This window comes from Musa acuminata, chromosome BXJ2-9, assembly GCF_036884655.1.
Source record: "Musa acuminata AAA Group cultivar baxijiao chromosome BXJ2-9, Cavendish_Baxijiao_AAA, whole genome shotgun sequence".
NCBI lineage: Eukaryota > Viridiplantae > Streptophyta > Magnoliopsida > Zingiberales > Musaceae > Musa > Musa acuminata.
In genome coordinates, this window is record NC_088346.1 from 33,705,815 (window position 1) to 33,777,903 (window position 72,089).

The 72,089-nt window shown below is 39.3% G+C and overlaps 4 protein-coding genes across 54 annotated transcripts; 2 read left to right on the forward strand and 2 right to left on the reverse strand.

Moving 5' to 3' along the window:
• Positions 1 to 28,723: 28,723 nt before the first annotated feature.
• LOC135623362 (zinc finger protein 1-like) lies at positions 28,724 to 29,697 on the reverse strand. Its single transcript, XM_065126241.1, has one exon. The coding sequence runs from the start codon at positions 29,532 to 29,534 to the stop codon at positions 28,836 to 28,838; it is 699 nt and encodes a 232-aa protein (XP_064982313.1). The 5' UTR covers positions 29,535 to 29,697; the 3' UTR covers positions 28,724 to 28,835.
• A 1,797-nt stretch (positions 29,698 to 31,494) lies between these two features.
• LOC103998427 (uncharacterized) lies at positions 31,495 to 39,897 on the forward strand. Of its 47 annotated transcripts, none has more exons than XM_065126258.1 (7): positions 31,495 to 31,862; positions 32,274 to 32,394; positions 32,558 to 32,673; positions 33,148 to 33,344; positions 33,523 to 33,672; positions 38,877 to 39,119; positions 39,517 to 39,897. In XM_065126258.1, exons 1-4 carry the CDS (start codon positions 31,855 to 31,857, stop codon positions 33,173 to 33,175), a joined length of 273 nt encoding a protein of 90 aa, XP_064982330.1. In that variant the 5' UTR covers positions 31,495 to 31,854; the 3' UTR covers positions 33,176 to 33,344; positions 33,523 to 33,672; positions 38,877 to 39,119; positions 39,517 to 39,897. The 47 variants fall into 47 exon arrangements, 29 of the variants coding, with proteins under 29 accessions (XP_064982330.1, XP_064982317.1, XP_064982321.1 ...); XM_065126245.1 differs by having other exon boundaries at positions 31,496 to 31,862; positions 33,145 to 33,344; XM_065126249.1 differs by lacking the exon at positions 33,148 to 33,344 and adding an exon at positions 34,437 to 34,634 and having other exon boundaries at positions 31,496 to 31,862.
• Positions 39,898 to 40,674: 777 nt separating this feature from the next.
• LOC135623365 (probable WRKY transcription factor 32) lies at positions 40,675 to 46,527 on the forward strand. Of its 2 annotated transcripts, none has more exons than XM_065126273.1 (5): positions 40,675 to 41,268; positions 42,679 to 42,750; positions 42,944 to 43,368; positions 43,446 to 43,598; positions 45,868 to 46,527. In XM_065126273.1, the coding sequence occupies exons 1-5, from the start codon at positions 40,810 to 40,812 to the stop codon at positions 46,310 to 46,312; spliced, it is 1,554 nt and encodes a 517-aa protein (XP_064982345.1). In that variant the 5' UTR covers positions 40,675 to 40,809; the 3' UTR covers positions 46,313 to 46,527. The 2 variants fall into 2 exon arrangements, with proteins under 2 accessions (XP_064982345.1, XP_064982344.1); XM_065126272.1 differs by having other exon boundaries at positions 40,676 to 41,268; positions 42,679 to 42,864.
• A 1,987-nt stretch (positions 46,528 to 48,514) lies between these two features.
• On the reverse strand, positions 48,515 to 53,206 carry LOC103998430 (uncharacterized). Of its 4 annotated transcripts, XM_018831154.2 has the most exons (6): positions 52,005 to 53,204; positions 50,194 to 50,251; positions 50,008 to 50,091; positions 49,781 to 49,922; positions 49,103 to 49,510; positions 48,515 to 48,869 (listed from the first exon to the last, which is right to left on the reverse strand). In XM_018831154.2, the coding sequence occupies exons 1-5, from the start codon at positions 52,531 to 52,533 to the stop codon at positions 49,115 to 49,117; spliced, it is 1,209 nt and encodes a 402-aa protein (XP_018686699.2). In that variant the 5' UTR covers positions 52,534 to 53,204; the 3' UTR covers positions 48,515 to 48,869; positions 49,103 to 49,114. The 4 variants fall into 4 exon arrangements, with proteins under 4 accessions (XP_018686699.2, XP_018686700.2, XP_009418177.2 ...); XM_018831155.2 differs by lacking the exon at positions 48,515 to 48,869 and having other exon boundaries at positions 48,954 to 49,420; positions 52,005 to 53,206; XM_009419902.3 differs by lacking the exon at positions 48,515 to 48,869 and having other exon boundaries at positions 48,954 to 49,510.
• Positions 53,207 to 72,089: the final 18,883 nt, after the last annotated feature.

A 72,089-nucleotide genomic window follows, 5' to 3' on the forward strand; every position in this document is an offset into this window, starting at 1 on the left:
CACCCAGCACAGATGGTGGTACTACCAGTATCCCGAAATCTTTGGGATTTAAATTTTGGCTCTAATTTTTAAAGTCATTTGGGGTCTATAAATACCCCAAACTTTCCTGCTTAAGAGAACAAGAAAGTAGAACAAAACTCTATGATTCTAAGTTGTAAACCCTTGTAAAGTGTAGAGTCCCTCCTCATAAAGTTTAGAGACTATTCTAAAGGAGAGTGTGAGGGAAACTTTATAAAATAAGGGTGTAAACATTCTCTTCTGAGTTTGTCAAAAAGAGAAAAGAGTTATAAGAGGATAGTTGGTCTTCACCCATTGAAGGAAGATCGTTAGTGGATATCGGTGGCCTCAATGGAGGAGGAATCCGGAGTGGACGTAGGTTACGATGACCGAACCACTATAAATCTTGTGTACTCTTTTCTTTTGCTATTTACCTTTATTGCTTACTGATTTTATTGCTTATTACATTCTATGAACATTTTCAAGTTAAGCATCTTTCTAATATGGAGTTTATCAAACGACATTTTTCTATATCATTATTTTTACAAAAGCACTAATTCACCCCACCCCCCCCCCCCCCCCTCTCTTAGTGTCGAAATGATCATAACAAAGAGGAATTGGGAGTGCATATAGGTCATGACGACCAAACTACTATATATCGGTTTATAATTTATATTTAGTTTTTTATTTCATTACAAACTAATTTACTTACTCACTACGCTTGCAAACATTTTCAAATTAAACATCTTTCAGACACAAGTTTTATTGAATGAGATTTTCTAAATCGATATAAGTTTTTCAAAAGTACTAATTCACCCCCCCTCCCCCCAATGCCAAAACGGTACTAACATAAAGGATAATGGATACACAGTAACCGAGGGTAGACATTTCCAATGGATTAGATCTCTCTATACCGTTTGGAGACTATGGCGTAGTGGCCTAGTACATCCATAATCGATGAGTTGAGTGAATTATTATGAGGATAATAATTCACTGAGTTGAAAGTAATTCTAAGTCGGAAGGAGTTCTAACATGTGCAACTCACGGCCAACTTGGTATTGGGCCTAGAGGGTCACACACATATGATGGACAACGTGATGAATAGAGGATCTGATATGGGATGTCCAATAAGTCCCTATTTTAATATATCTTTGGGAGAAACTCAATAAAGCTTAGAATGGTTATTGGATAGATATACAATATCCATTAAGCCAGGAGTAATTGTATAGAGATCAAATACCTAATAAGAACGATCCATTAAAGATTAGTTAAAGGAGGCCCTCTATAAGAATGTTTAGCTTCCTAACCAGCACTTGGACTTAATCTTCTTGAGGATTCGAGTTGAAGTATGTTGAGGCAATCTGGGACTTGATCCATCTTCATAAGATATATGCATAAATGCATGACTGAGTACATGATCCAATTTGTGACTGATAGTGGAGAACCACATTTCCTTGTTAATCTCATAGACCTGATCCACATAACATATAAAAAGATGAACACATTAGTGAATTTTTTGGGTAAACAACTAATGAAAAAATAGATCAGTTCTGAAATCACTCAATGAGACTATCAATTAGCACAACTCTCTTTCCCTATGAACTTATGGATCTACCTCTACTGTTGATGCCCTTTACAGTAAGCTTGAGAAATTAAGCAAGTATAAAATCTGTCATATGCTATATATAATGCGAAAAAACTTTTATGCTAGAATTGAAATCAAATAATATTAGATCAATTTTTATGATACGTACCTTTCGATGCCATCTGAAAAAGATCTTTGTGTGATTGGGTATTATCTTTATATCTAAAAAATCGCTATCAATCTATAAGGAGAACTAGACTCTCCTCCTCTTTTCCTATCTTTTAATAAGATCACTTAGATTGATAGTTTAGGGAGGTTGAGAGAGAAAATGTAACCTTTCCACTATGTCCTCTATAACATACGTCATTTAGCCCCTACAGATCTTGTCTATTTATATACGAGAGCAGAAGGTCTAGAATAAATTATTATGAGTGTTTCTCCCATCAAGGGCATCCCTTGAGGAATTCTATTATAATATGGACTTCTTTTCTATTAGCCAATATCTGCCAACAAAATCCAATTAGTTCTATTATATATTTTATCCAATTATAAAGGGCCACATAATCTAATATTCTCCCACTTGGCCCTTTAATTGATAAGATATAAAAGATATTTAAAATTAAAATAAATAAAATAAAATTTATTTAAAATAATTTTACCTAATTGGATTCTAAATTTTTTTTTGAAAAGAATTTTATACATGGCCATGAATTTTAAAAACAAGTCATTGTAGTTGTACATTATCAATGTCATACTCTCTTCTATGTATCACAAAATTATTAGTCTTTCCTAATATAGTTTATAATGACCCCTTATAATTTATCTAGTTAAGATAGTCATGTTATTACATTTAACTATAATATGCATAAACATAAATGTAAATAGGATAGCATAAATAAATAATTTTAATTAAGTAAGAAAAACATCAATAATGGCATCCACCTAAACATGCATCACCATATCTTTTATGGCTTACTCACAAACTCCATTCTAATAATATGTTCTTTAAATATTTTACACTGTAAAGCTTTGGTAAATGGATCAGCAATCATTATAGTGGTGCGCAAGTTCTCAATTGATACTTATTGTTTTTGGACTCTTTCTCTAGCCCCTAGGTACTTTATCTTGATGTACTTAGAACCACTAGAGTACTTGTCATTCTTAGAGAAGAAAACTACTACGGTATTATCATAAAATATCTTCAGCAACTTAGCAATTGAGTCGACCACACCAAATCCTAAAATAAAATTTTGCAGTTATAAAGCTTGATTTGTGGCTTCAAAGTATGTCATAAATTTAGCTTCCATTATTGATGATGCAATAAGCGATTGCTTTACACTTTTCTAAGAAATTGCCCTACTAGCTAACATAAATATAAATCCTGAAATAGACTTCCTACTATCGAGGTAATTTACAAAATTAATATCTGAAAATTCTGTTATTTCAAGTTGATGAAATAGACTTCCTACTAGCTAACATAATCTTTCGTCCCCTACAGATATCTTATTACTTTTTTTGTAGCTTTCTAATGTTCCATTTATGTGTTACTCTAGTATTTTCCTAGCATTGCAATTGCAAAACTAATATATGGTCTTATATAGGTTTGATCATATAATAGACTTCCAACTACGCACCCATAAGGAATATTTTTTATTTGATTCCTTTCTAAGTTATTTTTTGAGCACTGGTTTTGGTTGAATTTTTCACCTCTAGTAATAGGTGTATCATTGGCTAAGCAAAGCTGCATAATAAATCTCTCCAAGATACGATTAATATATCTTTTCTGAGACAGTCCTAATAATCTTTGAGATTTATCCCTGAATTTTTCAATGCCAATAACATTGGTTGCCTCATTCATATCAATCATCTTAAAGTTCTTGCTGAGAAATATTTTGGGTTCATGCAATAAACCAAGATCACTACTAGCAACTAAAATATCATCCACATATAAAACCAATATAATAAACTTGCTCCCACTTACCTTCAAATATATGCACTGATCAATAGTATTTTCTTTAAATCCAAAAAAAGTAATTGTATCATAAAACTTTATATACCATTATCTAGATACTAGTTTATGGCCATAAATAGATTTTTTAAGTTTACAAGCCCAACTTTCTTTTCCATTTTCTATAAATCTTTTAGGTTATTCCATATATATTTTCTCATCTAGATCCTCATTTAGAAATGTTGTTTTTATATCTATTTGGTGTAACTTAAAATCATAATGAGCTACTAATATCATAATAATTCTCAACGAGTCATTTCAATAAACTAGAGAAAAAGTCTCCTTCGATGCTTCTTTCTAAGAAAAACCTTTGGCTATAAGTCTAGCTTTATATCATTCGATATTGCCCATTGAGTCATATTTTGTCTTAAAGACACATTTATAACCGACTCTTTTATAATTATTGGGTAATTCAATGAGTTCCCAAACACTATTTTGGACCATTGATTTTTACTTTTCTTTCATTGCATCATACTATTTTTCAGAATTTCTATATCTTGTGAAAATGATAAGAGGTCTCTTTTTATTCTTATATCGTAATCTAATTCTTGTAGATATACCACATAATCATAAAAAATAGCATGTTTCCTTTTCCTTTGATATCTTCTCAAAGCTGCTAATTGTGATTGTTCTACAAGATTTTTAGCGGTAATATCAGAGTTCATCGATGTTATTTTATTATTCACCATCATCAATTCTCTCATTGATTTGAGAAACAACAATTTCTCGAATAGGAGATGATATGGAAGAATTAACATGAATCTCCTCAATATCAAAATTTATCATTTGAGATTTTTCACTCCCATTGATTTCGTCATTTTCTAGGAATCTTGCATTACTATATTCTACTATTCTCGTGCTATGATCAGGGTAATAAAATCTGTATCCCTTGAAATTTTTCTAGATAACCAATAAAATATTAATAAATAGTTCTTGGATCCAATTTCTTTTTATGTGGATTGAATACTTTTATATCTGCAGAACACCCCCAAATATGTAAATATCTCAAACTGGGCTTCCTACTAGTCCATAACTCAAATGGAGTTGATGAAACTAACTTACTAGGAACCCTGTTCATGATGTACATAGTTGTCCTAAGAGCTTCACCCCACATTGACTCAAATACAAATGAATAACTCATTATGCTCCTAACCATATCTATAAAAATATAATTTTGCCTTTCAATAATACCATTCTACTATGGCACACCTGGTAATATATACTGAGCACAAATATCATGTTATTCTAGGAATATAGCAAAATGACTAATATTCTGACCGGATTCATCATATCTATTATAAAATTTACCACCCCTATCAGATCTAATAATTTTAAATTTTCTATCTAATTATATCTCAACCTCATTTATGTACATTTTAAGAGTGTTAACAGATTAAGACTTTTCATGTATTAGATAAGTATAGTCATATCTGGACAAGTCATCTATATATGTGATGAAATACATTTCTTCACTAAAATAAGGAATATGGAGTGGTGCGTAGATATTAATATGAAAATCAAGGAGTTCTTTACTTCTTGTGACATTTTTCTTTGTATGTTTAGTTTACTTTTTCTTAATGTAATATATGCAAACATCAAAATCAATGAAGCCTAAATCTTCTAAAATATTATTCTTTACTAATATTTTAATTCTTTTCTTAGAGATATGCCTCAATCGTCTATGTCATAGTATAAAAGATATTTTATTATTGAAACTACGTTTCAATCCAATACTTTGATTGTAGGGTCAATAATATCTTTGCAAACTCAAGATTCAAATTAATTATGTATAAACTATCATACAGAATTCTAGAACCAACTTTTATTGAATCATAAAATATATTATGTTTATCATTATCAAACGAAAAATAATATCCTAACTCATTAATTCTAGATAGAGAAACTAAATTTCTAAAAATAGTAGGAACATAACATGTGTCAATAAGAACCATTAGATGACCCATCTCTAGGCATAGACGATAAGTTCCCATTCACATCACTTTCGCTTTGAGATGATTTCCCATAATGATGAATCTTTCATATTCTTTTGGTTTTTAGATTGAAAGAAATCTTTGTATATTATTGGTAACATGAGTTGAAGCACCAAAATTTATCTACCAAATATTAAAAGAAACTTCTATAATATTTAATTCGGAATATACAAAGGTTGAGTTTATACCTTTCTTTTCGAACCAAGTCTTGCATTTAATACAATCATTCTTCACATGTCCTTTCTTACTACAAAAGAAATACTTTATTGTAAAAGCTTTTTTTCATTAATTTATTTAATATTTTCAAACCCAGTAAATTTCTTTGATAAATGATGCTTTAATTTTATTTTCTTGTTATCAACTCCTTGAGTAGTAGTCATGACATTATATGAACTTTCCTACCTTAATCTTAATTCTTCCTGAACACACATACTAGTTAACTCATTCAGGTTCCACTTTTTTATTTATATTATAGTGAATCTTGAATGGGCCAAACTAAGAATGAAGATAATTAAGAATGAACTACACCAGGAAAGACTCATCAATATTGTCACGCCCCCCCCGAATTTAATTCTCATTTAGGAGGTGTGAACCTAATTCAAGATTGATAATATTTAATTCAACAAATAGTCCAGGATCCAATCACACATTTGAGTTCACTAAGAAAAAAACATTCAAGTCATTCACCTCTACAATCCACAATTCACAAAACCTATGCAGTCTATAATCATACATCATGTCACTAGATGATTCTTAAAATCCAAAAGCAACTTAACTAAACCATGACTATATCATAAATCCATAAGCGTGGCCATTAATGCAATCACAAAATCAACATGTACTACATGTTTATATCAGTACACAGTTTAGACTTAACATTTCCAAAATCCTGACATAAGAGGTACTTTTCAAATATTTACAAGATACATCAATCTAGATTTGTCATTGATATTTCATTACACCTAAAAAGAACTTATACAACATCAACCTATCAAGTACAAAATATTTGCCCCAAAATCTTCTAGTCTTCCACTGCCTCAACCCAATTTACACATTTTAGTAAGCGATAAGCTATCCTGAAAAATTTATATAGCAACAGGGTGAGCATATAAAGCTCAGCAAATGACTAACATATCCATAGCAAAGAGGACAATTTTCAAACAAATGAGGTATCAAAATACAAAGCAGAGATACAAGATGAAACAGTAGCATGTTTTCTTTGAATGCATAATTACAATATCATATCGTTCGAAGCATGTTTTATTCATACAATCGAGGAAAGGTAATTGGAGCATATCATTGGCATAAGGAGCATATCGATGACATATGGTAGCTTTCAAGGTATAACAAAGACTTATAACATTTCGGAAATATATCAAAGAACAAAACATGAATAGAAGCTCAAATGTCACATGACGATGCATTCATTTCATTCTTATCCAAAGCATGCATAGAAACATACCCAAAGCTTTAGATATCATATCAAACACATAGAAGGTGAAGTGGGATCATAACATAATATGGTCCATCCATTTCTGAATGACCAACAAACATAAGTCTCCCACGTCTGGGAGCTCCATCCACCCACGTCTGAGTGAAGTCATAGGGGGCCGGCAGAGCATCGCGGGCTCTAAGCATAACTCCCTTTACCATTTCTGGCAAAGGTTCACATTTATCCCACAAACACCGGAGTATAAAGGGACAGTATGAATACTGAAATTAGCATATATTAGAAGCACATGCGGAACAATGAAATGTACATATGCCTTTCGAGTCAATACGATACAAACATAATCTTTCACAATGTATTCAGATTTAAAAGGAAACAAAAGCAAGAGCATACAAGGATTCCAAGAAACCATATATAGCTTAATTGAAATAAGAAAGTTAGATAAGTTCAATGTCCAAAGAAATGAAACTAGAAGAGGCACATATCGAAAGCAAATGCGGAACAATGGGATGCATGTGCCGAATCATTACGATGCAAACATGATCTTTAGATGATAGCTGCATATGTACAAATAAATAAAGGACAAAAGTATTGATAGAACCCTTGCAAATTCTAAACTTGGGGTTGATCTCTTTAGGGGATCGGCCTCCTTGGAATTCTATAGGGGTTCCTCCCTCCAAGTTGCTGCTCAAAGGCTGCAGAAAAGATTCATCTATTGCTTAAGAAAAGAAAAGGAATACATGGCTATTTATAGGGCTTCTAATCCCTAACTCCTAATAGGACTCCTACTTAAGACTCTTACTTCTAACCAACTCATAATAGGACTCCTACTCAAGACTCATATTCCCTTACAACTCCTAATTCTTCTCTAAGAAAAAACCTCCTACATGAATGCCCATCACAATTAGGACTCTCCTAGCTAAAGTCCTAACAAAATGTCCCTCTCAATTAGGACTCTCCTAGCTAGAGTCCTAACATTTTTACATGAATGTCCCTCTCAATTAGGACTCTCCAAGCTAGAGTCCTAACAGACCTGCCCTCTTCAAATCAGCCTTGTCCTTGAGGCTGATGATTCATGAATTCTGGGAATTTGATCTTCAAGTCGTCATAGTTCTCCCAAGTGGCATCTTCTTTTGGTATGTTCGCCCACTGTATTAGCACTTCATTAGTGGGTCGTCGTCGTCGAGTCACGATCCGTCGATCAATAATGGCACTTGGCTAGGTCTGGAGTTCTCTTTGGGTAGTCATATTTGGTGGGTGTCTTTGGGCTGTCTCCAAGCACCTATTTAAAACTTTCGGTTGGCTGTTGGTTTGTGGGTGATATGTCGTACTCCTTTTCAATTTAGTACCCTTATAGTGTAATTCTTTTGAGTCCCAATTGTAATGAGCCATACGCTTGGTGCTTCCTCCAATTTTTTTTTATAATCTTACTAGTATCTGAATCTTCCTGCCATTCCATCTTAATATCCTTAAGGAAGTCGCTGGTCGGAAGTGAAACGGTCGAAACTTCAACTTGCTCGGGTAGCCATTTTTACTGCTCGGGGGAAGATATCTTCTGCTCCAAGAGATATTTTAGGCTTTTATGGTCGGTCTTGATTTGAAAGTATCGCCTGATCAAGTACAATCTCCACCTCGTTGCTGCGCGCACAATGGCGAGCATCTCCTTATCATATGTTGACATATTTTGATCGGAGGGAGATAATGCCTTGCTAGTGTATGTGAGTGGTCGACCATCTTGCATGAGAATGGCTCCAATTCTGACTCCAGATGTGTCGGCCTCAATAATGAAGGGTCGGTTGAAATCTGGTAGTGTTAGCACCGGCGTCGTCGTCATGGCTGCCTTAAGTTTGTCGAAGGCAGCGGAGGCTCTGTCCAACCATTGGAAGACATATTTTTCTAGTAAGGAAGTAAGTGGTGCACTGATCTTTCCATAGTTTTTCACGAACTTGCGGTAGTAGCCTGTTAAACCCAGAAAGCCATGTAGCAATTTTATGTTTCTCGAGGTCGGCCAGTTTTGCATTGCTCCAATTTTGAAGGGGTCCACTGCCACACCTTCCTCTGATATGATATGCCCAAGATATTCCACCTTTTGTTGAAGAAAGCAAAAATTCGTGGTTGTTGTGTGTTCAAAAGGTGGTTTTCCGTATGTCTTCTTCGCATGCTCATATTTGATGATACCCGGATCAAAGGTCCAGCTTTGTAAAGATTTGTGCTCCTTTTCATCTAGCAATTCATCTACTATTGGAATAAAGTATTTGTCCTTGATGATTATGCCATTGAGAGCTCGGTAATCAACACATATTCGCCTTGTTCCGTCCTTCTTGCGTACAAGTAGCACCGGCGAAGAGTAGAGGTTGTAACTTGGCCGAATAACTCCTGTTTCGAGCATCTCTTTTATAATCCTTTCTATTTTATCCTTCTGGAGATGTGGATACTGATATGGCTGAGCATTTGCTGAATATTTGCCTGGAAGAATCATTATACAATGATCATGCCGACAGGTAAGAGGTAGGTTGCGCGGTTCGTCAAATATATTTGAAAATTCAGCAAGCAAAGGAAGTAGATTTGGATCTTCAAATTCTGTTGGCTCTCCCTTAGTTTGCTGCTCAAGTTGTACCAAAAAGCCGCTACATGCTTTATGCAAAACATTCTCCATTTGTTGTGTGCAAATCGTTGTTATGTCACCCCCACGTTTTCCGTGCAATGTCACCTGTTTCTCCTTACTGTAAAATTTCATAATTAGTTTCATAAAATTCCAAGAAATATCACCTAATGTCGTCAACCATTTAATTCTGAGCATGTCCTCATGATTGTTAAGAGGGAGAAGGAAGAAATCTGCAATTATCTCTTGGTCCTGCAGCAATAGTTTCTCCTGCAAGCGCCTATGATCACAATTCAAAATCCGTCCGTTGGTGACCTTAACATCAAACCTGCAGTGATTCTCGATAGGTAATGATATCCGAACAGCAAGCTTACTATTTAGGAAGTTAGTAGTACTGCCCGTGTCGATGAGAACAGTGATTGGTTGTTGTTTGAGACGACCTCCAATTTTCATCGTTTGCGGGTTTGAGTTGCTAGCTAGTGTATGTATCGTAACTTCGGTCGGTTGTGGCTCTTCTTCTGTATCTTCTTCTTCATGTTCAAGGCTCTCTTTTGGATGTTCAATGACCTCTTCTTCTATCGGTTCAATCATAAGAAGTCCCCCTTTACTACAGCGATGCTCACGGCTCCACGGCTCGTCACAATGCCAACATAACCCCTTCGCATATCGCTCCCGAAGCTCTTCTCTTGTTGACCTCTTTGGTATAGGGACTTGGTCGATAGTAGGGTGGGCTGAGGGCTTCAATATTACTGGTTGAGGAGTGACCCTAGTCCTCCGAGCTTCATGGTTCAATTGCTCCTCTTGATGTCGTGCGAAAGAGATGGCTGCCATAAGTGTATACGGTTGTCGCGCTTTAACTTCTCCTCGGATCTCCGGCTTCAAGCCCTCAATGAAGGTCCTCAATAGCTATTTTTGAGACCAATCACGAGTTTGATTAGATAACCTTTCAAACCTGGTTTGGTACTCCTGAATGGTGGAGGTTTGTCGGATCTTTGCTAGTTGTTCGTCAATATTCTTGTAATTGATTGGTCTGAAGCGAATCAGTAGTCCTTCTTTGAATTATCGCCATGAAAGGACTCCATAAGTATGTTCAAACCAGTCAAACCACTGTATAGCATCCCCTTCAAGATGTATAGCTGCAATTTTCACCATAGATACATCCGCGATTTTGTGGTACCGAAAATATCGCTCCGCGCGCGAGATCCAACCAATCGGGTCTCCTTCTTCCCATCTAGGGAAGTCCACCCTTATGTGTGGATAGTTGGGATCGATCATAGAGCCTCTCCTCCCTTGGAACTCATCTCTTCGGGCCTGGTGCGATTGGGCAAAACTCTCTCCGTGATATGATTTTTTCGGGCTTAGTAGTCGGCCCAATTTGAGTTCGGTAAAGAGCGTCCAAATCTTATCCTCCATTCGCGCCTCCAAGGCTTCGAATTTAGCATCGATTGCCTCCTTAAATGTCATAGTATATGCCTCCAAATCTATGATGTTAATATCTCTCTTTTGTTGTCAGGTTAAAGGCATGTATAGGTTGAGAGAAGTGATGGTCGAAAGGGTTGGTGGATCGGTGGATGTAGGCTACGATTTAGGCTTGTTTTGTGGCTGTTTTGGGTGCAGTTTGAGGGTGTGGTTTGGTAGAGTTTTAGGGCTATGGATGAAAGTTTTGGATCTATAGTAGATGGTAGCAAAGATTTGACAGAAATCCGTGGAAGTTGCAGCAAGTATGTGCTGTCTTGTAAGAGTAGAATTGTCGTCGAAGAAACAACGGTTTATCGACGTAATTTCCACCAAAAACTTGAGAGAATTGAGGAGGGAATTGATAGCAAAATCACAGTTTATATGACAGAAAGGATATCTAATTTAATCAAGAAAATTTCGGCAGTATAACAGCAAGGAAATTGGTGCAAGTTGCAATTGCAGAATTGTCGTCGAAAAATTTCAGCGGGTTACGATGAAAATTTGCAGCAACATAAAATCGTTTTTAGAGATGAATTTCTTAATAGATCAATCTTAGATGGAAGCCAAGATGATCTATGAAGTGTATAAGAAATTTCATTCAAAAAAGATTGCAAATAGATGGGTTAAGGCAACGATATGCAGCTGAAATTTTCTGCAGCATAGATTTTCAAGTGCAGCAGATTGGACATAAAAGATCAGTAGTTTATATTAAGAATTTTTCAATGAATCCAAAGGGAAATATACTGTTAGGAAGTGTCAAAAATGTCATAAAAATTTCGTAGAAATTTGGATAGAAAAAGCACAGTAGCAAGATCAAACAGATGATGCTATGCGACTTGAATTCTGCAATTCAAGTGCAGCAGATTGGACATAAAAGATCAGTAGTTTATATTGAGAATTTTTTGATGAAACTAAAGGGAAATCTACTGTTAGGAAGTGTCAAAGATGTCATAAAAATTTCGTAAAAATTTGGATAGAAAAAGCACGGTAGCAAGATCAAACAGATGGTGCTATGCGGCTGGAATTCTGCAATGTATCTTTCGTCGTAGAGATGAAAACTTTGTGACGAAAAGTTTATGCAGCAATATAGGAACGATTTATTTTTTTTTTGGATTTTCGAATAAGGATAACTAAATTGCAGCAGCAGTAAGGTAGGAAACCAGAACCTGTTGCAATTCACGGGGAGATCAAAGGATGATCCGCGGTGGTGGAGATGATGGCGGAATTCGGTGACGATCTTTTAAGCAATTGTGGGAACTGCTTTGGATGGTTGTAGAGGGTTGATGGATGGCTGTGGAAGGGCAGTGAGATGCCAAGAACACTGCTCTGATACCAGGTGATAGAACCCTTGCAGATTCTAAACTTGGGGTTGATCTCTTTAGGGGATCGGCCTCCTTGGAACTCTATAGGGGTTCCTCCCTCCAAGTTGCTATTCAAAGGCTACAGAAAAGATTCATCTATTGCTTAAGAAAAGAAAAGGAATACATGGCTATTTATAGGGCTTCTAAACCCTAACTCATAATAGGACTCCTACTTAAGACTCTTACTTCTAACCAACTCCTAATAGGACTCTTACTCAAGACTCCTATTCCCTTACAACTCCTAATTCTTCTCTAAGAAAAAACCTCCTACATGAATGCCCCTCACAATTAGGACTCTCCTAGCTAGAGTCCTAACAGAATGTCCCTCTCAATTAGGACTCTCCTAGCTAGAGTCCTAACATTTTTACATGAATGTCCCTCTCAATTAGGACTCTCCAAGCTAGAGTCCTAACAAATATACAGGAATTTAAAGTAATAATGTAAAGCTTAAATGAAGTAAGAGTTTTTTTCCAAAATCGATTTCCAAAGAGAAGAAACAAGGAAAGCCGAAATCGACCAAAGCTCGATTCTGGTAGAATTTGATAGGAACATTGTATGAACTATTTGGATGATCAATTATGCTTCAATTTATACAAAATATGTGTCATTATAAAGCTTTATCAATCTAGTTTTAGGAAAATTAAGTTTAACAAGAATTGGAATTTATGACAGGGAGTTACAGATAATTTTGTAGTGTAAGGTCTGAAAATATTAGCTCTATTTTACTGAATCCATAGGGTCGATGAAAGCAGATGTTTTAGTTAGCAATTGTACTCCAAAAATTTCAAATCAGGTATATACAGAAAGAATTTTTAGTCTAGCTTCAAATAAATCATACTTTGTATGAATCTGAGTTCACAGCAGAAAGTTATAAGTAGTTAAGCAATAAGAGGTCAGAAATTTCGGTCCCTGTTTTACAGAATCTGTAGGGTTAATTTAAGTAGAAGTCTTAGTAGGCATTTAAACTCCAAATCGTTCGATCTTAGTATCAAAATAAAGGTTTTTTTGTCTACTTTCAAATGGAATAGGTTTGCCTAAATCAGAGTTTATTACAAAATGTTATGACCGAAATATTGCATAGAGGTCAGATTACCGAAAAATTACAGATTCATTGCTTTATATCAAAACGAAAGGAGGTCTGGTTCTCAGTTGAAATCTTTCAAATTTTGCAGAATAAAAATGGAAAAAGAGATTAAGGTTACTGTGGGATGGGGTTAGAACACTTGCCTTAAAATTATTTGAATCCCAAATGTGAGAAAATTGATGAAAAACCTCAAGCTCTTCTTCTTCTTCTTCTTCTTCTTCTTTTTCTCAAACTCACGTTGGCTGCAACTCTTCAGGTTTGTTTTCTTTAACCTTTCATCTAATTATTTGGATTTTGGCTAATGCAAAAGTTGCAAGGTATCATGCATGCATGAAAGGAGCTAGGTGTCATCTTTAGAGCAAAGATAAGTGGCACCAACCTTAGGTTAGCTAGTGACACATGTCCACTATATATATATATATATATATATATATATATATATTTTAACTTAAATCTAAATCTTTTATAAATTATATCAAACTTCTAATATTTACTCTTAGGTCCCTAACCTTAAACTTTTAATATATTATCATTGAATATAAAATAATTATTAAATAATCCTTATTTTTTACAAACAAATCTTTTACTAAATTTTTAAAAATGGGGGATGTTACAAATATTATGCATAATGCTTTAAGTTTTACAGTTTTATTAGTCATATTGAGGATGTGATCCGGAATTCCTTAAGTGCCATCATATTGAGCCATAGTCAGTTCTTTCATTAGCGTGCCAACTAATGACTTATCAGTAGATTTAAATTTGTCTTCAATAACCTTTAAATATTCATGTGCACTAGTTGAAATCGGTAACGAAGCCTTTATGTTATTTGCAATCGTCATTCTTATGAATATTAAACTAAGCTTATCAGCTCTTTCCTAAGCCTTCATTTCATTAACTTATTCCATAGTACTTTCATCAGTCAAGTCTGCGGGCTTTTCAATAAGTACGTCTATTGTGAATTGCACATGGTCTATGTTGAATATCAAATTTTGACGATGAAATTAATTGATGAGTTTATGATCTAATCTACGTTTTGAGTGACACGGGACTAACTTCAATTAGAAAAGTCCAATCAATTAAAACAGGAGGAATCAGACATTGGGCCGGAGTGGAACATGTCAGAAGATTGGACGTCGAGCCTAAGGATCGGTTGACGTATTGGCAGAAGGTTTCGTGCCATGAGTTCAGGCATCGGGGCAAAAGGATCGGACATTACACCAAGGAGATCATATGTTACGGAGGTCAATATGCAAATTGGAAAATACACCGCAAGAGAGGACGATGCACCAAAAGGATCAGACGAAGCGCCAAATGAACTAATGACATGCCGGACAACATATGATTCATGCTTGTAATCGTGTGTGTCTAGATCAAGTTAGTTAGGTCTACTTGAGTTGGATTTAGGTGTAACCATGCTAACTTAATTAGGGGTCAATTATGCCTGAATCGAGGCTAAATTGGGCCTACTATTTGGTCCATTCAGTGTCCTATAGTAGGGTCTAGCGATGGTACCGTCTAGACACAGTCTTCAAGACTGTGTTAAGCGGTGGTATCACTAAACTAAGCGATGGTACCGTCAGACTGGCCAGTGGCACCACCCAATACTAGTGATGGTACCGCCTAGTATTGACGCTGGTACTGCCAGTACATCGAAATCTTAGAGATTTAAATTTTAGCTCCACCTTTTGAAGTCATTTTGGACCTACAAATAACCCACTCATCCCTATTTAGTAAAAAAAAAAACTAAGAACATAAATTGGGGAAAACGCTATTATAATCTTGAGAGTTCCCCTCCTCTTCTCTAAATGTATAATTTCCATTCAAGGGAAGGTTGAGTGGTTGTAAAGGTTATCTCCTAAACCTGTGAAAAGAAGAAAAGGATTATAAGAGGGTAGTTGGTCTTCGCCCACTGAAGAAAGACTATTAGTGGATGTCGGTGGCCTCAATAGATAAGGAATCAAGAGTGGACATAGGTTACGATGACCGAACCACTATACAACTCAGTTTGCATTTCTATTTTGCTTTTCATTGTCATTGATATTGCTTTAATTACTTATTTTACTTATTTTAAGTCAAGTACACCTTTTATCTTTTTCGATATCTTTTTTATCAAATGAAAGTTTTTGAATCGTTGAGGTTTGTATCAAAGTACTAATTCACCACCCCCTCTTAGTGCCAACTTATTTTTAATAGTTGGTATCAGAGCCAGTTTCTCTCTATTTGGTGTAACACCCAAGAGAGATAACTTTTTTCAGCTTTCAAGAGGGTCACTCTATCATTCATCCTCCTATGTTCAATGGGACGAACTACACATATTGAAAAACCCGAATGAGAGTTTTCTTGCTTTCTATAAATTTCGATTTATGAAACATTGTTGAAAGCAGTTTTGAAAAGTCTTTCAAACCAATGAAAGAATGGAATGATTTGGAGAAGATGACTTTTTCTTTGAATGCTAAAGTGATGAACGCTTTATTTTGTGCCTTAGATAAAAACAAATTTAGTCGGGTTTCTATTTATGAAACTGCATATGAGATTTGGCACACTCTTAAAATTACACATGAAGACATGAGTAGAGTTAAAGATTCTAAAATTAATCTTTTGATGCATGATTTTGAACTATTTCGAATGAATCCAAGCGAAACTAGTATTGACATGTACACCCATTTTACGGATGTCATCAATAGTTTAAAAGCTCTTAGTAAATATTTTTTGAATCTTGAACTTGTTAATAAAGTATTATGATCTCTTTCTAAAAATTGGGATTCGAAAGTAACTGCTATACAAGAGACAAAGAACCTAAATAACTTTCCGCTTGAAAAACTTATCGGGTCTTTGATAACCTATGAAATGATGTGTATAGTACATAATGAACTTGAGAACAACCTTCCAAAGAACATGAAGGATTTGGCACTTAGAACAAAAGAAGACCACTCGAGTGAAAGCTCAAGTGGTGATGACCTTGAACTCCTTACAATAAAATTAAAGAGGTTCATAAAACAAGAATTAAAAAATAAAAATGAACTTAAAAATGACAAAACAACTTACTATGAATGCAATTGATGAGGGCACTTCAAAAGCAAATGTCCGCAAGTGAAGAAGAAGCTACAAAAGAAGAAAAAAGCACTCAAAGTGACTTGAGATGATTCGAGTATATCCGAAGACGAGGAGTAAACTGACAAAGAAAAGATGGCGAACTATGCCTTGGTAGTTTTTGATAACGAGGTAAGTGATTCAACCAAAACACCTTTACTTTACTATGAAATTAATTGATATATTTCATGAGTTATTTTTAAATTAGTATATAAAATATAAAAAGGAGGGGGATAATGCTTCTCTTTTTAGTAATTTTAAAATATAAAAAAAAATTGAGCATGACAATTGCATGTTAACTCCTTACACTAAGTATAAAGAGTTAGATTTACTTAAGAAGAAAAATGTGTTACTACAATAAACAAAATGATTTAATGATGCATATTGATTTGAAGTAATGATGATTTTTTGTGTTATACTATTGATCTTTGTCTTGATGAAATTTGTTTTTTTTATTTTAAATGATGATGCATGGTTTTGGCTTAAAGAACAATGGCATGAAATTAATCACATAGAGGAATGCATTATTTTTCTTGAAAATGACTCTATCCCAAAAGCTTATTAAAATTTTCAATAAGGGATTAATGAATCTATTTATGTTATGAATCTTGCGAACTATGAAAGTGATTTTGAAGATTTGAATTTAATGAATTTTATCAAAATCATTATCTTGATTGCTCGAGATTTATAACTTGAAATCATTTATGAATCAAGATCTCTTATAATGTGTTCTTGTATCATTCATTCTTATTGAGATTTATTTAAATGAATCATGGTTTCTCTTTGATTTCTCGGAATCATAACTTAAATTTTTTTCATGAATCAAGATTTTTTATGACTCATTCTTTTACTAAAGAGGAGAATTATGCAAACAAACCATGATCTTGATAACTATAACTTGAGATTTTTATATAACTTAATATCATTCACTATGATTCCTTCGTTTTGCTAAAGAGAATGTTTATTCAAAATTTTCTCTTAATTTCTTGAAATTTATAACATAAGATTACCTTTGAAGATCATTGACTATTTAATTTCCTAAGATTTCTTTTTGTTATTTACTAAAGAGGAGATTTGTCAAAAATGACTCATGGTCTTTTAGTATTCATGACTTGATCTTTCATTTTTTATGATTGAAATATTGATGTAAACTTATCGTTGTTATTAATATTTGTTATGAGTAGAGTATTGATGTAAAGGGAAATGAATTGCACCATTATATTATTCTCCTCTTCTCCCTTCTTTTTGACAATAACAAAGGGGAGAAAGTATGGTCTTTTAGTATTTATGACTTAATCTTTTAGTTTTTATGATTGAAATATTGATGTAAACTTATCGTTGTTATTAATATTTGTTATGAGTAGAGCATTGATGTAAAGGGAAATGAATTACACCATTATATTATTCCCCTCTTCTTCCTTCTTTTTGACAATAACAAAGGGGAGAAAGTATTGCTAGCTTACACATTTCAAGGAGAAAACTTACTAGCTTGTATATTTCAAAAAGAAGAAAACTTGCTAACTTGCATATTCTAAAATGATGTGAAATTTGCTAGCTTGCATGTTGTAAAATGATATAAATTTTACTAGCTTGCATGATATAAAACTTACTAAAATTGCTAACTTGCTCATATTAAAAGAGAAGCAAAGTTTGTTAGCTTGCACTTTTCAAAAAGATGCAAAAACATGCTATCTTGCATATCTCAAAAGATGCAAAAATTTGCTAACTTCCATATGTTCAAAACTTGCTAGCTTGCATGTTCAAAACTTGTTATCGTACTAGCTTGCATATCTAAAAACTTGCTAGTTATACATTTCCTTTTTGTTGATGACAAAGAGGGAGAAGATATGATGATAATCATGCATATTATGCCTAAAATGATGATTTGAAATTATGTATAATGATTTAGAATCATGCATGTAATAATGATTTTGAAAATATACATGATGAATTGGTATTATGCATGCAATACTCATGATTTTAAGATGCATGCAATGATGTGATTAATTGGTTCTTTCAATATTCATGATACATGCAATGATGAAATAGTCATGATTTTCTAAATTTGAAGTTTCTATCAATATGCCATATTGATAGGGGAGTTTGGTTTAAACTCCATCGTCAAATTGTTGCATCATCAAAAAGGGGGAGATTGTTGAATCTCGGATTTTGATGATGAAATTAATTGATGAGTTTATGATCTAATCTATGTTTTGAGTGACGTAAGACTAACTTCGATCAAAAAAGGTAAATCGATTAAAGCAGGAGGAAACGGACGTTGGCTGGAGTGGAACATATCCGAAGATTGGACGTCGAGCTGGAGAATCGATTGACATATTGGCATAAGACTTCATGTATCAGACTAGAAGGATCGAATATTGCGCCAAGGAGATCGGATGTTACGAAGGTCAACATGCTGATTGGGTAATATGCCGCAAGAGAGGATGATACGTCAAAAGGATCGGATGAAGCGCCAAATGAACCAATGATATGCCGGATAACATAGGATTCATGCTTGTAATCGTGTGTTTCTAGACACAGTCTTCAAGACTGTGTCAAGCAGTAGTACCACCAAACTGGGCGGTGGTACCGCTCAAACACAATCTCCCAAATTGTGTCAGGTAGTGGTACCGCCCAGTGTTAGAGAGTACTGGTGGTGGTACCGCTAGTACCCTGAATTCTCAGAGATTTAAATTTTGCCTCTATCTTTTGAAGCTATTTGGGGCCTATAAATACCCAACTCATCCCTACTAAGTAAAAAAAAAAAACTGAGAACATAAATTGGGGAAAACGTTATTATAATCTTGAGAGTTCCCCTCCTCTTCTCTAAAAGTGTAATTTCTATTTAAGGGAGGGTTGAGTGGTTGTAAAGGTTATCTCCTAAACCTGTGAAAAGGAGAAAAGGTTGTAAGAGGATAGTTGGTCTTCGCCCATTGAAGAAATACTATTAGTGGATGTTGGTGGCCTCAATGGATAAGAAATCGGGAGTGGACGTAGGTCACAATGACCGAACCACTATAAAACTCAGTTTGTATTTCTATTTTTCTTTTTATTATCATTGATATTGCTTTAATTGTTTATTGCACTTATTATAAGTCAAGCATATTTTTATCTTTTTCGATACATTTTTTATCAAATGAAAGTTTTTGAATCGTTCAGGTTTTTATCGAAGCACTAATTTACCCCCCTAAATGTTAACTTGATTTAAATACTCTAACTATTATGAATAATTTGATCCGAGTAAAGGGACTCTAGACGCATGAGAATATATGGACGGAAATACCACTGCAAAATATAAAATAATATTAATGCTTTGAGATTTTAAAATTTGATGAATTATTAAAATCATCCATATTTCACCTTTGGGTGAAATATTGACATATTTAGTATTCATTCAAGATGATCTATGGAGGACTAATACCATCCTTATGGAATAGTATTGTTACCTTTGGGTATACAACTCTAAACTGCAAGAATATCTAAACTAGTATTATCCTACCTCATCACATAATTATTTGAAGTAGATTCTTCTTTGAGATTATCTAAATCTCTTAATTATGTGTGTCATTATGAATATTATTTCTTTATTATCATTTAGGATTGATTTCTTAATATAATTTTATAAGTCATTGATCTAGGCCACTTTGATGACTATAAGACCAATACAATTAATATAAAATATAATTTAAAATACCCTATAAATGGTAAAATTTTTATTGTAATTCACATCCCATAAATCCATCATCCCAAGCTGCTTTGATAGCTACAAGTCAGATAAAACTTAAGGAGATATAAATAATATTCATCTAATTTATTTAATTTAATTTATGCTAAATAGTTCAATAATAGAATAACGACCATAATAATTATTGAACATTAATCTGCAAAAAAAAAAACTCATATGATGATTATAATCATGATAACATAAGTCTATCATCCCAAGCCACTTTAGTAGTACAAATCATATAAAACTTAGGGAGATGAGTTATAAATAACATTCATCAATTTTTTTAAATTTAATTTATACTATGCAGTTCAATAATAGAATAACAATCATAATAATTATTGAACATTAATATGTAAAAGAAAAAAACTTATATAATAATTATAATGATGAAAACATATAAATCATGTGTGAAAGATAAATATTATTTCATAATTTTAAATACATGCATGTGAATAACCAAAGAAATATCCAAGAACAATAATTGGATTTTATTTACCACGTACAAAATATAATCAATAAGTCATTTGAGAAAACTCTAAAAGTAAACCATAATTTATATTTTTTTATCAAAATTAAATCTAATCAAATAATCAAAATATAATTATGATCAAATTCAATCATAATTAAAATAAATCATATTTATCAATTTTATAATTAAGGATATAAATTAGAAATGCTCCATTTTATAAGGGCAAAACTATAATTTTATTGATAAGATATAAGGTGTAATTATGACATTATTAAAGAGCAAACCTATCAAAATACTAAAATGTATTAATAAAATATAGAAGGGTAAATATGTAATTTGACTAAAAGAAAATCCTAATCTTAAAGAAAGGGTAAAATTATAATTTGCCCAAAAAACCTAATATGTTGCATAGTCACTGCCTATAAGCGACTACCGATTGTACGACTGCCATCGGTGCGGTCATCGCTTGCGCATGGCTACCCCTATAGTACCAACTTGGTGCACGTTTATCGCTTGGGGGTGGTTGTTGCCCTCGCGCAGTCGTTGCCTGGATGTAGCTTCTGCTTGTGCATGGTCGCCGCTATGCAATCATCGAGTATGTGCGCTGTCGCCTGTGCACGTTTGCTACCCACGCTCGGTCATCGCTTACGCAATCGACATAGCATTCGGTCTGCAGCCATCACCAGCGTGGCCGTCGTGATGTGCGGTCGCCCACGACCGCTGTTGCTACTACGGTGCGCACACTGCCCGACGCAACCACTATCGTCAGTAGATCCAGTGTAGCAGCAGAACACAGCGAGGTCGACAACGGTGCTACACAACGACCGTCGTTGCTTTGCGATCATTGAATATCACGTTACAAGGAATCTAACATCATCCGCAATCATGTTACAAGAAAGATCACATTATAGGAATTTAGATCGATAAAATATGGATCATTCAACCACCGTAAATCAGAAAATAATATATCTAAAATATTTGATTTCAAGAACCTAGGCTCTGATACCAATTGTAAGTATAAAATATGTGATATGCTATATATAATACGAAAAAACTTTTATGTTAGAATTAAAATCAAATAGCATTAGATCGATTTTTATGATACCTACTTTTTGGTGTCATTTGAAAAAATTTTTGTGTGATTTAGGCACAATCTTTAGATCTAAAAAATCGCTATCAATCTGTAAAGAAAATTAGACTCTCTCAACTGTGTCCTCTATGATATACGTCATGTAGTTTCTAGATGTCATGTCTATTTATAGACGAGAACATAGGGTCTAGGATAAGTTATTAGGAGAGTTCTCCTTATCAAGTACATCCCCTAAGAAATTTTATTATAATCTAAATTTTTTTTATTAATCAATATTTATTATCATAATCTAATTAAATTTATTATATATCTTATTCAATTATAAAGATCACAGTTTTTTTTTTTTTTTTGCTGTTCGATGTCAAATCCATAAACGGTGACCAGGGTTTTATCAAGTTCGAACACATCCAGATACATGGATGTGTGATCTGGCGTTATGTTTCATGCACTGCACTGATGCAATCTTTAAAGTTTCAAGCATGTTTCATGTACATGCATGTTTCACATGAGGGACAAACTTTTGAACATTACAAGTTTGAGAGTAGGATCTCTGGATATTAGATTAGAACTTTGGGTGTTTATGCTACGGATATGTTCAGATGTTGTGGGTATGGTTTACAAGTTGAGGTCGTAGCACATAGAGCTGCTGCATGAGGAGACAAAACAGTCGCACTTCTTTTTTCCTTTTCATGTGATGGAAAGCTTTGTCAAGTTTTGCAAGTGACTTCTGCCCATGTGTGAAACACTTGTTGTACTCGTTTGCTTTTAATGCAGCTTGAATTATTTCTTCGTTGATTTGATGAGTTTTTTTCTGGGAGTCATTTGTATATGATTGCTCTATGTTCTGGTTGGTGCAACTCACATTAGTTGTCTTTGACATGTATAACATATTTGCTTGTGAGAAGTTGAAATGAAAGTGTTCATTTGTTTGTCGTTTTTTCAGTTTTATTAGATTGGCAGTCTTATCATCATAAGACATGATTAGGAGAGGCTTGATTTGTCATTATCACCTCATTTTTTCCTGCAAGTTTTCAGAGTTCATTTGCGTTCGTCCAAACTAAACCTAAGCAAGCAAATTGCACTGACAACGATGTTTGAGGTCTTTCGAAATGGGAACAGGGGGGGAGTCAACCCTGCAATTAGATAAGAACTCAATATGTGGGTACCGGACAATGGTGATGAGGGTTGTAAGAGGTCCCTTCACTTGATTAAGCACTCTATCTGCTGAATACCATAATTTGATATTTAAAATCAAGCGTATCCAGGATGTTAACCTTTTTATAATGAAAAACAGAGTACAATAATTCTGTGTGCTTCAACCAAGGAAAACATTGTCTTGTTTAAAAGATAAAAACTACTCTGCAGCTTGTCCTCATCACAATTCTTAGATGACCGGAACAAGAAGATGACACGTTATATCGTTCGATCTCTCGGTTGCAAAGGTGTTCATTTGACAGCATTTCATAGAGCGATCATGTTTTGGGTGTTTAAAGTTTGTAGTGGAATGTTTATCACCTTCCAAGTTGCATCAAAATCTGACAGTTTAGTCACTTTTCAGATCTCTAAGGCTTTGAGATAGCAGCATTGTATCGTAACTTTAAGACGATCAGTTCACTGCTGTCCATTCTTCTCTCTTTCTCTCTCTCTCTCTCTCTCTCTCTCTCTCTCTCTCTAAACCTTAACCAATTTCTTTTGTTGCTATTAGTCCTAGAAAGATAAATTTACAATACAATTCTTGCTGAAAATAAAAACTTCATGTGACTTCTATAAATTAGTCCGAAACATTATCTTTTCTTGTATTATGGCTCCTCCTGCCAGATGTTGATGAAATGGGTCTTATAAGAAAACCTTATGTCGCGGAAGCCAACACAAAACAGGCGGGCGGCCAAGGTGACAGGGGTGGCAGGGCGTGGCCACCGGAACGTGTTGGGTGACAGTGCGCGCACGAGAGACGTCCCCATGCATGCACATCGGCGCGTGTCGAGTCCCGCCCGCATGACCACACACCGCCCGCCTCAATTCCCTCCCCACTCCCACCACCGCCACCCTCATCATCATCATCGTCGTCGGTTTCCCTCCCCACCTTATCACCATTTCTCACGCTAACTCGCCGACTCACTTCGCTCCAAGTCGGTCTGCGTCGGACACCGTTCACGCCTCCCTGCGTGCATGGCGGCGTCTGGTACGTCCAACTCGGGCACTGCCACGCGAGGGAGATGCACACGTCGGGCGTGAGACGGTCCGGAGGCCGTAACCCAATCCGAAGGGCCGCGGACCCGGCTCGCGGCGTGGATTCGACCACGTCGCCGTCCGCGCCACGCCGGTCAAATCACGTTGGTGGCGTCGTCTCGCCGATGGTCGACACGCCGGCCACGTCGCGTGGGTGGCGCCCTTATGCACCCCCATCTACGTACACGTACCCGCCGCCCCTGGACCCTGTAGCGGTATCCCATCACAAGGGACCGTCTTGCTCTCTCGCTTCCTATATATGTTCTCTGCTCGAGAATTTTCCTGGTGCCGCTCCTTCTGTGGTAGAAGGTAAGGGAGTCGGAGATGATGGCGGTGGGATGGCTGTTGGAGAAGGCCACAGAGAAGCTCACGTCCCCTTCTCCAGTACACCGGTAAGAGTTGTGGAGAGAGGATGGGTGGAGAAGTTGACAAAGGATAAATCCAGGCCATGATCATAAGCTCCTGAGAGAGGTGGCATGAGACGCACACCGCGTCGTACGATCACCGTTGAGGATTCCGGTCGTGCCACGCTGTGTGCGTCTGATGCGCCCCCTCCGGTATCACCCACCATTCGACCATTAACGCCTTCTTTCTTCTTCTGCGTCGGGAGCTTCACCTTCTTCACTTCAGGCGCTTCGTCTCCTCCGTCGTCGTTGTTGACGGCGCAGAGAAGAGCTCAAACAGAATGTCTCCGTGGGTTCTGTTGTTGATTTTTCTGGTTATCTTTTACGTTGCCTACATCGTTTCTGATGGCTGTAGGATCGATCGAACGAGCTGCTCACGGCAGATGGAAGAACACAACGTTGGACGGGCGCTTCTCCATGGCGTCTCCTGCATGCATGGGGGGCATGGTCGCCGTAGGTACGTGCCCCGATCGCGAAATCATAGAAAAGCCCCTAAACATTCGTAGAATCACGCAGGAATCCTCGTAATAGTGGAATTCTTCTTTATCACCAGAGATATCCTAAATTACACGACTAAATCTGTAAATTTCAAGATTTCCTACACATATAAATACTCTAAAAACATTTAATCCTCGGGTTACATAATTATTGTCTATATTTGCATGGATCCTTTCAACACAAGTATGTACTCCATGAAGCTTATAGAACGAACTCGTTATCATAAAAGAATTATGAAACTGCATGGTTAAGGTCAGTTCATAATTAAGATAAAAATGGGGGCATGTAGGTAATTTTATGCTTTATATGCAAATTACAAATTTCTTATCATGATAGGTATTTTATGTTTTATGTCCTTTAACAAGACAATAATAATGTCGTGTGTTTTAACGAATCCTATTATACAATAGGGAGATATACGAAAGGATCTTAATATTTTGGAAAGATGTATATAATATTGATTTATATGATAAGTATAATATAATCGAACTTTCATTTCAGACGTATAATTTCTGGAAGAGCGAGTAAACAGAAAATTAGGAGGATGTATATTATATAGTATTTAGAAGAGTATGTGTGAAAATATAATTATGTGATGGGTTTATAAGTAAGTATGTCGCGTTATGCAAATTATGTAAATCATCGTTATGATGTCGGTTTATGTAACGTTTCGGTTACGTTACATCGCCTGCGTTATAAACTCCTCCCATAAATGCTCCTCCAGTGGTCGCCCGCTTTTCCTCAAGCCCACAGGGATCGACCACCGGCGGGAAGGGAGTAGAGGGAGGACGCATCCTTGCGTCGATGACCGGGGGCAAGATCCAGAAGAAGGGGCTGCGTCGGCAGAAGCAGTAGCAGAGCGGGGAAAGGCAACACATCCTGAAGAACCCGATGTTGGCGGAGGCCAGCGACCACTAGATCGGCTCCGGCAGCGGAGTGGAGCATACCAGGGAGCTCCTCGAGGTTGCTGTGTCCGCCTTCGACAATCGACACGATGGTTTCGCGGTGCCCGGCACGCGAGTTGCCTCAAGGTATCTTCTTACCATCGTTCGTAATGTCCTGAAGCCCTACATCGCATCCAAGCTTTTAGTTTCCGAGGGACAATTTGGTCTGCAGTTGTACCCATGTCGTGATAGTATCGTGTTTCCCAGTTCATTTCCGTTGATCTTGTCGATTCTCAATTTGAAGTGAGAATCTTCCTGGAATTGTTTATGGTTAAAGATTCCATCTTCTGACTTCCAATTCATGACTTTTATGTAATTGAAGATCTTCTTCTTTTCCTCTGAAAACAAAAGGGGGGGGTGGGGGACAACTTCTAAGCATTTTTGGATTGTTAGATGGCTAAAACAAAAGACCTTATGGCTTTGATGATCTTTCGTAGGGAAATGGTCCGGTAAGCTGGAGTTAGTGAGAGAAAAAGAGCCTGTTCCTGGTCATCATAGCAAAACTGATGTTGTAGGTCGGATCAACTTTAAGAACGAGTAATTCATGTTGATATGGGATCCATATGAATGGCCTGAATCAGGTCCAGCTCATGAACAGCTCTTAACAGGGTGTAATCTGTGGTATCTTTTGTGTTTCCATTGTTTACCCTGTCATATACCCTTCTATCCATTTTGCTCAACTTTAGATTACAAAACTTCGGTATAATTAAGAAAGTTTGATACTTTGTGGTGTTGAGGTACATGTTTAACACATGCATATATAAGATGAATTTCTGTGTGATTCTGGATCCGGGGATGACTTTTACAACTGGAACAGTTCATAAATCATGCTCAAGTGGAAAGAGGTAATCACCAAAAACTCTTATTGCATCGGTAAGTATGAAAGCTTCAACAAGTATGAAAATTTCTATAGCTATTTTCTAGAGCTTTGAGAAAAGAAACTGACGGTTCTTTTTGTTTCAATTATGCTTAAATTGAGTGTTGTCAGCCCATGCCTCCCTAATGGTTATTGTGTTCTATAAATTGCCCTAAAAGGTTTGCTACATATGCATCTATATGTACCTTCACATTCTGTTACAATCTCGTTCTTTTTGGCAGTGTCTTCTGGATAGGCTGTCTGTGTAGCTTTGGTCATATGTGCTTGACTCGATCAACCTTCATAATTGAAAGTTTGGTCAAGTAATGTCTTCTTGCGGAAATTATAGGCTTTTTCTTTTTCAGCCTTTTCATTTGATTACGAAGCTGATTCTTAATCAAATAAGTGTATCTACAATCATTTTAATGGAATCAGTCAAATCTATATCATTATAAAGAATATCTTGAAGATTCCTAGGAGTAGGAAAGATTTTAGATCTATCATTTCATCTTTATGTAATGAGTCATGGTTGGTGCGGACCTGTGGATTGAGTGACAGGTCGGATGCCTAAAGATTAATAAATTAGTTCAGAGATGAAGGTGCAGAAATATTACTTGACGGTCGATGTCGGCCTTTTGGCATCTGATTTGTGCCTTTTTTATCATTGTTGCCCATTAGTGTGGACTCCAAGATGAACTCGATGGGGAAAATAATTTTTTACTATTCCAAGAATTTCATTTTAGATGGCATCAATAAGATGGTGTGCGATATATGCCAATTTTCTGTCAGCATACCTTTTCTCTGAGTTAATCGATCTTTTACAATTTATTTAAATGCAAGAAAGGACTCAGCTAGCTAGAGCAGAAACTAGTGCTGATTTTTCAGGTAAGCTCACTGAGAAGAGTGATGTTTATGCATTTGGAGTTATCTGCTGGAACTTGTGATGGGAAGAAAGCCAGTTGACAAAACAGCAGCACCATCTCAATGCTAATCACTTTTGACATGGGTATGATTCCTAAAGTTGTCTCATATATTGATGTTCACTTGGTCTTATCAATGGGAGGTATCAACATTTTAACAATATTTTCTGTCTCTCAGTAGTCGGAAACACAGTGGATCTCAAACACTGGTATCAAGCTTGTCATCGGGCTGATGTATAGTGCTCTCTGATCTGTCAGAATGTTCATTGTTGATGAATATATTATGTCAGGGTGGAGGCTGCTGCCGTAGCTGTATTGCTTGTCAACTCCAATATCTAAAGCTCTTCCTTGCAGATATCCCCTGTTCTTTTTGTGTATTCTACATGTATTAGCGAGCTTTCTGAGTCACTTTTAATCGAATTTGGTCACTTGTACAGTTGAGAGGAGATAGATTGCTTAAAGGAAGAACCGTTTTGTCACACCTTGAAGACGAATAAGTGGCTTGCATACAATTTATGATGACATGTTTTTTCTTCAGAAAATTTGAAGGAAATTGAGTTACTTCATTCCAACACTCGAAATACATGGTGAATGTGATATTTACATCTAAAACACTTTTGTCGACAATATCTTTTAGTACAAGATTGGACACCAGCTTGTGTATGCCAAGTTGAAAACCTGCAGGGGATTTGATTTGATCCTACTCTGCTATGTACATGATGCCTAACTGTTTCCAATGTGATTAATACATTTGTGCAGCTGCTACCTGGATTCACCTAATTTAGCTTGTAAAGAATAAGATAGATCATAATCTGTCTCTACACACATCCTTTGCAGATTGAGAATGCAATGTAATCCCAGTGACCTTGCATCTCAAGTTGATGCCAAGATAATGATCCTTAAAAGATATGGATATAAAAGCAGCAGAATTTTTAACAGGAAGAAATAATTTTTGTTCACATAAATTAGACATTCGGAGATCCAAATTAGAACCAAGCCAATACAAGCCTATGTAATCAAGTCAGCTACAACTCTACAGCATAAGAACTTGGCCGCCAAGTCAACTTGTATTCTAGAGCTTTAGAGACAAGTCAAGCTTAGGCAACTCCTCACCACCACCGCCGCCACTGACACGCGGCTTCCCTCCCACTGCCGCAGCCGCCTCATCGAACTTGGCCGCCACCTGTGCTCTTCCTGTGCCGTAGAACTCTTCCGTGAGCAGCCGTCCTATGGCTGGTTGACGATCGGCCATCGGAGGCTGCGACCACGCGTGTCGCCAGTAGATCAACGAGGTAGCCGCCGCCGACGTTGGTGTTCCGGTATACGGCTTATGAATCATCGAGTGCACCTGGACGCCGAGCGGCCTGCCGGCGAACAACCCTTGTCGGGGTAAGTTTGCTAGGTTTACCGGAAACCTGTAACCGGCTCCACTAGCGCCGGCATGATCACCGAAGGCCACGGCTGCGCCACCGCGCTTGGCAAGGTTGCGCTCGCGCTTGTGCGCGTTCTGGTGCCCGCCGAGCGCCTGAGAACTGTAGAACTTCCTCCTGCAGTAGTTGCATGAGAACACCCGCGGCTCCTCCTCCAGCGGCTCGGGGTTCGCCGAGGCAAGCGACCCGATGAGGTTGAGCTCCAGCACCGGTAGCGACGAAGACGATGACCCGTCGATCGCGTCGGTGTCGGCCTTCGACTCTTCCCGTTGAAACAGCTGCTGCGTACTGTGTCCCCTCTCTTCTTCCTTCTCTCCTCTCTTCTCCTCTTCCTCCTCCATGAGATGCCAAGATGACGAACACTGATCCACCTCCTTCTTCTTCTCCCGATGAATATAAAGAGAGAGTGAGAAGGCATGAGATGGCAAGGGATTCAATGCAATCTCCCAAAGATCAGAAGGATATCTAAAAGAGCGGAGAGAATAGCATACAAGGAAACTTACACAGTAGCTATTAATCTCTCCGACACTCTCTCCTCGTCTCTCTCTCCTTCTATCTCAAGGCATAAAGAACAACATGAGCACGACGCGTGCATGGCATTTATTTACTACATGAGATATGATGTTTATTTTCAACTTAGCACAAAGTCCATACATGCATGGAAACACATGACAATTGGGTGATTACATGCTTGTTTTGGGGCCAAGATTTTTTGGGTGGATATCTCTCTAACTTAATGTTTGCTTTTGCTTACTTTAACATTGCACACGTTTCATTTATTTTTTGAGGAAGAGTTGGTGATTAGCAACGTGCATGAACTTGATCCAGTACTTAAAAGTGCATGATCCTGTGAATGTGTGTATTTATTAGGAAGAATACATCCGAATCTATTAAATTTGTGGGTGATTGCATGGATATACATGAGATTCACTGCACGTAAAATATCCGCTCGCCTTGGTTAGAAAAGGATAGTGGAGTTTGTTATGGTTCTATGTGTAATTAGATTTTTTATGCTCAAACAGAGCTCAGTTATAGGTTTAACTTGCCATGCAAATATTGATTAGGGAGGAGATGATACTGTAACAACAATAATAATAAAATCATAAATCCTAATTATTTAACATCGATTATATAAGATTTTTTTAATCTATAACATAGTTCTTTGGATTTTATCAACAACACTTCCTCAGCGTGTTTAACTTTTTCAATAAAATAAATCTTAAATCAAATAATATCGACTCTCCATATTTTTTCTACTCACTTGATCTTTTATAAATAAGTAATATTTATTCTTCTTTTATCATAATATTTACCAAGTTTAATTTTTTTTAAAAAAAAAATATTTATATATTTTAGGTTGCTATCATAATCTTTAACGAGAGAATTCTTGTATACTTTGCATCGCATCTAGATGCATATGCAAATGCGATGCCATGCGATGCGATGCGATGCTTTCAGACAACCTCCCAATCTTACCATTTGTAATTCGAGACGTGTAAGTAGTAAAGATGCCTCACATCTTATTCAAGTAATGATCTAGTTCTATGCTATGTTCATATTTATAAGATTTGACATAGTTTAATGCTAGTTGTTAATGATTTAATATAATTTTTTATTTTTTTATCCAAACTCAAGATGGAGATTGATAGTGTTGAAGACCGTAATACTATTTAGCATAATTTAACTCAGTTACCGAATTAAGATAATCGAAGGAGAAGAGCTCAGAAGATCTTGAACAGTTTGAATTATCATCATACTAAGATTTATACAAAAAGAATCACATAATAAATAGTTTTAAATAGGGTAACAAATAATCTAAAAAAATTAAGCTGCCAGAAATGGTCCAATAATTTACTTTGCACCTAAATAACTAATTCCGTAGTTATTATTTTGTACGATTCTAAAAACTATTTACTAAATATCATATTAAATTATGTGTCCCATCACCCCACTAATTATTTCACATGTTCTTTCTATTTTGCCCTTTTTCCTTATAAGTAACGATACGAGGGAAAGAGGCTGGGAAACACCGATAACACATTTCCTACGCGTTTCCCGTCTACCCAAGCTGTGAGTGGTAATGTCAGCGGGCCCCGCGAGCGACCGCTACTCCGACTGCGACCGAGGTGGGTGAGACGGGCGATTCATGCACGCGTCGTGGAAAGATGCGGGGGTAGAGGTACTGAAACGTCTTTCCATCGAGGATCTCCACGCGTCCCTCTCACCGACGGCTGTAGGGGCCCCATACCTTCGTCCTCCGACAGTCGCCACGTCGTCACGAGTACAATTAACCGGTTCCCCTAATGTCTCAATGAGAGAGCGCTCGAGTCCCGTCACCGCCTCATCACTTCCCAGCCCCCACCCCTTCGTGGCGACAAGATTGGAAAGATCTTTTAAGCTGCGGTTGCTTCTGCGACGATCTCTGCCTTTCTGATTTTATTGCAGGAGAATGATTGGCGAAGATAAGAGCTTTCTGATTTTATTGCAAGAGAATGATTCATTGGCAGACAGAAGAGAGGCTCCAGATCTGATAAGGAAGGCTTTGCTGCAGATTTTGATTGGGAGGAGAGGGATGCGGAAGAGAAGATGTGATTTTATGTGAGGAGGAGGCGGAGGAGAATGGGTGGTTGACAGAAGAGAGCGAGCACACGGCGGGGGGAAATGGTATGGTATGATGCTGTTTCCGTTGCGTGCTCACTTCTCTTCCTGTCAACCCTTGCTATCATCGTCGCATGCTCTCGCTCTCTCTCTCTCTCTTCTCTCTCTCTCTCTCTCTCTCTCTCTCCCAGCGAGGAAAAGGGGAAAAGATGTAAAGATGATATCTTTATCTCGGGAAATGGCTACGCGTGTGGCGATCGCTGCGTTCTCGATTCATCAAAATGGTTGTTTATTATTATTCATTAACATTGCCCTTGCTGCAGCCGGTCGTCTCCCTTTAATTTCTTGTCTTTGATATATGCGTCAGTCGTCGCGAGAGGAACACCGCGACGGATGATTTCCGAGGACGATGGTGATGTAATCGCTTGTACATACGGCTCTCCGAATGATCCTTATCCTTTCTTTCTTTTGTGAGAGGGTAGGGAAAATTATGGGGAGAAGCAGAAACTGAAGCCGTGGAACCCTGAGAAAAACGTGGCTTTTGAGGAGCAGAAGGGGGCGACCGTCCACCTCTCTTCGGGAATCGGATCGGGTCGGATGAAGGTGGGTAGGGTTGCGTACATGCATCTCCCGTGCACACTGTGCGGATCTACGGAAACCACTGTTCGGATGTTCTTTTTTCCTTTTTCTTTATGTCATCCTTTGTGCTACGACTCTCTGGAAGCATCTTCGTCTCTCTTGTTTGCTTTCTATTCTCTTTGGCTAGGGGTTGTTCTGGGCGTTTCGATGGTGGCTGATTGAGGTACCAGATCCGGAATTTGTTTCTCCCCAACATTGTGTGTTCGTAGAACCAAGATGGAATTTTGGCGAAGATCCTGATTCGTAAGCACCGTGTTCTTGATATTCTTGTTTTTTATTCTCTATGTACCGCTTTAATCTTTGTTCTCAAGGTCTCGTTTTTGGGCTTGTTTTAGACGCCAGGGCTTCTTGTTGGGTTCCTTTAGGGTCCAAAAGAAGATTGTTCCTCGAATCTTTAGCTGTCTCTTGTACTGGGATTGTTCCTCTTTATTATTTTCTTTGTTCTCGGCGTTTAGATGGACTGGCCGTGGAGGATGGAGGAAGCAATAGGGTGAAAGTAGCGACATCTCGTCTTTTTTAGTTTGAGGTTTCCATATTTGTGGTGATATAGTGGTCGCAGTACCTCATTCCATGTTGGTTGCCTCCTTGCTTTTCTTCGTTTGGTTTAAGTTTCAATAGCTTTTGACCGCAGAAGTTAAATGAGTTGTGCATATCTTGATCTGTGACATCGCTTTAGCTGCATAAATGCCTTTTTTTGTGCTTCTTGCTCGACAGTAGCTTTTGTGTAAAGGACTGTCACAGATGAGCTTCTTTATGCCGCGAGGGCTTTCGAGCAAGACACTTCCTTTTAGTTTGTGGTCCATGTTGTGGTCCGGTCCTTCATTTTATTCGTTCTTCTGTTTCGAGGTGAAGAAATGAATCAGTGGTTCTCTAGCACGTGTTATTTTATCGAGGAACTTCTTCATGCTGCGGAGGTAATCCAACTTCACTGGATTTTTTGGCCTGCCAATGTCGTTTTTCACTCTTCTCGATATGTTGTTTACCTTTTAAGTTACTTTAGGATATAATTCTTTTCTAACTTGAGTCCTTTCTTGGGAAATTTTTGTCGTGTTTGTTTGGCATCTGGAAATTCTAACTACGTTGCTGGTGTAGGTCACATATTGATAATAGATGTCTTTTATAAGGGTTTGGTGAATTGTGGATATGATGTGAAGGCTATAAGTGGATGGTGCCAGTTAAAGTCAAGTGTTACGCAGGTGAACTGTCAAGTTGAGGTCTCGCGAAGATCACAAAGTGTTGTATGTATGAACAAAACTTATTTTAGCTAATTTATGGTATGTCTGGATTCATTTTCCATTGGTTGAAACTACTACATGCTAGTGTAAAGGTGGATGTGATGCTTTATGTTTGCATAGACATTTTTGAAGCAAGGAGCTGCACTTTTTTTCTCAAGAAGAAGTGAGGATTTTTAACCAATAGAAAGAAATTTGGTACTAGCAAAACCAATTACATCAATAATCCAAACCATGAGTCATCAACATATCAAATAAGAATCCCAAGTCTCATTTCAGTCAGTAGCTTTGGATAACAACTAAAACATTTTTACGAATTACAAAAATATAACACAGCCTTTTACCTATCTTCTTGATTTGTATTACAAATCAACATTTCCCAATGAGGGCCATTGTCATAAGATATCTGGATATACTGGACAAAATGATGGTGCTTTTGAAGCGTCCGATTTCAAGATTACATCTTTTGTTGAAATCTGCCACCTTGGCCGGCAGTGCTTTGACTATGTAGGTATTGATCTTCTTAGGGTTTTTATGTTAGCACCATATTATGATCAATGCGAGGAGCTTTTTTTCTTAGAACTGGAAGGTTGTGCATTGTATAGTTATTAATCTTGCATGATGTATATTTTTCATTTTTTAAATACTGATTAGTTATTTTGAGATCATGATACATGTGATATAATGAGATGTTGTCAACATCCAGTCCTGAGTTCTTCAGATTGATCTCTCAATTACATATTATCCTCTTCATTGGTCTGACCATTGTGACAGATTTCTTCAACTTATGGTGTACTTGGGTTACTCTCTTGAGACTCTTAAAAGAACTTTTGAATTGGTAGCTGTTGGAACCTTCATATCGTCTCTACTGAAGCCTGATAATATTGCACAGCCATAATAAATCATGTTCTAAAGGATCGGTAATCTCAATCTAGATGGATCAGTTTCCTCAGCTCCAAGAGACAATATCATGTAATGCTTTGACACTCTATAAGGTTCTTGGAAATAGATCGTTATTGCGGTCTTTTAATTTTGATAACTGCCTGATTACTGATCCTCTCTTGTTCGAACCATGACAAAGATTATGCATGACCAGGTCTCCTAATCCATTCATGATTAGCTAGTTCGCCTTTGATATGTTTGTTTAGTATCTTAAAACAACTATCTTATTTGTGAGAATTTTTCTGAAATACTTCTATCACCCAAAAAAGTTGAAGTTTTGCTCTCTTTATTTTTACAACTATTCAAGCTTAGGGCAGTGGTTCATACTACATTGGCCATCAATTAGTTTGCATCCCTGGGGTAGTTCTCACGCTCATTAATTAGTACATACTAAGATGGTTGTATGTCAGGTAACTTTTAATGGGATGGTCCATTGTAGAATCAGAAAGAATACCAAGATCAATGTGTCAGATAACTTTGGATGCTCACTAACTTATTGATCTATGTGATCAGAGATTGATGTTGGCATCACAAGATTTTATAGGTTAATGTTACTCCAGTTTTAGTCTAAGGATGTACAAAGTTCTCAAGTTCTAACTTGATTTAATTAGTTTAAGAAGCTACTTTTTTCCTTGGCTGACGAGCAGTGGTGATTTGATTGAATCCTAACAAACTGAGCATTAGCTAATTTTGAATTTTGTTACGTCAACAAGTCATTGGATGTAATACCATATCTGTAGATCAATTGATACACTGTCTTAGAAAGAAGAAACTTTCCGAGATAGTCTATGACTCTATCTTAGTGTTGGCCATATACACAAAATTATAAGTATAAACATATGATTCTAAAAGAAAATGGTGACATCTATTATTGAACAACATACTCATTACATTCATACGTAAATTGGATGATCCTTATAGCCTCTTTTGTTACATTTAAGATTGGAATTTGCGTTTAGCTTTGTTAATCTTTTTTAGGCATTGAAGAGGAATATAAGTGTTTTAGCCAAGGTTAGTCGTTTCAGGTATTGGACCCATCTTGGAGATATGTCGAATCGGTACATACTGATTAGTACCGATGTAATGTCACATGATACACCAGTATGTACCAATGGAGAACAGAATAGGAAAAAGGGGAAAAGAAGGAGAGGAACTGGTGAAGGAAGACGGAATAAGAGGAGAAGAGGTGGGAGCATATCGAGGAAGAAGGAACGTGGGGCAATGGCATGATGTGATAGTGACAATAGTGTTTGGAAGCAGCGACGGTAAAGCTGCAGTTGCGACAACAATGATGGCAATAACGTTGTAAGCGAGAAGACGGCTCATGTTCGTGAGCCCTAATTTGTTTCTTTTTCTTTTTTAATGGCAAGATGGATGGGCCCCATCATTTTTCTGATTTTGTTATTATTTTAACTGGATCATCCAAAACGGGGGTGGTCCGTGTATTTGCTGTTGCTCAGATTGGTACATATCGCCTGTACCACATCGGTTCGGGCGGTACAACAATCCTTGGTTTTAGTCCCAATAATCCAATCTACTTTGCTATATCTTGGCATAATGTTGTTGAATTCCTTTGAAGTCTTTAATTTGGGATTAGGTATAAGGTAAAAGCACACTTGACCATTAAAAGTTGACAGTCCTTTGTTGTCACAATATCTGTTTTAAAGTCATTTATGATCCTAAAAAAAATAATGTCGTAATAATGTTTTGTGCACACCCATCAAACAAATAGTAAAATTTTCTTTTATTTTATCATGAATCTAAAAAATATTTGGACGAAACTTTTCCTTGCAGCTCTGCAAGAAAATATGCTTGTAGTCTGTGCTACATTAATATATACTGTCCTAGTAAGTGAGACATGAATATGCCATAACTGATAGCTTGTTTTAATGGCATTGTGCTTGAGCTGTTGCATATTTTATACATTTGGTGAAAAATGGAGTAATAATAATTAAAACAATGGAAATTTTCAATCATCTTTATGTTGTTAATCACCAACTTGTTCTCATTTGTTCATTTGGATTGAATCAAGGGTCATAGTGTGATTTATGGGTCTTGAGTTCTGTGAAGCACTGGCAATCATAAGTAAATGCAGAGGTTTATAATCATATTGTCATGGGTTTCATCCTATTTATTACTAATTAAATGCATGGAATTAATCTTTACAAGATTCTTGTGTGTTAAGATGATTATCTGTAGCGTAAACATCAATGACACTTTTAATTTATCCTTGTAAGCTTTGAATAAGGCTGTATGTTTATCAGCAAGTTGGACCGGTGACTTAATTTTGAAATAGAATCTTGAATCAAATCCAAGCTGCAATTACAATTCATCTGCCACATTCTGGACCAATTTCAATCAAATTATCATAAATTGTCATGATTAAATTTCTTTTGAGGCGATTAATTGTTTGGATGTGTGGAAGTAGTATTAGGACCTTCAAATTTGTAATTTTTACTAGTTGGTTGTATCTGAAATGGTGTCGAAAAGGTTTTCCTTCTTGTGTTTTATATTTGAAAAGGTTTGGTAGATAGCTGAACAGTGAATAAGATTCTTTGTCCTTGTTGAGATGTCAAATCAAATGATTGAATAAGAACACCCATCAGATCTGTGTCAAAAGAACATCTAGCATTGGGTTTTGACAATTGACCCCAATATGATTTGTGACAAAATCTAGCATTGGGTTTTGACAATTGACCCCAATATGATTTGTGACAAAATATCGTTTGTATCAATCTTGGTTAAGATGACAAATCAAATGACTGAATTTAGCAAAGAAGCTCAACCAGACCCGCATCCATAAAAATATCTATAATTAGACTGGAAAAAGGCTTGGCACTACTTGAACTTTGTCTAATTGAATATGATTTGATCAAATGGATGCACTACCACCATTCGAAGTTTTTGAGAAGCATAATTTAGGTGTAATTTACAATTTTTCATTGACTAATTCACATCTAGATGAAGCTACAATTGAATTCGAGAGCCTTGAACTCACAATGAACAGTGTTAACTAAATCTGAGACAAAAATTAAATTATATGGATCTCGATTTGGATCTGATAAAAATTTCAGGTTACTTTATTTTTGATCTGACCTTTTGGATATGCTGACCCCGAACATGGTAGCCGTGTTTTTTCCTGATGATTGGATGATTTTGTTAACCTCCATCCATTGGCTAAATTGTATAGCTGATTGTGTTCTCAAACTTTCTGAAGAACATCATCAATCACCATATTTTCACTGTGGATAGAGGATTTTCACATCATAGATTAATAAATAAATAAATTTTACTTGATTGATACAATTCCACAGGTTCTCCTTACATGGAGCACAGAATAATTTGTCTTAATATTTGTTTGACAGGTATTGTCAAGGTATGAGACTTGCTAATATGTATAAAGGCTGACATATTCTGAGTCCCAGCCGTATGTAGGCATATCAAACATGGGTTAACGTTGTGGGTGCTGTTATCATTTTGCCAAAGTACATTTCAAGCTTTTACGATAAATGTTGATTGTTATGACAATCCTCCTATTTGTAGTTGCATTTGGTTATGTAAGGAATGTTCTCAATGTGTGCTAAACTATATTATAAGGCAACTTGAACTAGTTGGTTATTCTTTTTTGTCTCATAAGGTTATTGCATAAATATGACCATACCATCATATTTGATGCAAATTCATAATGAACAGTATAAACATGGCATGTTGACAAGGTTGATAGAGTCACCTAAATTGGAAGTAGTTTAAAATGTGACACAAACAGAACATGAGACATGATCATCAAATCCCATGGCACAATTCAGCTTGGTGATACTATGATTAATATGGCATTTGTTGTTGCATCTCTGTATCTTTTCTTGATGAAGTGATCAATGACCTGTTCTGGCAAAATGAGTACTAATATTATGAGAAGAGTGAGTATGATGGCATTGTTGCCATTATTTTAGATGCTTCACTTAGGATTTTAACCTGTATCAGCATTTGGACCTCATAATTTTGATGAGTTTGTTATCTATACTTGTGAAAGATTTGTCTTCATATTAGTTTCATTGGAAATTCTTCACATTAAACAAAAGCCCTGTTGCATTGTTTGCCTTTGGTTACCTCAGACTGGTTGCCATTCGGTGATTTTGTTGGGAAACCGTCTTCCATTGTTACTTCCAATTTAGTATTTGGAGAGCATCACTTGCGAACTCGTTTATGCTACAATTCAGATTGTCCATGCAACATGCTTCTTGATAATCGTAATTTCATCACCTTAACGATTAGGTATCGGGAAATAGCGAGGAAGATGATTCAGAGTATCTGTTGTGCCCTTAAAAGTACATTTATCTCACCAGAGTCTCGGTCACCTGGAATGTTGGAAGTGCAACCTGCACCCCTTAGCAGATAAAGTACAATTTTTCATACATCAAAACCAACACACGAGTACTTGAGATGGGATATTCTTTGATGTATAGAGAAGATGGAAAAGCCAAGAGAAGATATTCTTAATTACTTCTTATGGAGCAGGTTAGAAATGATTTATGTTATCTTTGCTTCATTGTTGATGTCTGCACAAATGAGATTGTGTCTAGTTCATATAAAAATTTGCAAGGATACGAGCATTTGAGCTATTCCATTTTCACTCAACTCTCTTCTGTCTTGAATGTCTGACTAGAATTTCTTTTGGTTTAGTGATCAACCTATCCAATTTCATGGCTCATATGAATTGGTCGTATTAAACAGGAAGAAAGGTGCTGCATTATGCTAAACTATGTATACAGCCACAGCTACATTTTTTCGACGTCTACTCCTGTGCTCTGGTTTCCACATACACTAGTGTTTGAATATACTTAATGACCATAAAAACATTTATTATTTCTTATGCGGTCTTTAACATCATATTGGGTTTATAAATTTCTGGCAGCTTCAGAGGATTCATAAGTGAACAAACGAAAGCAGGCATAAAGAAAAAAAGAGGGATACATGGATCAGGGAGTTTGGTGGTGCTCTTGTAAGCATGCATCTCTGCTATTGTGGAAGAGGAGGACAGTTGGGCTGAGGAAACAGACGAGAGGGGTAAGGAATACTACAGTTGTGGCTGGTCATACAAGAACACCAAGTGCAAGTGCTGCCTTTTATCACTTTGGATGATCATGCTATTATTGTACTTTGTGTTTGAGATTTTTCCGAGGGTTCCTAGTTTGTCAGTTTCATCAATAATCTCGGTTGAACTTCCCATCTTTTGTGGTCATGTGATTGGTATTGCTATCTAAATTATATATTGGTAGTCAATCATTTTTTTTTATTAGTTCTTCTAAGGAATCTGACTTGTGTTTTTCCTCTTTATGTGTTTTTCTTGTGCCTATTCTGCCAATGTGTATGCCTATCTATATAGATCAGATACTTGTCTCTTTTTACTGGTGGATTTAGTTTGGTGCCCTCCCTAGTGATGGAAACCACAAAAACATTACTTCATCTAGTCTTTTTAAGTCCAACAACTTTTTATGTACTGTTATTGATACTTGTCATTTACGTGTTAGAAATTAAAACTCTGTCTTCTTCTAGTTTGTCCATAAATGAGAGATTAGTCACCAAAATTTATGCTAATTTTGTTATGCAAAAGTTTAGTCGTACCAGATGTCTTATCCTCCTATATTTAGAGGGTTTCATTTGGCTTCTGGAAAACCTTCAGAACCCTCTGTTGTCTCCATAAATAAATTAGATGCAATAGATTGAATGTAGGTGCAAAATAAACGAAATGTATAATGACGATGTAACACTCGAGTAAAATGTACTTGAGTAAGTGCAGCAATTCATAAAGAGGCAATTAAATAATAGTAAAATTGTGTACACTATATACTGATATTAACATATTGGTTAATGCACTAGTCCAACTGCGTTATTCTCAGAAGAAAAGTTTCCTATGTTACTACTGTACGCGGGTCAAACTCCATCCCGATGACGTCTGTCGCCTGCCGTTTCCTCCGTCTACGTGGTTCTTCAAACTGGTTTTTCACTTTCTAGGCTTTAGATAACTGACGGCAGACTGCCGTCCGTCATTTCCAGTCAAAAAGCGAAAAGAAACCCCCTTCTCTCCATCTCGCCCGCTCGCTCGTTCGCTCGCATGTAAACTCATCCCCCCACCCTCTCTCTCTCTCTCTCTCTCTCTCTGCGAAGTTGCAAAGACAGAAACCCTAGGAAGGATTTCGTAGCTTGCATGACGGAGGAGAAGGCGAGCTCAGCCGACGAGGGCGCAGGCCGAGCGTCTGTCGATCTCGGAGTTCCCGTGGCGGAGGAGAAGGCGACCTCAGACGGCGGGGACTTGGGAAGGACGGCAGTCGATCTTGAAGCTTCCATGTCAGACGAGAAGGCGAGCTCTGCCGGCGAGAAGGCCGGAAGGGAAGCGGGCGGTACGTCGACCCTGCCATCCTCCGACGCGGAGGAGCATCTGCCCGCCGATCGCGGCGCCGGTCCTGAGGCTGCAGCGGAGGGCGGTGCCCCCGACGCCGCGCCACCAACGCCGAACACCGGCGGCCGGTCTTTCTCGCAGCTATTGGCTGGCGCCATGGCCTCGCCGACGGGGAGCCCCCACCCGGCGCCGATCGTGACCGTCCCTGTGGTTGCCGTTCCGTGCTTCTTGACTCCGGCCGCGTTGATCGAGTCGCAGGGGTTCGCGGTTAGTGGCCCTGATCTCTACCTTCATCCAAACCATTGTTTCTGGATTTTGCTAGGGTTTATAAAAAGGGTTATATTTTTAACATGTCTTACTGTGAATTTTGCTGAATTTTAGGGTTCGTAGATTATATCTCTTTGCTTGTGTTACTTTTGATATTTAGATTTAGGATTTTAGTGAGATGATTGACTTCCACATAAGAAGGGTTCTCTGGAAACCTTATGTTGCTTTTTTTCCCAGTCTTGTTGGTTTTTAAACTCTCTTTTTTCAGATCAAATGATCGCACTTTTATTGCTTCAGTCTAAAATTCGGTGTATATATAAATAAATAAATAAATAAATAAATAAATATATATATATATATATATATATATATATATATATATATATATGTATGTACATACATATATGTATGTACATACATAAATAAATTCGGTGTATATACATATATATAAATAAATAAATAAATATATATATGTACATACATAAATAAATTCGGTGTATATACATATACATACATATATGTATATACATATACATACATATATGTATATACATATACATACATATATGTATATACATATACATACATATATGTATATACATATACATACATATATAATGACATATAGTAACTTGATGTCATGCCTATCCTCTGTGGTAAGTCTGGAGATCGATTTTATATCCATCTTGAACTTTTATTAAATCTTGATTAGTTAAGCCTTTTCCAGTAAAAAGGGGACCAACTTTATTTCTATCTTGCGATATATAATGAAAACAAAAACCTACAGTCTACCATCTGCCTGATCTTAACATCGAAACATGCAGGATAGTTTAGTCAAGTAATGTTCTTAAAGCATCCACTTTACTTGAGGCCTATAAGATTAGGCGACCTTCAGTTTGGAAAATCAGATAATGCAGTTAAAATCCTATCCAAGATTATTGACTATTTCATCAATTCCTTAATTTATCATTTTTCTCACCTTGAAATTTTTTAATGTGACACCAACATGTGCCTTATTAATGTGTTATATTTGATATAATCTCACAAGAAACATTGGTAAGTTTTTCCTATTTTATAAAAGTATAAATCAGAGGACTCACTTCTACCCTTATTAGGAACCTTGGCAGGTTAAGAACTTCTTAAAAGTACAATAAGTATCATTTCTTCTACCCTTATTAAGACATGATCATTTTGTGAATGAAATTCCATGAGTTCCAGTTATTTATTTTTTTGTGGTCTTCTACACACTGCAACTGTTAATATCTATGTTTTCATGATCGGCACTCAGCCAATAAAGATGATTTAGGAGTGTTCCCAGAACAACTTTTGCTGGAACTTTATTGTGCCTTTTGATATATCTTTTTCTTGGTGCTTATGTTCATCTGTTCTTTGTTCATCATTCAAAAATAGGGGCAGTTCGCGATGACTCATCAAGCAGTATTGGCAACTGTCACAGCCCAAGCACAGATGCAACTGCAAGCTGTATGCTCTTCTTCTTCACCAAAACCAATCTCAGATTCGTTTCCACAGCCTATGCTATCTACAGCCAGCCCCATACCATTGCAACAAATGCCACCTCCAACACCTGAGTTAAATGTCCGTTCACCAGAAAGGCAGGAACTTGGTTGGTTTCAAATCTTAACGTAATCTGAATCTATTCATTTTGCTTGTGTAGAAAACTTCAGGTGATGTTTATAACTGGCGGAAATATGGGCAGAAGCAAGTGAAGAGCAGCGAGAATGCACGAAGCTACTATAGATGCACAGATTCCAATTGTTCAGCTAAGAAAAAAGTTGAACGTTGTCCTGATGGCACAATTATTGAAGTAATCTACAGAGGTAAACACAACCACGATCCACCTCACAAGCATAGGTACACAAAGGATAGAGGATCTCAGTCTGGTGGACCCCCTTTAGAGAATGATGGTTTAGAACATCCGAGCATCGGACATAAAGAATCAGATCCTTCATCATGTAAGACTGAACAGAAATCTTGCAATGAAACTCCTAAACAACAGCTGTATTGCTCAAGTGATTGTTTGTTGGACGTTGGGACCAAGAGTGAAGAGGATATAGTTGATGAACCAGATCCAAAGCGAAGGCAAGTAATTAAGGTATTCTACTTCAATTTTCTTTTCTGTCAGTTGTGTTTCATTTTTTTATTACTTTGTTGTGCAGGCTTTGTGAAAACTCAAAAAGTTCTTCAGCACCAGTTCTTAAAACAATTAGGGAATATATCGTACAGACTGAAATTGATGCAAGACATTTGACTGATGGTTATAGATGGCGCAAATATGGACAAAAATTTGTCAAGGGAAATCGTAATCCAAGGTATACACTTATCACAGTCTATTATTGTATCAAAGGTTCTAGCATAAGAAGCTTGCTTATGATGCTCTAAATGTTGCTAATACTCCATTAAGAGATTTTGTGTTATTCACACATATTTTAACTCTTTTCATGGTCTTGTTTAAAAGATAATTTCCTGTTCGTTATCATTCTATTCTTCCATCTTATTATGTGAAGTTTAATGCCTGTCATGTTTTAAAGGCTGAGACCCTATTAGTCTAACGGCTGGAGATGATGATAAGGTGAATTGGTGTGTATGATTGACTTGACCAACTACAGCTAGTGCTAGTTCGGTCTAAATCCATGTAATTAGTTCCTAATGACTATAAACTATTTGGTTAAGTAGTCTTGCTACTTCTATGACAACCTGCATGGTGTAACCTTGCAGGCTCTCCATGTAAGCTAATACGTATCAAGATTTTGTAACTCGGGTTGATCCAGCCTAGAATCCTCAAAGTTGGATGCTAGGTTATGGGCAATCATGGCTGGGATAAATAAAGTGTCCATGATTTTAGGACTTCAAATGACGTTTTAATATAGCAATGTTCCTGCAATGGAAGATCACGATAAGTATAGTTCACAATATTGATTGAATCTGATATCCAATTTTGATCAATTTAATTGGCCTTATAAATAAAATTGGTGAGGAATGACTGAATCAATTAAAATCAACTGGAGTTGGCTGATCTTGTTAATTATAACTGACTCATGGCCTCAATAAGAAGTGAGAAAAAGGGATGTTAGGAGAGGAAGGAGAAGAGGTAAGCAAAGATAGACACAAAAAAAAAAGAATTAAAGGAGAAAACATTTAATATTGTTATTATCTGATTTTTTGTTACAACCAATTGTATTTATCATCTGCTACTGTTGTTGCAATATCTACCATGCACCATATGAGAGAAGGGATAGACAGAGAGTAGCTCTTAATTTCTTTAGAAGAAAGTATTGCTATCATAGAAAATGCAGATGTAATATAATTCTGAATTTGATCCCAAATATTTTTTGTTTCTGATGGCATTGTGATTAGAGAAAAATGAGGTCATACTGGACTAATATTTATTATTAAACTTGCAGGTTGATAAATTTTGAATTTTTTGTATTATATATAACTATAATAATATCCTTACACAACATGGTTATTATTTCTATAAAAAACATATAAATTATAACAGTTATTTTTGATGAATTATTCTTTATTATTATTATTTGTTATTGTTATATACATTCTTATATCTTCTTTGTTTAAATATTTTTTAAAAGATACTTACCTTATTAAATATGAAGATAAAATAATTTCTAAACATAAAATATTTCTCTGATATTATATTTTATCTTTTCTTCCAAACAAAGGACAGTTAGGGGCTATCAAAGACCTAAATGGGAATTTTGGATTGTATCGAGGGATGAGAAATTCTTTCCTGCTGTTGCTCTATCTGATTGGATATGGAAATGCTATGTCAATTATCCAAACAATCATCTAATGATGAGCCAACATGACATTATTGCTAATGAATGTTGTAGCGAAGGCCAGATCCTAAAATATAGTTACTGGAACATTTGATCATGTGAATGGAGGAAAGAAAAATAAGCCAGAGGAATGTAGGTGGAAAACATCTTTTGAATAGAAATTCATCTCTCTGATGGATTAGACACTGGGGCATGTTGGTCACAGTATCAGTGTAATTTTGTCACAGTATCAGATGTAATTTCCTTACAGAAAGAAATTATCAGCAGGACATGCAAATGCATGGCAAGATGTTTTGGTTGTAAAATATGAGTGCCACCAAAAGATAACAAACTTAAAATAGGAGGGAGAAGAAACTACTACAGACATGGCCTGGGAGATTTGACCTTATTATTATAGTGTATCATCTTGTATGTGGGACAGGCTCTTGGTCACTAATTACAACATGAGTGCAACTGCAGTCCACTGAACTTGTGAATGTCAATCAAGGTTTCTGGAAGCAACTATTAAATAATACTGGTTTGGCCGAAACAGGCTGATTGAACCTGTTAAAAGCTAATCAGCTAGCACACTCTTCAACTTGGATAATGAGTAACTTTTCATGCTGAATTGTAACTAATAAATAGTCTTACTTTGAAATGAGCATATTTTTGAACTACACTATTGAGTGCAATAAACATATTCTGTAATAGTCGATGCATTGAATGCTCCTGTTTGTTGTTTGCAGTTTGATGATAATTGTCCAGCTTAAATTAATTTGACTTTGTTGCCTTTGATATATTGCAGGAGCTACTATAGATGTACCCATAGTGGGTGCCCTGTTCGTAAGCATGTTGAGAGAGTACCACATGATGCAAAAGCTCTTCTTATCACATATGAGGGCGAGCACAATCATGAACAGCCATCCTCAAAATATGCTAGTGAAACACTGGCTACCACTGCTAAAAGTAACATTGCAGCAGGGGTGGCTAGTGAACAGCTTGGTATCTCAGGTGTGCAGTCAGTCAAAAAATTGTCAGACAAATCACATCCAAATAACGTATTAAAGAAAGTAGTTAGTGATCCGGAATTGGAACTCGGAGGTGATCGAGCACTAGAATCTGCTCAAACTCTTCTAAGCATTGGATGCAGCCCAACTTCTGCGGAGGGCACTGCCGCAAGTAACTCCGAGTGCATGAAGAGTCCCATTTTCAAAGAAAATCCAGCTGTAGTGTCGGTGCAGAACACTTAAACAGGTTTATAGCAATTTTGGTGTATGTTGTTGCTTATTTACTTGTACTAGGAGCGTGCATTATTGTAGTATGTGCTTCTGTATAGTCTCGAGTGGCTTCACCGAAAGAATCATCTTAGTAACCCCCATTTGCCTGGGGAAAGAAGAAGATACTGACTTCAGCTGTAGGACATGATTTTGTCGATGCTCAGTCAAAGAGTCTGTCTCCCAAGTAACTAACTTTGTGTGTGCCTTTGGAGAGTGTAGGGGACAATGTTCAACATCTGAGCCCCACAACATCTGGTACTTCCTACTCGGTGACTTGCATCAACGTCTGGTAAGTTGATCATTGATCTACAATTCTTTTCTTTTGTTTTCTTGTCTCTTATTTTTATACTTTTTGCATGGTTTGCCAGAGCACGCCTCAGCGTTCGAGCTGCCTGCTGCACTGCAAACACGGGGTGATGCTCTGGACCAACCGACAAGGTGCAATCTCTCTCTCTCTCTCTCTCTCTCTATATATATATATATATATATATATATATATACTCAATTATCGAAGAGGTTGATCGAACTCAGATTTGCGTGCCAAATTCAAAGAACCCTCATTGATTGTTCATTCAAACGAGGATAGAAGAGTAGATATGATGCCAGGAACATTCCATCTATTTCAATCGGGGTTCGAGGGAAAAGACGATTGTTTCCTGGATGGAGTTCAGATATGGATTCGATCAGGGAGGCAATTAACAGGCTTTCGGGAGAAATTGGTAGCTCGGTAAGCGTATTTTTAGGTGGTTATAACCATAATTATCAGATTCGATCCGGTCAAATCTTGAATTGGTGGATCGATTGATCGAACCATATATTTCATATTTTTTTAATAACAAATAAAAATATATTTATATTAAAAAATATAAAATATATGTATAATATTAAAAAAATTATAATATAGTGAAAAATGATCGTATGAATGAAATAAACATATTGAAGGGATGAGATAGTAATAAATAGGGCATAATAAAACCCTCTTTTCAATCGTCATGAACAAAAGGATTTAATATACTCATGAGAATTTAAATATTTTAGATAATGAATAGAAAAGGCAAAAGCATTCAAATCTTTTTAAAGTTTAGATGATCTAATTACTAAACAAAACCAGTTTGGAGTTTGCTTTTCTATTTTCGTAACTCTCTGTTTGGTATAGACGAACCTTTTGAGTAGTTCATACTTATATAAGTATCATATGAGCTACAGATGCCTAGTATATTTTTTTTTTTTACAAGATGTGGTTTGGTTTGAAGTATATGATCTGATTGGTGAAGAAGCTTGCTATTGGTGAAGAAGTTTGCTAATGTTGCTCACTCGCACAGTTTGACCTAAATATAGCCGTCCTCTCTAGGTCGTCCTCTGAGGAGAAAAAAAACAAAACAAAAGAAGAGGAGGTGGACGAGAATATTTTCATCTATTTATAAAAGGATAATTTAAAAATATTAATTTTTAAAAAAATAGGATTATAAATAGTAAAAGGACGGTGAATAATAATCTTCATAGTAAAAAAAAGAAAAAAACAAAGAAATACGAATCGAAATCTCCATCTCGGTCAAAAGGTCTGATTTGTGTTTTTCCTGTTCGACCCATCTTATATTTGGTAAGCTCACAGCAAACAATACATGAGTTCCCCAAGGAGTATGCACACAAAGGGATAATAAAAATGCACTCGATGGAAAAGATTAAGATGATCTCAAAAAAATGACATGGCGACTCAAATATGTGACGACCCCCACACACTCAACACATCTCTTTTGTTAGATATGAAATTGCAAATATTATTAACCCCTACCTTCATCACATCCCAAGACATCGAAAGAAACACAGTTCCACATTCATCTCAGTTCACATGGCATGACAGGATGGATACATACAGACCACCGCGTGCCAAATACTTTTTGTGTCAAACGTTTCAGTAACAAGTAATACCCCCACAGATTACAAACTCAACATCTTCCATCTCGAGTATATGTAGCATACGCTTTCCTCTCTCATCACATAGCATTGTTTTAGTGCTTGCTATAATACCTAATCAGCTTCATTTAGGACATCTGAGATTCAATAGAGAAATAAATATCATATCAGGGTTTTAGTACCAAGTAATAGAAATATGGTACGATGAAATAGATATGCATCACACATAATGTGCATAGATTCTCAACGATTAATAACCCATTAGTTCCACTGATTTACCGGCATACTTCATGTTCTGCCAAGCCTGATATGGAATCCAGGACAAGCCAATCACCAGGAAATGGTTGTTGGTCCTTACAAAATCATGTCACCCAGATTGAGTGTTTTATATTTAATCCCAGCAAACGAAGATCTTAATCAGAATGACCAGTGCAGAGGTATCTGATTAAGACATCATGAGATCCATGAGATGATTTTGAGCTGGGCAAATGATAGATAGCAGAGCAATCATTTGTCCACCACCAAGTAAATTAAATGTGCCCACCACCTACCACTGAGAGGACAACACCAATAGCCACTGGGACCCGCAAGTAATTCTGGACATGTGTTCCCTCACCTGCACAAGTAACAGATTTTGTTCCCTCACCCATCATAAAAAAGACTAGGCAAAATGACCCAACATCATTCTCCGACATGAAGATTGCCCTCTTTGCTTAAAACCAAGAAGCATAAATAAATCTAACAACTTTATTCACACACACAAACACACACAGCTGCTACCTTCTCTTCTGCAAGGAGTAAACCCAGCAAAAGCAGTATGAATGGTGTACACACAACTAGAGAACTCACCATCACAAACAGCTAGGAAATGCTTAGCTCATCCACATCTCTTGACAATTCCACAGCGATCACTACCATCGGTTCCTGATCTGTACTGGTCTTATCTTCTACCTTGGAGTCGAGCCTTCCCTTAGCCCGATCAGCTTCATCTGTGCTCGAGGATGCAGCAGCTATGCACTCAACGAAACGGAAGCAGCTGATGAGGTGGTCATTCGTCAGTCCAGCTGCCTGCATGAAGGAGTATACGACTGTCGGGCCCACACTGCGAAAGCCCCTTCGAACCAAGTCTTTGCTTATGACATCTGCTTTCGGTGTCTTCACAGGAACCTGACGTGGATAGCGGATTTTGCTGACAATGGGTTTGTAGTTCACAAAGCTCCAACAGTATCTATCGAATGATCCAAACTCATCTATTATCTGTCACAAATCAGAAAGAGAGCAGGAAAGCTAAGCGGTGAACCTATCATGACTCAGATTAGTCGTAGATCACATGTGTTTGTTTACTTATGTTTCAGGATGAGAATTTTCCAAAATTGACCAACTCGCATGCAATTTCTTAAACTTTATTCGGTGGGGTGCACATGCAATAACTTTCCTAGACAAAGAAATATGGATTTCTAGTTTGTGGCAACTATGATGACAAATGACAAGAAAATGACAGGGAAAAGAAAAGTGAGTGAGACCAACCTTGAGTATCTGGCGTGCATTCTCGATGATGGCTCGCAGCTTTGGCTCTGACAAAAGGGAGCTAGCAGTGTTTCCAGGCACTACAATCTTCTTCTCATTCAACTTAGAGACTGCAACAGGATCGAAGTCCAAGAAAACTTCCCTGAAATGGTGCTCTATAAGCACTAATAATGATGATATTTTGAATTTCCCAACAGTTGCAAACCAGTTATAAGCACTTGCAGTACCTAAACATGTGCCTTTTGCCAATGATAACAGGCCATGTAAGCTCTGCTAATGCACCAGATAGTACAAGAAGTTCGAATAATTTCCTGTAGATTTTTTGGGGTTACCAGACACCATTAGTTCATACAGTCTAAACTAGAAAGTTTTGTTCTCTTGAAAAATCAAGAATAAAGATCACCATTGCATACTTATCATCATGGACTGGAACTCCCCATTCTTCATCGTGGAAAGAAACATAACATGGTTCTGTTGAAACACAAAAGAATGAAAATAAAACTATGCCCAGATTTACTGTACATGAGCATTTGAAGACATTCTTTTACAAAATAAGAAGAATGGTAAGCAAATCAGGGGTGAAGGCAACATGTAACTCTAATTAAGAAGCAATAAATAGTAGAAGACTAGGACAGCAAGCAAAGCATAATCAGATGTCACAAAATAAACAAGCCAGTCTTGATCCAAGAGTTACCAAAAGGAAGCTTAGATATGCCATAGTCTAGGTCAAGCAGAATATCACTTATTATTATGGATTATATTGATACTATGAACGGCGAACTGTAACGTGATCTGACAAAATTAGAAAAAAATTGAAATAGAAATTCAATACACTTGAAATGAATATGTACAATATCACTTGGATTATCAAGAAAATCTGAAGATTAGAAAAGCTGCATGCTGTAAAAAATCCTTTCTAGAAACAAAAAAACGTGATAATAAGTTACACCAAAGGTACACCTAAAAGGAATAGGAGAAGCAATTACACATAAAAGAAATACCCATTATAATTCCATGATGTGCTATAACTTCTTAGAAAATTCTTGCTTCCAGACAATCTCTGAAACAGCTTAGGTTTGTTGACTTTCTAACTGCACAAATATTCAGCCTTTACCAGATCAAATTGAATTAGTGTCATCCCAACCTTTGCCAGATCTTTCCAGAAAGTTAACTCTTCGGTAACAATAAGCCTCAGAGTGATGCTAAGAACATAAAATATACTAGAATAAACAACTAATATTCAGCCAAAGTGAGTACACTCAAATTTTGGCATTATCCATAGATAGGATCAATCTAATCATCATGAATCAGCTTCTAATAGAACTAGTTCGGCTCCACAAACAGCATCCTTTGCTAAGACTCATCTGGGTTCGGCATTGCCAACTCAGATGCATGAGGGTGAGATTATTAACACTTTCTCAATGTTCCTTAACAACAGTTCTACTCCCATGCACTCTACGAGTGTCCTTGTCCATTCTATTCTCCAATCAATTCACAAGTTAACCGAGCTTTTTTCCACCTAATATTGACATCTACCAAATAGAAATCCAGAGCACAAGTTCTCTTCCATTTTCTTCCCTGGTTGAGTGCAGGGATAAATAGGCACAACATCGTCAATGCTTCAATTATCATGTAACTTGAGGATTGTGGACATCTGGCAGATGAAGCCTCATTACCCCTGTGCACTACAAGACCCTAGCTCAGTTGCCAAGAGAATAATCATGGAAAGAACAAAAAGAGGAGTGAGCAAGAAGTCCACAAGGACAAAGAATTTATTTCAAGAAAAGAAAGAAATTCAAGCGAACCATTTTTTGCATCACTGTCCTTGGACCTCTCCAATTCTATCTTCCTTAACCTCCCTTCTCACTTTGTCTCATTTTGGCTCACTAAACCCACACATCACTTCCTACAAAAAAGTGACATTTTTCCCTATACCAAACATGTGATTCCAACCAAAAGCTTGCCAACCAACCAAAAGCTTGTCAAGACCAACACAACAAGAAGTGCTTACGACCATGTAATTGAAAAAAGACCATATTATAATGTAATAATACTTCTTTATAAAATCCTCAAACATGTGATTCCATCAAGGATAAAAAATATTGCTTAGCTCCAGAAAAAAATGAAACAGAAAATCAAGGCATATTAGAACAACAATTTTGTGAGAAATCAGAACAATAATTTTTCCAGTAATCAGAGAGGTAGGGGAAATAAACAAACTCACCTGTATTGGGTGTCACCCAAGCACACTTCCGCTTCCCCTGCACAATTTCTGGTGGATGCATGGTTGAATCATCCGCAACATTCTTCTCCACCTTCGCCAAAATCTTGGCTGTCCTTGAGATACTCTCTCTCCGCTTGCTGGTTGAGCTTGTCCTACCAATCCTCCCAGTGGAGGCTCGGCTGCAAAAGGAGTCTGTGGATGCATCGGAGGAGCAAGAAGCATTCAGCGACAGGTTTGACTGCAACAGCATCTCATGCCTCCTAAGCGCTGAGGGAGCGCTTAAACTAGACCTAAGCTGTGGTAGATTCGCCCTAGGACTAGAAGCCTTCTTCTTCTTCTTCTTCTTCTTCTTCTGCTTCTTCTTCTCATCAGCTGCTGCAACCTCAGTGCTCTCAGTTTTACTCGGAGGCTTCGAAGCTGGTTTTTGAGCGGTTGCCACTGACCTGGCCTTGTTACCGCCGGGCACAAGGACTGGCCTTGCATCGGGATCGGCCACATTGAGGGAACGGGCCTTAGGAGCTCCCGACATATCACCAAAATCCAAACTTTTCCACGGATCCACCACTGTGGCCCTAAACCTGGCCAAGACCCTTCACTTGCTGCAACAGAATCAAATGATAGTTCGAATATTTCATCGAGATTCTCAAGGCTCCTATCCGCTCGCACCACTGCACTCCTAAGAACCAAATAGCCAGCGAAATCGAAACCATCCACCCCCCAGCTTAAGCAAGGCCAAGGAAGCACCCCAGAAAACCCTTCTTTGACCCGCAACTTCCTTCAGCAGCACGGACCCCAGACCAACCTAGGGTTCCCAAGACAGCCATTTCCAATCTAACCGTCGAACGCACCACGAAACCCGACGAAGGTCAAAATCAGCGCAACGCTGCCCAAATAGACAATATCGACACCAACGCGCGCGCATTCAGCGGCTCTTCGCCAGGAAACCAAACTGGAGCCCCGGAACCCTGAAATGGCCAGCTAAATCCAGAGAAGAAACTCGGAGTCAACTCAATGGAGGGCCGAGAGCCGATCGGAGAACAGGAATCCTTGAAGGGCACCCATGAGCTCTGATCCGGCGGCAAAAGGGCAGCGGATCCCGGAAACGGGAAGCGAAACCGATACAAGGAGTTTCCAAGATAGAAGAGAGAGAGAGAGAGAGAGAGAGAGAGAGAGGTGGCGGATGGCGTTTCACAGTGAATGAGAGAGACGCCGGCGCCGTTTAGTGTCCTAAAAGGAGAGACCGGAAAGTACCGGTGGGGAGCAGGTGGACAACCGGATATAGCCGGTGTCGCGGTTCCTTTATCCATTATAATAGCACGATATATTAAAGGGCTCGTGTTATTACAGCAATTGCCATCCAAAGAACCAATTTTTTTTGGCTAACAATACAAAAAAAGAAAAAGAAAAAAAAAGAGTAGAGAATATTATGGAAAACCAATTTTGATTCCAATAAAAAACCAATTTTGATTCCGATCTAGCTCTCAGAAACCCAAACTCCCAACTAGATCCACTTATAAATGAACACAATCCAATCCACCGTGATGAAAGCCGACTTCTAAAATTCATAATGTCTTTATCATGTCTGATAGGACATGATAAGTGTAAAATTTATTATGGAAATAACACCTTATTTAATTTAATTTTAATTATCACCTTACACCAAAGCAACAATTATATAAGTATACCATGATTCTATTTGTAAAAAGAATCTCGATTGTTGTTTTCCCGACCACAACATTATGAATATTATCAGTGAATCAACCGTGTAGAGATGATGGTTGAGAAAAAGTGAATAATAGCATTGTTACTAGAAAGCATACTATTTTATAATTATCATGACAATAAGGGGACAGCAGAAGGTAATAGGTAAGGGCAATAAGAGAATCTAAAGTAGAATAAGGTTAAAAAAAAAAAGGTCTTGAACAAGTGGTTTAGTAGTATTTCTATTTCATCTTGAGAGAGAAATACATCTCAAAAATAGTAACCATAGATAACTCGTAACATGCACCACAAATCCAACCACAAACTTATCATAACTCGAATAGCTCTTCTTTTATCTAAAAAAAAAAAAAAACCAAATGTTTACGTTAATTGTTCACTGACCTTCGTATGGCCGTCGATGATCCTAAAATAATAAAATAAGGGATTCTTATGCATAACTTATATAACCAGCTTTGAAAAACTGTATTATATGTTAAATTTTTTTGTTTAATTTTGAATTTTGATAATGAAATCAATTTATGTGTTTACAATCTAATCTATATTTTGAGAAAAGTGATGTAAGACTAACTAAAAGGTAAAATAATTAAAATAAGAAGAATCAGACATTGGGCTGGAGTCAGAAAACAAGCATCGAAGCAAAAGAATCAAACATTGCGCCAAAATTGAATGTTGCGGGAGTCAACATACCGATGGATCGGGCGACACGTTGAAGGTTCAGACGATGCGCCGAAAGTTCGCCGGGAGTTCGGATGAACAAATGATGTGCCGAACAACTAAGATTTCATGATTTATAATTGTTTAAGTCTTAATTATTATAGTTAGATCTTAATTTGAGTTAGTTTTGGGAGTAATCCTACTAACTAAATTAGGGGCCAATTGGGCCTGATTTAGGATTGAATTGGGCATGTTGTTTGATCCATTCAGTGGCATGTTGCAAGGTTTGGGACTTGGTGGTGCCATCGCCAAAAGCACAAACTCCCAATGCATGGGCCGTGGTATTACCTAAACTAGTAGTGGTACTGCCAGAGCTTAATCTCCGAGGCTATCAGGTGGTGGTACCGCCTAGTGTTAGTGTCAGACTAGGCGATGGTACTACCTAATAACGACGGTGGTACCGCTAGTACCTCGGAAACTCGGGGTGAGACACTTTTTAGCTTCATTTTTGAAGTCATTTGGGGCCTATAAGTACCCCAATCTTTCCTGCTTGATAAAGCATGAAAAGTGAACAAAAACTTATATAACCAGCTTTAAAGAAATGCATGACATGCTAAAATTTTTATTGAATCTCATATTTTGATGATGAAATTAATTGATGAGTTTACGATCTAATTCATGTTTTGAGAAAAGTGACGTAGGACTAACCACGATCATGAAAAGGTAAAACAATTGAAGCAAGAAAAATCAAACATTGGGCGGGAGTTAGAAAATAGGTATCGGGTCAGAAGAATCAGACGTTGCACCAAGATCAGATATTGTAGGAGTCAACATGTCGATGGATCGAGTGATATGCCGAAGGTTGAGACGATGCATCAAAAGTTCGCCGGGAGTTTGGATGAACAAATGACATGCCGGACAACTAAGATTTCATAATTTATAATTATTTAAGTCTTAATTGTCATAGTTTGATCTTAAGTTGAGTTAGTTTTGGGAGTAATCCTACTAATTCAATTAAGGACCAATTGGACCTGATTTAGGGCTAAATTGGACTTATTGTTTGGTCCATTTAGTGGCATGTAGCAGGGTTTGGCGATGGCATTGCCAAAAGCACAGACTCACAGTGCTTGGGCTGTGGTACCGCTTATACTGGTGATGATATCACTACAGCCCAATCTCCAAGGCTATCAAACGGTGATACCGGCTAATGTTAATGTTAAACTGGACGGTGGTACCACCCAATGTTAGAATGACAGATGGTGGTACTGTCAGTTATCAGTCTAGCATACAATGGTACTATCCAGTTAATGGCGGTGGTACTACTAGTACCCCCGAAACTCGGGATGAGATACTTTTTTGACTTATTTTTGAAGTCATCTGGGGCTTATAAATATCCCAATCATTTTTGCTTGACAAAGCATGAAAAGTGAACAAAAACTTGTGATCTAAGTGAGAAAATATTGTTGTAATTCTTTGAGAGTTCCTCTCTTCTTGTTCTAAGTGTAGATTTCTATTTAAGGGAGGAGTGAGTGAGTGACTTGTAAAGGTTTTCTCCTAAACCTATAAAAAGGAGAAAGAGTTGTAAGAGGATAGTTGATATTCACTCATTGAAAAAAGATCGATAGTAGAAGCCGGTGGCAACAACAGAGGAGGAATTGAGAGTGGACATCCTATTTATAGAGGTCTCTTGTCTACTTAACCTTAATGGATTCTATCCTATTGGGTATTGGATCTTCATCCAACTACCCAGGCCTCTTAGATTAGTGGATCTCTATCCAATAATCTCTCATGGGTATTGAATATCAGATTTTGATGATGAAACTAATTGATACTATTTATGATTTGATCTGCGTTTTGAATGACGTAAGAAGCTTCGATCAAGGAGAGACAATTGAAGCAAGAAGAATCATGTTGGGCCGGAGAAAAACATATCAGAAGATTGAACGTCGAGCCGAAGGATCAGTCGACGTATCAACAAAAGGCTTCGGGCCATGGGTTCGGGCATCAAGCCAAGAAGAGCTGAAATTGCGCTAAGTAAATCAGAGTTATAGAGGTTAATTGGCCGATTGGGCAATAGGCCATAAGAGAGGACGATGCATCGAAGATTCGGATGAAACGTCGATAAACCAATGACATGCCAGACAACACTTGATTCAAGCCTTGTAATAATTGTCTAGGTCGAAGTGGGCTTTAAGTGTGTAGGATTAACTATGATAGAAAGGCATAAAGCAAAATGAAGTCTCGGAGTCAAGAACGAGATTTCGTTGTGACTTCGAGAGTTCGTCGGAATTCCGAATGTTCATAAGAAGTTTTGCCGGAATTGACCAAGAAGTCCAGGAGCTTGCTAAAGAAGCTCATCATAATTTGCCAAGAAGATTGTCATGAAGTCTAGGAGCTTGCCGAGAGTCCGCTGGAACATTGCCGAGAGATCGTTGGAAGTTCACCGGAAGCTCGCCAAAAGAAACCAAGACTTAACGGACTTAATTAGCTTAGTGCATGCCTTCAAAATTTATAGTTAGCATATAATTAGGTTGGAATTGGGCTAACTCAATTAAGGGCCAATTGGGCTTAAGTTTGGGTTGTGTTGGGCCAAGTGCAAGGCCCAAACAATGACCCAACAAGTGGCACCTATTGAATCTCGTATTTTGATGATGAAACCAATTGATAAATATTTATGATTTAATCAATGTTTCGAGTGACATAGGATGCTTCGATCAGGGAGAGATAATTAAAGCAGGAAAAATCATGTTGGGCCGGAGGAAAACATGTCAGAAGATTGGACGTCGAGCCAGAGGATCGGTCGACATATCAATAGAAGGCTTCAGGCCATAGATTCGGGCATTGGGCCGAGAAGAGCGGATATTGTGTTAAGGATATCAAAATTGCATAGTCAACTGGCCGATTGGGCAATAAGCCGTAAGAGAGAACGATGTGTCAAAGAATCGGACGAAGCGTCGATGGATTAATGACATGCCGGACAATATGATTCAAGCTTAGTAATAATTGCCTAGATCGAAGTGTGTTTTTACATGTGCATGATTAACTACGATAGCAAGACATAAAGCAAAATGGAGTCCCGAAGTCAAGAACGTAATTTCATTGGGAGTTCAAGAGTTCATCGGAAGTCCGGACGTTCTGTCACGGACAAACTTCGAAACAGGATGTTTGATGTAATGCTTATGTATGTCCGTGTCTTTTGGCATGTTCATGCATTGTACAGCATGTAGAGGGGCGGCCGAAGGCTTAATAGTCCCATTTTAGTTGGGTTGATGGCCTCTTTAGGCTTGTAAATAAAGGATATGTCATGTGGACACGTGCGAGAGATTCTCGATCTGTAATGGACCATTTCACCCTTTGTTGTGCCACTGTTCAGAGCTTGTAAAGTCTATTTGTAATTTGCATTGTCTATGAAGTATTTTTCGGAGATGTTTGCTTGTGGATCCCGATTGAGGCGTTCTCTCTAACCCGTTCTCTCTTTTGTTGGTCCTAAGGGACAATGGGAGGCTTCGGGGAGGCTGACCTTTGCGGACGGACACGCAAGAGTGCCGCACGACTTAGGCAAAACTAGCTAAGTTCGTGACAGATGGTATCAGAGCGGGACAAGCACTCATAGAAACACTTAGCGTGCAAACGTGGGGGACCTAGCAGGGCTGCGTTGAGGGCAGTCAGCACACGCGCGACCATTTGGGGGAAAACGGGCATGGAGATGTGGGGAAAAGGAGTCGCTCGGAGGAGCGGGCATCTGACATTGGCATTCAGAGGAATGGCCAACCCTTCGCGCAAGAGGCACCACGAGAACAGGCAAGCTTGGAAGAATGCGGAGCGCACAAAGGTTGGGATGGCTGAGTTTGAGCTACGGCTCAACGTTGACAACTATACTTGATGGTGCTCAAGGCAAGCGAGGCGCTTGGTAAAGAATGAGACCATGCAAGGTGGAATGAGTTGCTCAGCGATCGAAAGAGTTGTGCAAAGCTCACAGAGGTGAGGGGAATTGCTAACTCAAAGAATTCGGTACTCATGCATGGGCTTGTATACAGACGATGGAATGTTCACGGCCATCTCAAGGCGATCGAAACTCAACGCCATGGAGCATTGGAACTTTCTCTTCGGCATGTGAAGGATACGTCCATAGGAGGCTGAAGTGTGCAACGAGTTTAGGATGTTGCTGGGCCTTGAGTGGTGCAGCGGGGGCTGTATTGACGTAGAGTCGCAATCTAGCAAGTGCGTTTGCAGGAGGCAGAACATACACAGTTTGTTCAGCAGATCGGAGTAGTCCAAGGGGATGGTGGTCTCCGAAATGAAGAGAGATGTTGCTCCAATGGGACAGTTATCCAGGAGGGATAAGTCCCGGCTCTCCAGAGGGAGAATCATGTGGGACGGACCTCACATATTGAGGAGGAGTACCTCAACAAACAACAACTCCATGAAGCTCAATGGACTGAGCAAGCAGCGAAGAGTTGTCGCATGATCTCGCTTGAGAGAATGCATTGGTGGATGCATTGCAAGATCAAGTGGGGGAGCGACCTAAAGCAACTTAAATGAAGGCATACTTGGAGTCGATGTGGAGATCAGACTCAAGGGAGGGCTGACCCGTGGAATGGTGGGCGCGAGGGCCACCATCGACTCAATGCAAAAACGAGGAGCGGAGCAACTTGGGTGTAACTTGGCGAAGTACCCAAGCCACATGAAGGGAGCCAGCATAGAAGTTAGAACATGGAGCAGAGGCAAAGTGCTTTCCTTGGACAGAGGTTAAGTACATGAACTCTTGTAGAGGCAAGAGCAGGATCATGTTGTTCCATGGGCCATTCATTCTGTCGGAGTGGACTCATCTTGCATGGTGTCAAAGACGAAGGGAGCTTCTGGGCACATGCACCTTATCTCAGAGGAGCATTTGATGGAGGAACTAAGGAGACTCAATTTACGGAGGCGAAGTTGAGTTCAGAAGGCCTTAGCACGAGGCAAGAGGACTCAGAGGTGGGTACTCTTAAAGAATATGCCACAGTGTTGCCATTCAAGTTGCCATGAAGGAAGCGGTGCGCAGCGGAGATTGTGTTGGTAGGGGCAGAGGCCCAGGATCCAGACAATGGTGCACAAATTACAGAGAAGTCGGTGGAATTCGGGAGCTACTAGGCGACGGACTGTCCTAGAGCGGTGCTTCATCTAGGTGTGACCCAAGAGTGAGTGGATGAAGGTCGATTGCCAAAGGAGCGAACAAAATCGAAGGTGGAAGAGACCCTGCGATGTATTGGCAGAGGCCACATATGGAGGGTTCATAATTCAAGTTTATTCCACAAGGATCAGAATGCAATGGAGATGTCACTAGGAGGTGACATGGTGCAGCGGATCGTGGTGGAACAGTTCGTGGCAATGCGATACACACAATCTAGTCCCGTGAGGGACTAGATCATATGGAGGTATGATCAGGAGCTATTGGAAGCTCCACTTTAGTGAACAACACGACGACAAGAAGGGCTATGGATTCAAGGAGTGAAGGCCATGGTACCGCAGAGGCGGGTCTTCCGTGCATGCATCGAATTTTGCATCGGAGGAAAATCTTGGTCATCAGCATATGGGGGCTGTGTTCCACCAAGGGAAAAGTTTGAATGCAAGTACTAGTGAGTTCCATGGGGGGGACTTGATCATGCAGAGGTATGATCGAAGCAGCTGGAGAGTTGAACTGCTCCATAGCTCATATTCGCTTAAGGGAGCCCGGCAAGTCAAAGGACAAGGCCGAGTAAGCGAACGTTGCTACCAAGGAAGCTAAGGAGAACAGAATTGGTGCAAATCCTATAACGTGATGGCAGAGGCCATGCATGGGAGTTGTAATCTATCTTTCCATCGACCAAACGGATTGCTTGGAGAACACAGAGGTGTTGAAGCAGGGGGTCGAAAGGGGCGAGGAAGCGACGACGAGTCCAAAGGGACTTAGCTACCCAAAATCTGTTGAATCTCGTATTTTGATTATGAAACCACTTGATATGTGTTTATGATTTAAACTGCATTTTGAGCGATGCAGGTCTACTCGATCAGGTTTAGACAGTTGACGCAGGAGGAATTGACGTTGCGCCGGAAGAGATCACGTCAGGATATTGGATGGCTGAATGCTTCGGACATCGGGCATCGGGCCAAGGAGAGCGAAATTGCACCAAGGATATCGGGGTTGCGGAGGTCAACCGCCGATTAGGCAACAAGCCGCAAGAGAGGACGATGTACCGAAGAATCGGATGAAGCGCCAACCAATGACGTGCCGGGCAACAAAATGTCAATTCACGTTGTAATAATTGTCTAGATCGGAGTTGAGTTTTGGTTTGTGTGTGCAGGATTAACTACGATAACGATGAAGACATAAAGTGAAAAAAAGTGCTGGAGTCAAGCGCGAAGGATTCGTTGGGAGTTCGAGAGTTCGACGGAAGTCCGAAGGTTCGTCGGGAATGCTGCCGGAAATAGCCGAGAATGAGTAGGGAGCTTGCCGAAGGGTTTTTCGGAAGCTCATCGGAAGGTTCGTTGGAAGTTCGCGGAGCTCACCGAGAAAGATCAGAGCTTGCCAAAGAAGCTCGTTAGAACTCGTCAAGATCAAATCGTGAAGTCTAGGAGCTTGCCGGGAGTCCGCAAAATGGTTTCCGAGAGTTTATCGGAAAACCGTCGGAAGTTCGCCGGAAACTCGCCGGAAAAAGTCTTGACTTACGGACTTTGTAATAGCTTAGAAAATGTCTTCAAATTTGTAGTTAGCACGTTAATTAGGGTTAGGATTAGGTGTTAATCTTATAACCCAAGTAGGGGCCAATTGGGCCCGAGTTTGGACTGGTTTGGGCCAAGTTTGGAGCCCAACCAGTGAGCTGAATTGGCCTAGGCGGTGGCACCGCCTAGGCTGTTGGGAAATCATGGGGGCAACATCACATGCGCAGTGGATGAACAAGAAAACAAAATCCCCGATTCCCAAAAAGATGTTCGTCGACGTGCGAAGATTGGTGCGCAAAAATCCGCGAAACATGAAATTGCGTATAGAGTAGATTGTGTTACCTAGGGAGATCGTATATCCCTATTTCCTAACAGATCCTTAGGAGAGGGTAAAGGAGGTCAAGCGTCCTCCTCTCTAGCGGTGATCCACACAGTAGGGTTGCGACGACGCTCCTCAAAACTCCAGGCCTGATCTGAGGTGGAGAGGAAGAGGAGAATAGGAAAGGCAAGCAAAGGCTCTAGCCTATGAGGCTCTGAATCCCTCTTATTTATAGAGGTCCCCTGTCAAACCCTAATGGGTCCTCCCCTAGTGGGTATTGGATCTGTATCCAATAAGACAAGGGCTCCGTCGGATATCTCATATCCGAACCTCTACTCATCGCAATACCTACCATATGTGTGTGACCCTCTAGGCCCAATATCGAGCTGGCCGTGAGTCATACCTGTCAGAACTCCTTCTAACTCAGTGAATTATTATCTCTGTAATAATTCACTTGACTCATCGACTACGGAAGTACTAGGCCACTATGCCGTAGTCCCTAGACGATACAGAGGAATCCAATCCATTGGACCTGTCTGTCCTCAGTTACCGTGTACCTATAATCCCTCATCCATCTAATATCCCAGAGACCGTATATCGAGCATGGTGTTGTCAGACCCATACGGTTTCTACTCGAGTCTCACTCTAATTGGATTCTCCCGGAGAACTCTTTCTCTCTCAACCCGAATGACCCTGGCTAGGGATTTGTCTGAGCAAGAACACATGGGATATTCCTCTCATGACGCCGAGAGTGGATGATCCTCTATCGACACTCAATAGCCCTCGTAAGGTCGACTACCACTCCCAATGACCAGCTGTACTAGATCTAGGACAGCCAAACCTATAAGTCTGGTATCAAAGAGTGGAGCACTCATACAGGACATCCTTGGTGTCTCAAGTCTAAGGACCAGATACACCACTAGGACTACGAAATCGCTGTCTGACAATAAGGCATCATCAACCATCCAGCATTCCGTAAGCGGATCAATCAGTGAACTCATTCTCTAATGAGTACTTGTACTGTATCCCTAGTGTCCCTACACGAGCAACTATGAGACCAACTACATCCATCATATGGACGGGTATACAGCACACCAGTCTATCCGGTTATCACGATGTCCCTCTCAAGTAACCTATGACCGGGATTATTTAGGATATGTGTTTAAAGGTGAATCAATCTCATTATCGTGATCTCATCATGATCCGATTCCCATTGCACAAATCCAAGGACATCACAATATATATATATGCACATATGCAATAGTTATAAAGTGATATACTCCAAAATATAATAAGAAAAAAAATTCTGTATCAAGTCACACGTGCCATCACTCACGTGATTGGCTTGCTGGGCACCTATGACTAGCAATCTCCCACTTGACCTAAAGCCAATCACCTATGTGTCTGATCCCCATCAGACCCCTGTGATGCTCAAAGACAAAATGAGACAACGGCTTTGTCAGTGGATCTGCAATGTTATCTTCGGATGAAACTCTTTCCACTGCTACATATCCTCGGGTTACGATCTCTCTGATAAGTTGGAACCTCCTCAGAACACTTCTGATGAGACCCGGGTTCCCTTATTCGAGTAATCACACCATAGTTGTCGCAATATAAGGAGATCGGCTCCTCGCTACCTGGCACGACTCCCAAATCTGTGATGAACTTCTTCACCCAGACTCCCTCCTTATCTACATCTAATGCAGCAATGTACTCCGCCTCTGTGGTCGAGTCAGCAGTGGTATCTTGCTTGGAACTCTTCCAGCACACTGCTCCTCTATTCAAGGTGTACATATACCCTGAATTCGACTTGCTATCATCGACATCAGACTGAAAACTTGAGTCAGTGTAGCCTTCAACCTTAAGGCTATTACCTCCATATATTAGTAAAAGATCCTTAGTCCTTCTCAAGTACATAAGGATACACTTTACTGCTTTCCAGTGCTCCAAGCCTGGATCCGCCTGATACCTGCTCGTGACACTCAGAGCATGCGCTATATCAGGCCTAGTACATAGCATGGCATACATGATAGACCCTATTGCTGAGGCATAAGGTATCATATCCATGTTCGCACTTTCTTAGAATTTTCAATGCCAAACATTTTGACAATGGTTCTATGTACCTGGACTGGGACAAGCCAAGCGTCCTCTTGGATCTATCTCTATAGGTTCTAATCCCCAAGATATAGGATGCTTCCCCTAAGTCCTTCATGGAGAAGTGTCTAGATAACCAAGCCTTTACCGTGGATAGCATTCCTACGTCATTCCCAATGATCAGGATGTCATCCACATATATCACCAAAAAGGTGATAGCGCTCCCACTTACCTTCCTGTACACACAAGGCTCATCTTCGTTCTTAACGAAGTCATAAGATCTGATTGCCTCATCAAATCTTATGTTCCAACTTCGGGAAGCTTGCTTTAGTCCATAAATGGATCTAAGCAACATACACACCTTATCTGGGCAGTTCTTGGACATGAATCCCTCAGGTTGCATCATATACACCTCCTCGAGTTTCCCATTGAGGAATGCGGTTTTCACATCCATCTACCAGATCTCATAATCATAGTGTGCTGCAATAGCCAATAGAATTCTGATGGATTTTAGCATTGCTACGGGTGAGAAGGTTTCGTCATAATCAACACCTTGCCTTTGACGATACCCCTTAGCCACTAGTCTTGCTTTATAAGTCTCTACCTTTCCATCTACTCTGATCTTTTTCTTAAAGATCTACTTGCAACCGATGGGTACAATACCTACGGGCGCATCAACTAGGTTCCAAACCTTATTGGAGTACATAGAATCCATCTCAGAATTCATGGCTTCTTGCCACTTCCCGGAGTCTATACTCATAATAGCCTCCTCGTAGGTCTGAGGATCAATATCCTCAACATCCTCTCCTCTAATATGTCCCACATATCTCTCAGGAGGATGAGATACTCTATCAGACCTGTGTAAAGTTGAAAATTGTGTATTAGGTACCTGAACAGACTCGGGCTATAGAGTGGTGCTTGAGCTTGGTTCTCCAACCTCGCTCAACTCTATCATTCTCCCACTGTCTCCACCAAGAATGTGTTCCTTCTCAAGGAACACTGCTCTCTTAGCTACAAAGACCTTTTGGTCCTCGAGATGATAGAAATAATACCCACAAGTTTCTTTGGGGTATCCCACAAATTTGCATCGCTCTGTCCTTGATTCTAACTTATCGGGGTTGTGTCTTTTAACATGTGCAAGGCAGCCCCAAATCTTAACAACCTTAAGACCAGGCTTCTTCCCTTTCCATATCTCATATGGTGTAGATACTATCGACTTAGTTGGAACTCTGTTCAGAAGGTAAACTGCGATTTCTAGGGCATATCCCCAGAATGAGATGGGTAGGTCAGCGAAACTCATCATGGACCGTACCATATCTAATAACGTACAATTTCTCCTTTCAAAGACACCATTGAGCTGAGGTGTATAAGGAGGTGTCCATTGGGATAATATCCCATGGTCATTGAGGAACTGAGTAAACTCTGTACTTAAGTACTCACCTCCTCGATCTGATCAAAGAGTTTTGATACTCTTTCCAGTTTGGTTCTCCACCTCATTCCTATACTATTTAAATTTCTCAAAGGCCTCGGACTTGTACTTCATTAAGTACACATATCCATACCTTGAGAAATCATCAGTAAATGTAATGAAGTAGGAGTAACCTCCAATGACATGAGTTGACATGGGTCCACATACATCACTATGTATGAGTTCCAACAACTTAGTGGCTCTCTCTCCAGTTCCACTAAATGGAGAGTTGGTCAATTTTCCACGAATGCAAGGTTCACAAGTTACATATGACACATAGTCGAATGGATCTAGATATCCATTATTTAGCAACTTTTGAATCCTTCTTTCATGGATGTGACCTAGCCTACAATGCCATAGGTATGCACTGTTCACCTCATCTCGTTTCCTCTTAGACACTTACATTCATGATATGTGGAGTAGTGTCTTGCATAAACAAACCTTTATGCAATATTCCTCTCGTTAATCTCCCCTCGGCTTTGCTAGAATTTACAATAAATTATAGATGTAATAAGTAATACTGGTATCCAATACCAATGCACTATCACAAAAATCTGCCAATTGGAGATTGATCATGAATGTACCTGAAGCTTCTCCAAGCTTCTATTTCGCCCTTTCTACAAGGTACTCTTTATAGTTCATCTTCTAGTGCCCATCTTTACCACAGTGGAAGCATTGGCCTTTGTCCTTTACTGGGTCTTTCTTAGCAACCTTTGCTTTACTTGGTTTGCCCTTGCCCTTTCCCTTCTTAAGGGACCTTTCTGCTTTCCTTTTCTTTTTGGTCTCACCAGTATAGAGAACTGGCTTCTTATTCTTAATAGTACTCTCTACCTCCCTCAACATATTGAGGAGCTCTGGGAGAGTCACCTCAAGCTTGTTAATATTAAAATTTATTATGAACTGTGAAAAGGAATCTGGTAGAGACTGAAGCATAATATCCACACACAAGTTATCCTCTAGGACCATTCCTAGACCTGTGAGTTTCTCTATCCACTCAATCATCTTTAGGACATGGTTCTGAACCGGTGTCCCCTCAGTCATCCTAGCGCGGAAGAGGCTCTTGGATATCTCATATCGCTGAGTCCTTCCTTGTTCCTCAAACAATTTGCGAACATGTAGGAGAATGGATCTGGCATCCATCTTTTCATGTTGTCTCTGTAACTCAGGAGTCATAGAGCCTAATATATAGCACCGAGCAAGAGTGGAGTCATCAATGTACTTCACGTAGCGAGCGATCTCATCCTCGCTTGCCCCTTCTTCGGGCGTAGGCATCACTGTATCAAGGACGTACACGATTTTCTTCGCTGTGAGAACAATTCTCAAGTTACGGAGCCAATCCGTATAATTTGGACCAGTGAGGCGGTTGACATCAAGTATGCCACGTAAGAGATTTAAAAGCGACATTTTCTGAAAATAAAGATGTAGCAGAAATGAATAACATGCATATTTTGCAAGAAATAAACTATCAAGATATGAACTTCTATCTTAATATGCTCCCACTATTTTACTAACGAGTCACGCGACACCCTCAGCACGTGAAACGGAAGTCTCCGACAGACTTCTAGTGGGGATCAGGATCCAATCAACGTCTTAGTGTAACCTCGAGGGACTCGACCAATCACACTAAGCCTAAAAGGTAGGCAACTCTTACCAATCACAACTCCTTGTTATTCCCGTCCTGTTCGACCTCCGAATCACCATGGCCTCGAGGGACTCGACCAACTATGATACTCGGTTAAGTCAACACCTTCGTTACAAGATGAGTCTGATTTGATGATATACCCTCGAGGGACTCGACCAAGTATACCATGCCCTCAGGTCACCGGTGACATCTCTATGTCGTAAGCAAGATAGCGAATCGCGATATAGGTGAGTCTCGAGGGACTCGACTAACTCAACCTACACCGGGAATCGGTTCTTACTTATAACGATGGAAGGCCACGTGAGTCAATCTAATTGCCTCACGTTTACCGACTTAATATTATCGAGAGATGTTTCTAAGATTTGGTCTCCTAATATGACATGTCACACATATACATATTTAATATATATCTACATCGCATCCAAATATATATACTTATCTAGTATGTGTATAAGCAATCACACCAGATGATCATGGACCACAACCTAATATGATTAGGCCCGAGCCAGTAGGCCTAATCACTCACATCAAGATCTATGTGTGCAACGGTACATCTCCATGCCCTGTGATCATCCATCTCGTCCTCGTCGGTTCCGTCGACATCTTGATACATCTCCATGCATCACGATCGTTCGTCTCGTGGGTCCCGCTATCGCATCCACGCTCCCGCTGCGCCTCCTCATGTGATTACAACTTAATCATAGGCACGCAGGCCCGATAATAAACGAGAAATATAATGGAGGCTCGCAGACCTCAATAATAATAATCACAAGTACACACATCACACGGTCCATCATCATCCGTCCACATATCATACATCACATGTATAAATAATCATCATCATGTAGGACTACTAGATAATAATAAAAATAATAATCAACTAAACCTTTTAATTAATTAATATTTTCTGAAATCAGGGACATGTAGGGAATTTCTGAATTTTTAGGGGTATTTTCGTAATTTAGATAAAAGACAGAAACTGTAATTTCTCAAATTCTGAGGGGCAAAACTGTCTTTTGCCCAGAAAACCCTAATGCCCTTTCCCCCTTACGCTGGTGCCGCCGACGCCACCTTGCCGGCGGCGGCCTGTGTGGCGAATGAGGGCACTGCCCTCGCCTGCAGACGGCACGCTTGCTGGCAGCGCTGCGGGTGGGCACCCCCTTCGGGCGCCGCTGTCTCCGCAGGGGGTGCTGTCCCGCCGGGCGGCCGCCCCTGTGGGGGGGGGTTTCGCCCGCGGGAGCAGCGGTAGGCGCCGCTGCCCTACGGCGGCAGGCGCTGCTTCCTTGCGGCGGCTCGCGCCGCTGCCCTACTGTAACAGACAAACTTCTAAACAAGATGTTGGATGTAATACTTATGTCTGTCCGTTGTCTTTTGGCATGTTCATGCCTTGTACAGTAGGTAGAGGGGCGGCCGAAGGCTTATAAGTCCCATTTTAGTTGGGTTGGTGGCCTCTTTAGGCTTGTAAATAAAGGTTGTGTCATGTGGACACGTGCGAGAGCTTTTCGGTCTGTAATGGACCATTTTACCCTTTGTTGTGCAACTATTCAGAGCTTGTAAAGTCTGTTTGTAACTTGCATTGTCTATGAAGTGTATTTCGGATATGTTTGCTTGTGGATCCCGATTGAGGCGTTCTCTTTAACCCGTTCTCTCTTTTGTTGGTCCTAAGGGACAATGGGAGGCTTCGGGGAGGCTGACCTTTGCGGATGGACGCGCGAGGGTGCCGCACGCCTTAGGCAAAACCAGCTAAGGTCGTGACAATATGGTATCAGAGCGGGACAAGCACTCATAGAAACACTTGACATGCAAACGTGGGGGACCTAGCGGGGCTGCGTTGAGGGCAGTCAGCACACGCGCGACCGTTTGAGGGAAAACGAGCATGGAGATGTAGGGAAAAGAGTCGCTCAGAGGAGCGGGCATCTAACATTGGCATTTTGAGGAATGGCCAACCCTTCGCGCAAGAGGCACCACGAGAACAGGCAAGCTTGGAAGAATGCGGAGCGCACAAAGGCTGGGATGGCTGAGTTTGAGCTACGGCTCAACGTTGACAACTATACTTGATGGTGCTCTAGGCAAGCGAGGCGCTTGGCAAGAATGAGACCATCCAAGGTGGAATGAGTTGTTCAATGACCAAAAGAGTTATGCAAAGCTCACAGAGGTGAGGGGAATTGCTAACTCGAAGAATTTGGTACTCATGCATGGGCTTGTATGCGGACGATGGAATGTTCGTGGCCATCCCAAGGCGACCGAGACTCGGCGCCATGGAGCATTGAAACTTTCTCTTCGTCATGTGAAGGATACGTCCGGAGGAGGCTGAAGTGTGCAACGAGTTTAGCATGTTGCTAGGCCTTGAGGGGTGCGGCGGTGGCTGTATTGACGTGGAGGCGCAATCTAGCAAGTGCGTTTGCAAGAGGCAGAACAATGCACAGTTTGTTCAGCAGATCGGAGTAGTCCAAGGGGATGGGGGTCTCCGAAACGAAGAGAGATGTTGCTCCAACGGGACAGTTATCTAGGAGGGATAAGTCTCGGCACTCCAGAGGGAGAATCATGTGAGACGGACTTCACATGTTGAGGAGGAGTACCTCATAAACAACAACTTCACGAAGCTCGATGGACTGAGCAAGCGGCGAGGAGTTGTCGCATGATCTCGCTCGAGAGAATGCATTGGTGGATGCATTGCGAGATCAAGTGGGGGAGCAACCTGAAGCAACTTAAATGAAGGCACACTTAGAGTCGATATGGAGATCAGACTCAAGGGAGGGCTGACCCGTGGAATGGAGGGCGCGAGGGCCACCATCGACTCAATGCAAAAAAAAAGAGGAGCGGAGCAACTTGGGTGTAACTTGGCGAAGTACCCAAGCCGCCTGAAGGGAGCCAGTAGAGAAGTTGGAACATGGAGCAGAAGCACAGTGCTTTCCTTAGACAGAGGTCAAAGACATGAACTCTTGCAGAGGCAAGGGTAGGATCATGTTGTTCCATGGGTCCTTCATTCTGACGGAGCGGACTCATCTTGCATGGTGCCAAAGACGAAGGGAGCTTCTGGGCACATGCACCTTATCTCGGAGGAGCATTTGATGGAGGAACTAAGGCGACTCAATTTGCGGAGGCGAAGTTGGGTTCAGGAGGCCTTAGCACGGGGCAAGAGGACGCAGAGGCGGCTACTCTTGAAGAATATGCCACAGTGTTGCCATTCAAGTTGTCATGAAGGAAGCAGTGCGCAGCGGAGATTGTGCTGGTAGGGGCAGAGGCCCAGGATCCAGACAATGGTGCACAAACTATAGTGAAGTCGGTGGACTTCGGGAGCTACTAGGCGACGGACTGTCCTAGAGCGGTTCTTCATCTAGGTGTGACCCAAGAGTGGGTGGATGAAGGTCGATTGCCAAAGGAGCGAACAAATTCGAAGGTGGAAGGGACCCTGCGATGTATTGGCAGAGGCCACACATGGAGGGTTCACAATTCGAGTTTATTCCACAAGGATCAGAATGCAATGGAGATGTCACCAGGAGGCGACATGGTGCAGCGGATCGTGGTGGAATAGTTCGTGGCAATGCGATACACACAATCCGTCCCGTGAGGGATGAGATCATATGGAGGTATGATCGGGAGCTACTTGGAGCTCCGCTTTGGTGAACAACACGACGGCAAGAAGGGCTATGGATTCAAGGAGTGAAGGCCATGGTACCGCAGAGGCGGGTCTTCCGGGCGTGCACCGAATTTTGCATCGGATGAAAACCTTGGTCATCAGCATATGGGGGCTGGGTTCCACCATGGGAAAAATTCGAATGCAAGTATCAGTGAGTTCCATGGGAGGGACTTGATCATACAGAGGTATGATCGAAGCAGCTGGAGAGTTAGACTGCTCCAGAGCTCATATTCGCTTAAGGGAGCCCGACAAGTCAGAGGACAAGGTCGAGTAAGCGAACGTTGCTACCAAGGAAGCTAAGGAGAACAGAATCGGTGCAAACTCTACAACGTGATGGCAGAGGCCATGCATGGGAGTTGCAGTCTGTCTTTCCATCGACCAAACAGACTGCTTGGAGAACACAGAGGTGTTGAAGCAGGGGGTCGAAAGGGGTGAGGAAGCGACGATGAGTCCAGAGGGACTTAGCTACCCAAAATCAAGCATCAGTTATAATGGAGGTGGACTCAGAGGAGTGCCACGGAGACATCTCTACTGATTGTGAAGAAAAGGGATACAGAGGCGAGGCGACGGATAGTAGGGCCATGGGCATGGCAGCGCCATGGTACCGCAGAGGCGGGACTTCCGTGCAAGTCATTGATCCCTTGCTCTCATGGGGGGAGAGCGCTTGGTCGTGAAAGGGGCCGAGGAGGTGGAGCATGCAGAGGCAATCTCCAAGTACCGAGACAAGGCTGAAGGGCAGAGGCCAAGAAACTTCGTAAGACCGGTGTCAACAAGTTTCTCATCAAGATAGCCGTAAGTGAAGGACTTCGGGTCATGCAAGAGTGCACGACCAAGGAACGAAGCAAGCAGTACACGGTGCTGTACCTTTGCTACTCAGTGGAGTAGGCGGCAGGGTTAATGGAGAAGACGGTACAATCCCAGAGGCGACCTCATCTATCAGAGAATTACTCCAAGTTGGGGTGAAAACTTCCTGCATTCCAGAAGTTCAATGGCTTTGAGAAGGTGAATCACAGTAGCTAACTCAATGCAAGGAGTGCAAACACTTCAAGTGCTTCAGAAGTGTGAGCAAAGAGCAGGCGAAGACTAGTAACCAGCTCGATGCATGAAGTACAACCTCGAGGAGGCGGGCGAAGTCAAAGTAACCTTTGCCTTCTCAACTCTTAAGAGAATGGGCGAAACCGAGTACCCCAGTTCTCTTATCTATCCAGCAGAGGAGCTCTGCACAAGTTCAAAGACCCTTCGAAGATAATGGAAGACAATAGTTGTCAAATCCTCACCAACGGTGATCAGTGCTACTGAGAGTAGATTGTCCGCTTCATTTCCCAACGAAATGCCAATCGAAAGTGGAAGTGATGCGAACCTACTTGGATGTGACAACTAACTGAAAGAAGAGTCAATGAGCAGATTTTGTGGAGGAAGGACCCAAAACTTCAGAAGTTTGCGAGGCGATGCTCGTTAAAGCTCCAACAAGCATCCACCCAGTTCAAGCAACATGTGGAATTTTTGAGAAATTGGCGCAGTAAAGATGGTCTTTTCCTTCATCTGGCGGATCCGCAGGAATCAACAAGGATCAACACAACTCAGCCAAACCCCCCAACAGAGTCAGAGTCATTGGTGAGTTGTAGCAGCATGGCGGATCAAAGGTTCGACTACTCAGAAATAGCAGCGGAGAGCAGCTGGGAGCCAGGAGGCGCATTGCAGCTAGAGCAAAAGATTGAAGACTTAGCAAAGGTGAAGAGTTGCAGTGTTCACAAAGGCTTCGACGAGGACGTCGAAGGGATAAGTGGGGGAGAATGTAACGGACAAACTTCTAAACAAGATGTTGGGTGTAATGCTTATGTCTGTCCATTGTCTTTTGGCATGTTCAT

Bases quoted from the DNA above. Each gene is read 5' to 3' on its own strand.
- LOC135623362 (XM_065126241.1), bottom strand. From the start codon at position 29,534: ATGGAGGAGGAAGAGGAGAAGAGAGGAGAGAAGGAAGAAGAGAGGGGA.
- LOC103998427 (XM_065126243.1), top strand. The intron at 32,395-32,557 runs GTGGGTAGGGTT...CTCTTTGGCTAG, and splicing joins TCGGATCGGGTCGGATGAAG to GGGTTGTTCTGGGCGTTTCG. The intron at 32,674-38,876 runs GTAAGCACCGTG...CTTAACGATTAG, and splicing joins TTTGGCGAAGATCCTGATTC to GTATCGGGAAATAGCGAGGA.
- LOC135623365 (XM_065126272.1), top strand. From the start codon at position 40,810: ATGACGGAGGAGAAGGCGAGCTCAGCCGACGAGGGCGCAGGCCGAGCG. The intron at 41,269-42,678 runs GTTAGTGGCCCT...ATTCAAAAATAG, and splicing joins TCGAGTCGCAGGGGTTCGCG to GGGCAGTTCGCGATGACTCA. The intron at 43,369-43,445 runs GCAAGTAATTAA...TTTGTTGTGCAG, and splicing joins GAACCAGATCCAAAGCGAAG to GCTTTGTGAAAACTCAAAAA.
- LOC103998430 (XM_018831154.2), bottom strand. From the start codon at position 52,533: ATGTCGGGAGCTCCTAAGGCCCGTTCCCTCAATGTGGCCGATCCCGAT. The intron at 50,252-52,004 runs GTGAGTTTGTTT...GTGTTTCAACAG, and splicing joins TTGGGTGACACCCAATACAG to AACCATGTTATGTTTCTTTC. The intron at 50,092-50,193 runs GTATGCAATGGT...AAAAATCTACAG, and splicing joins GTTCCAGTCCATGATGATAA to GAAATTATTCGAACTTCTTG.